A 72089-nucleotide genomic window follows, 5' to 3' on the forward strand; every position below is an offset into this window, starting at 1 on the left:
GTCATCTGGACAATGTAGGCCAGTAGCGTCAGTGAGGAGGGAGTGGTCAGCCATTGTTGTTAACAGAGGCGCAGGGGGCAAATTCGGCTCCTATTATAAGCCATTGTTGTTATTGTACTTAGACTAGAGGCATGGGAGCAATTCGGCTCCTGTTAATTTTACTTGGATGAAGTGTTATGGAAACCAAAGGTGTACCATCATCAACACGCTGTCAACAAATAGAAGTTAAGTGTTCTGCCGAAACCCATTTATCTATCATTTATGGCCATTAATGTCATTAGATAGGGGCGAGCCAGTTAGAATACGAACTGCCTCTTAATAAAAGGTAATTAAGCCTAGGTCTTTATGGTTCCTTGTACAGTGTTTTCTCTGATATAGCTGTCATATATTAGGATTCTGGCTTCATAGCTAGCGCCCTTTTGACAGGTCAAGACGAGGAAGCATGCTTTGTGTACCAGTTACTGGGTGATGGAAGCTACCTCAAAGAGGATAATTTGGTGTCTACATCCTGGTTATACCTGGTGGACTAAGGCCTGCTGTACAATAAGATAAGGAACCTCCTCAATGTTTAACAATATATGTAGTTTAATACTGTAGTTTGATTGGCTGCATATATATAAATTCAATATAAACCCCCCCTAATGTGTAGAGGATCGATTTGTGAGATTATTGCAGAAATACAGTCCACTTAACATCATAAAAATTGCTATCGAAGTATATAAATTAATGTAAATATAAATTCTATATAAATTCATATAAATTAAATAAATATAAATCTCACAAGTCGGTTCCCACATTATTTGGACCTTCGGAATCGGAATATTTGGTCCTATGAACCCACATTATTGGTCATCTTCGAGTTGAATGACAGATTATTTGGTCATCTTAGTACTGGATGAACCAGTTAACCAGTGGATTCATTAAATATACTAGTGCAGTGTGATTTATACAAAGCCAGGAGTCAAAGACGGCGGCGTTGCCTCGAGCGAGCTCAGGAGCCCCCCAGCTGAGTTTAGCCTTATCAGCGGTTTCATGCACACCCACAGATTTGGTGGCGTATTATTCTGTGAAATGACAGCGCTAATATTGAAGCCAGCCAAATTAGTGGCTGTGTCTTCGCTAGATTTTGTTCACGGATTTGAGTTCACGTTTGAATTCACGGATTTTGTGGTGTTAAATTTCGCGAGAGATTATCCACGAATTTTGTGGAGTTTATTTCGCGAGGTCACTAATAATATTTAATACTTCTTGATAATATTAGAAGTTTCATAGACGCAATTAAGAGGCTATTATCAATAATTGTGTATATTATTTCTCCAAAATAGAGAATTATTTAATATATTGCCTAGTGTTCACAATATAATATTTACTAATTGCCAACCCACAACAGGGTAGGATATTACCATTGACTAGTTGAACTATTTATTGTTCATCCTAGTCCCATTACCATAGTCTAGTTGTACTATATTAAACAACCTAGCACCATTAATGAATGGTGCAGACCCTAATTTGGGTGTAATTTTTATCAACATCAGTTGAGGTGTGTATATATAATAATTTACTTATGATCATTACACCTTTGAGTGATTAATTAGTGTCTATACCATCCTAGGGTGATATAGAAGAGCTAACCTAAAGGTACTTCCATGACACTGGTTTATCACTCAAATCATTAGTGTGTATGATTGTATATATATAATGTGTATTAATTTTAAGTGCTAACCTCTAGTAGAGGTTGGATTATCGCCTAGTGAGTGCAGAATTTTACCCTAGGCTACCATCAGTACTTGCTCACAATTTATGAGCCAGTGGTGTCCAATTAACAAGTCACCATGACTAATCCACAGAAAGCAAAGCATGCTTTAGTAGCAAGTAAACGTCAACTGACAAGAGATCTCGACCAATATGAACAGTTGTTATATGAGCCTGTAATTAATTATCGTCGGTTGAAAATACCACTGTTACAGATTCAAACCCAATTGCATATATTGAAAGCAAATAGGAAATCTTACCAAAATCAAGTCCACGACGACGACGACATAGTAGTTGAAGATGTGGAACCATTCCTGTCTAACCTAGCACAATATGAAGAAGAAACTCAAGGCAGGTTCGAACATTTACACAGGATAATTGAATCAGAACAATTAGCCAGTACATCAAATAAAGTAGATAATGTTATGGATGATCTGGATCTTTTTGAGAATAAATGTCAAGCCAGATTAGATCCTTTAATCAACAAGGATAAAGCTTCACCCAGTAAAGCTTCACCCACTACAGCTTCACCCAATATTATACCACCAGAAATTAAGCAGTTCTCAGACAATTTATCCACAGTCTCTGTGGATTCTGAAAACCCAATACCTGAGGCTACTAAGTTAACATGCCTCCAAGCTAGAGGTGAAGCTGAACCAGTAGTAGAAAATGTAAATGAAAATAGCGACAGCACTAATTTCCCAGTCCTGTCTCCTAGGAATAATGCTGGCATAGAGAAAACTGTCATACATCTAGTACTACAATTGCTGGATTTACCTCAACCTGATCAGACTGCTGACTCATTACAATCCTTCAGCATGGAGTTTGAGTCACTACTAAGAACATTCAGTCTTAAGGTTGATATAACTACTAGTGAATGGATGACCAAAGTAGTCCTTCAACGAAAATTGTCCAGCGATATACTAGATGAATTATATGCACATCAACATAACACCATCCTGACAGTACAGGACATCACTGAAGGTTTACATTCCATCATAAACAAACGACGAGCAAATGAGGAAGTTAAAGCCTCTTGCAAGCCTTCAGAAATAGAAAATAATAGTCAATTAAAGGGTAAAACAACTACCCCAAATAAACATCAACCAATTACTCAAACATCAAGTTGCAGAAAATCTGACAATGCAGCAGAATCCTCCAAGCCTACTGTTACTAGTTCACCCAAACCGGTAACTTCCAAACGTGCAGTAGGCTGGGGGACATGTATGTTCTGCAAAAAGAAACATTCAACATACTGTTGTGCTAATTATCCAACCAGAGACACTCGTATTGAGCGACTCCAGGAATTAGGGAGATGTTCAAGGTGTCTCAAGTCACACAACATAGACTATTGTGATACCCAATTCAACACCTGTAGCAGGTGTAGAAGAGGTAGGCACCATGCAGCACTGTGCAAATATAAGAAATTAACGTATTCAAGACCCAAGGTGGAAGATAGCATTCCCACCACAGTACAGTACTGCAAGGTGCAACAAACAAAGAGTGTCCAATCGGCAAAGTCTAAAGGTAATACGACTTTGCCTACTGCCCAAAATACCATCCTGAATAAGAGGGCCAAGGTCCATACCCGTGGGTTGTTTGACCAAGGGTCCCAGAGAACATGTCACTAAAACGTTGGCAGATGAACTACAATTAAGGCCTGTAGCCCAGATGTCATTCAATATCTCAGGGTTTGTAACAGATGCAGGACCTCAAGTCTACCAGGTGGTACAACCATCAGTACGTTTAAGCAGGTACGTCTGTAGAGTACAAGCCATTGTGGTGGACAAAATACCAGTAGACCTACAAGTTCAAGGTCTGAGAGCAACAGCCAAATTCCTGAGAAATAGAGGAATAAAATTGGCAGATAATATTAAGTCTGATCACCTCACCGACTTCGGTCTCCTTGTTGGGACAGACTATTGCCATCGATTCATCGGTAGCCCTACTAAATATCAGGGCATAACCATGTTAAACTCTGCAGGAGGTAAATTACTCTCAGGCCCAGTATCAAGCCTGGGGAGACCTATGACTGCAGATAAACAATACCAATAGAAATCTAAATTTGTCAGCTGATTATATTTCTCCAGTAGCATTATACTAAGGAGATTACAGCTGACTATACCAACAGAGGTTGATGTTAGTATCATCATTTAAAGCTGAAGATGAGCTCATGAGGCTTCAGTGGCAAATCAGTGAACAGTAGCCTAAACAGCTACAAGTCACTGCGACCAATGTCACTGAACCCACTGCAGTCTCAGAACCATACTTTACTTTAATGATGAGCTATTCAATCTTCTGAATCAATTAACTAAATTAAACCCCAATAAATCTGATAACTGATTTGATACATTTATTATTTAATCAAGATGTATTCCATGGGACTCAGTGTTTATATATCAGTGACCAGTCACCTGAACAAACTTCAAGTTATATCTAATGTCACTGATCTCACTGCAGTCCCTGAATTATACTTGAGTGTAGTACTTGATCGCATCCAGTCTTCTGGGTTAAATAGTATGTAATTAGGCTTGAATTTTAGCCTTTCAAGAGTTAATAGGGAAATGAAATGGCATTAGACTTCTAACCCCTGCAACTCTAGTACGGGTCATCCGTCCTGTACGAACAGACGCACAAATGTGTGATTACTAACTACTAACATCAAATTAATATAATAATTCGAAGGAGGAGTATCGGTGTTCGTCTGTTCTAAATAGGACTTCGACCCGTGAGCAGCCCCCGGGGAAAAATGTCGGAAAATCCGACACCAATTACTAATATCATACAGGCAGATAATATTGCTGTGTTGTATAAACAAGATAACCCATAGAAAATGTAACTTGTAGTGGAATTTCCATCTATAGAAAACGGGATATCGTTATCACATACTATTATAAATTCACCACCTATTATGGTGGTAATTATTCTTAAATACATTAGTCTTTGGACTTTACCATCATAAAAGCATCTCATATAAATTAACTTAATTATCAGAATTAAAATAGAGTAAATGTGACCCTTCTATCACTTACTGTCATCTGGACAATGTAGGCCAGTAGCGTCAGTGAGGAGGGAGTGGTCAGCCATTGTTGTTAACAGACGCGCAGGGGGCAAATTCGGCTCCTATTATAAGCCATTGTTGTTATTGTACTTAGACTAGAGGCATGGGAGCAATTCGGCTACTGTTAATTTTACTTGGATGAAGTGTTATGGAAACCAAAGGTGTACCATCATCAACACGCTGTCAACAAATAGAAGTTAAGTGTTCTGCCGAAACCCATTTATCTATCATTTATGGCCATTAATGTCATTAGATAGGGGCGATCCGGTTAGAATACGAACTGCCTCTTAATAAAAGGTAATTAAGCCTAGGTCTTTATGGTTCCTTGTACAGTGTTTTCTCTGATATAGCTGTCATATATTAGGATTCTGGCTTCATAGCTAGCGCCCTTTTGACAGGTCAAGACGAGGAAGCATGCTTTGTGTACCAGTTACTGGGTGATGGAAGCTACCTCAAAGAGGATAATTTGGTGTCTACATCCTGGTTATACCTGGTGGACTAAGGCCTGCTGTACAATAAGATAAGGAACCTCCTCAATGTTTAACAATATATGTAGTTTAATACTGTAGTTTGATTGGCTGCATATATATAAATTCAATATAAACCCCCCCTAATGTGTAGAGGATCGATTTGTGAGATTATTGCAGAAATACAGTCCACTTAACATCATAAAATTGCTATCGAAGTATATAAATTAATGTAAATATAAATTCTATATAAATTCATATAAATTAATAAATATAAATCTCACAAGTCGGTTCCCACAATCCTCTGCATCACTCACTTAGGACTCTGCATCATTCTCTGAGCCTCTGCATCCCTCTCTTGAGTGTCTGCATCACTCTCTTGAGCCTCTGAATCCCTCTCTTGAGCCTGTGCATTATTCTCTTGAGCCTCTGCATCACTCTCTTGATCCTCTGCATCACTCTCATAAGCCTATGCATCTCTCTCTTGAGAATCTGCATCACTCCATTGAGCCTCTGCATCACTCTCTTAAGCCTCTGCATCCCTCTCTTAAGCCTCTGCATCACTCTCTTGAGCCTCTGCATCCCTTTCTTGAACTCCTGCATCCCTCTCATTAGCCTCTGCATCCCTCTCTTGAGCCTTTGCATCACTCTCTTAAGTCTCTGCATCCCTCTCTTGAGCCTCTGCATCACTCTCAAAAGCCTGTGCATCCCTCTCTTGTGCCTCTGCATCCCTCACTTGAGCCTCTGCTTCCCACTCTTGAGCCTCTTCATCCCTCTCTTGAGCCTCTGCATCCCTCTCTTAAGCCTCTGCATCTCTCTCATGAGAGGGATGCACTCCTGCATCTCTCTCATGAGCCTCTGCATCCCTCTCTTGAGCCTTTACATCACTCGCATAAGCCTCTGCATCAATCTCTTGAACTCCTGCATCCCTCTCATGAGCCTCTGCATCCCTTTCTTGAGACTTTGCATTACTCTCTTAAGTCTCTGCATCCCTCTCTTAAGCCTCTGCATCACTCTCTTGAACCTCTGCATCACTCTCGTAAGCCTCTGAATCACTCTCTTGAGGATCTGCATCACTCTCTTGAGCCTCTGCATCACTCTCTTGAGCCTCTGCATCACCCTTTTAAGCATCTGCATCCCTCTTTTGAGCCCCTCCATCACTTTCTTAAGGTTCTGCATCCCTCTCTTGAGCCTCTGCATCCCTCTCTTAAGCCTCTGCATCTCTCTCATGAGAGGGATGCCCTCCTGCATCCCTCTCATGAGCCTCTGCATCCCTCTCTTCAGCCTTTGCATCACTCGCATAAGCCTCTGCATCCCTCTCTTGAACTCCTGCATCCCTCTCATTAGCCTCTGCATCCCTCTCTTGAGCCTTTGCATCGCTCTCTTAAGCCTTTGCATGCCTCTCTTGAGCCTCTGCATCACTCTCAAGAGCCTGTGCATCCCTCTCTTGTGCCTCTGCATCCCTCACTTGAGCCTCTGCTTCCCACTCTTGAGCCTCTGCATCCCTCTCTTGAGCCTCTGCATCCCTCTCTTAAGCCTCTGCATCTCTCTCATGAGAGGGATGCACTCCTGCATCCCTCTCATGAGCCTCTGCATCCCTCTCTTGAGCCTTTGCATCACTCGCATAAGCCTCTGCATCAATCTCTTGAACTCCTGCATCCCTCTCATGAGCCTCTGCATCCCTCTCTTGAGACTTTGCATCACTCTCCTAAGTCTCTGCATCCCTCTCTTAAGCCTCTACATCACTCTCTTGAACCTCTGCATCACTCTCGTAAGCCTCTGAATCACTCTCTTGAGAATCTGCATCACTCTCTTGAGCCTCTGCATCACTCTCTTGAGCTTCTGCATCACCCTTTTAAGCCTCTGCATCCCTCTTTTGAGCCTCTACATCACTTTCTTAAGGTTCTGCATACCTCTCTTGAGCCTCTGCATCCCTCTCTTGAACTCCGGCATCCCTCTCATGAGCCTCTGCATCCCTCTCGAGCCTTTGCATCACTTTCCTAAGCCTCTGCATCCCTCTCATGAGCCCCTGCATCCCTCTCTTGAGCCTCTGCATCCTTCTCTTGAGCTACTGCATCCCTCTCTTAAGCCTTTGCATCACTCTCTTAAGCCTCTGCATCACTCTCGTAAGCCTCTGAATCTCTCTCTTGAGCCTCTGCATCCCTCTCTTGAGGTTCTGCATCATTCTCTTTAGCCTCTGCATCACTCGATTGAGCCTCTGCATCCCTCTCTTGAACTCCTGCATCCCTCTCTTGAGCCTCTGCATCCTTCTCTTGAGCTTTTGCATCACTCTCTTGAGCCTTTGCATCACTCTCGTAAGCCTCTGCATCCCTCTCTTGATCCTCTGCATCACTCACGTAAGACTCTGCATCATTCTCTTGAGCCTCTGCATCCCTCTCTTGAAAGTCTGCATCACTCTCTTGAGCCTCTGAATCCCTCTCTTGAGCCTCTGCATCATTCTCTCGAGCCTCTGCATCAATCTCTTGATCCTCTGCATCACTCTCTTGAGCCTCTGCATCACTCTTTTGAGCCTCTGCATCACTCCCTTGAGCTTCTGCAGCACACTCTTAAGCCTCTGCATCCCTCTCTTCATACTCTGCATCACTCTCTTGAGCCTCTGCATCATTCTCTTAGGCCTCAGCATCCCTCTCTTCATCCTCTGCATCACTCTCTTGAGCCTCTGCATCACTCTCTTTATCCTCTACATCCCTCTCTTGAGCCTCTGCATCATTCTCCTAAGCCTCTGCATCACTTTCTTGAACCTCTGCATCACTCTCTTGAGCCTCTACATCCCTCTCTTGAGCCTCTGCATCACACTCTTGATCCTCTGCATCACTCTCGTATACCTCTGCATCACTCTCTTGAGCCTCTGCATAACTCTCTTGAGCCTCTGCATCACTCTCTATAGCCTCTGCATCCCTCTCCTTGAGCCTCTGCAACACTCTCTTCAGCCTCTGCATCACTCTCTTAAGCTTCTTCATCCATCTCTTGATCATTTGCATCACTCTCGTAAGCCTCTGCATCACTCCCTTGAGCCTCTGCATCACTCCTCTTCAGCCTCTGCATCCCTTTCTTGAGCCTCTGCAACACTCTCTTCAGCCTCTGCATCAATCTCTTAAGTCTCTGAATCTCTCTCTTGAGGCCTCTGTATCACTCTCTCGAGCCTCTGCATCACTCTCTTGATCCTGTTCATCACTCTCTTGAGCCACTGCATCACTCTCTTGAGCCTCTGCATCACTCTTTAGAGCCTCTGCATCACTCTCTTCAGCTTATGCATCACTCTCGTAAGCCTCTGATTCCCTCTCCTGAACCTCTGCATCACTCTCTTGAGCCTCTGCATCACTCTCTTCAGCCTCTGCATCACTCTCTACAGCCTCTGCATCACTCTGTTCAGCCTCTGCATTACTTTTTTAAGCCTCTGCATCCCTCTCTTGATCCTCTGCATCACTCTTTTGAGCCTCTACATCATTCTCTTGAGCTTCTCCATCCCTCTCTTAAGCCTCTACATCATTCTCTTGAGCCTCTGCATCACTCTCTTGGGTCTCTGCATCACTCTCTTAAGCCTCTGCATCTCTCTCTTCGGCCTCTGCATCACTCTCTGGAGCCTCTGCATCACTCTCTGGGGCCTCTGCATCACTCTCTTAAGCCTGTGCATCTCTCTCTTCAGCCTCTGCATCACTCTCTGGAGCCTCTGCATCCCTCTTTGCAGCCTGAGCGTCCCTCTTTGCAGCCTGAGCATCCCTCTTTTGAGCCTCTGCAGCACTCTCTTGATCCTCTGCATCACTCTCTTGTGCCTCTACATCCCTCTCTTGAGCCTCTGCATCACTCTCTTGATCCTCTGCTTCACTCTCGTAAGCCTCTGCATCACTCTCTTGAGCCTCTGCATAACTCTCTTGAGCCTCTGCATCACTCTCTTGAGCCTCTGCATCCCTCTCCTGAGCCTTTGCAACACTCTCTTCAGCCTCTGCATCACTCTCTTAAGCTTCTTCATCCATCTCTTGATCATCTGCATCACTCTCGTAAGCCTCTGCATCACTCCCTTGAGCCTCTACATCACTCCTCTTCAGCCTCTGCATCCCTTTCTTGAGCCTCTGCAACACTCTCTTCAGCCTCTGCATCAATCTCTTAAGTCTCTGAATCCCTCTCTTGAGGCCTCTGCATCACTCTCTCGAGCCTCTGCATCACTCTCTTGATCCTCTTCATCAATCTCTTGAGCTACTGCTTCCCTCTCCTGATCCTCTGCATCACTCTCTTGAGCCTCTGCATCACTCTCTTCAGCCTTTGCATCACTCTCTTCAGCCTCTGCATCACTCTCTTCGGCCTCTGCATCACTCTCTTAAACCTCTGCATCCCTTTCTTGATCCTCTGCATCACTCTTTTGAGCCTCTACATCATTCTCTTGAGCCTCTCCATCCCTCTCTTAAGCCTCTACATCATTCTCTTGAGCCTCTGCATCACTCTCTTGAGTCTCTGCATCACTCTCTTAAGCCTCTGCATCTCTCTCTTCGGCCTCTGCATCACTCTCTGGAGCCTCTGTATCACTCTCTGGGGCCCTCTGCATCACTCTCTTATACCTGTGCATCTCTCTCTTCAGCCTCTGCATCACTCTCTGGAGCCTCTGCATCCCTCTTTGCAGCCTGAGCATCCCTCTTTGCAGCCTGAGCATCCCTCTTTTGAGACTCTGCAGCACTCTCTTGAGCATCTGCATCACTCTCTTGAGCCTTTACATCCCTCTCTTGAGCCTCTGCAACACTCTCTTGTGCCTCGGCATCCCTCTCTTAAGCTTCTGCATCACTCTTTTGAGCCTCTACTTCCCTCTCCTGATCCTCTGCATCACTCTATTGTGCCTCTGCATCACTCTCGTAAGCCTCTGCAACACTCTCTTCAGCCTCTGCATCACTCTCTTCAGCCTCTGCACCCCTCTCTTAAGCCTCTGCATCACACTCTTAAGCCTCTGCATCACTCTCGTAAGTCTCTGCATCCCTCTCTTGAGCCTCTGCATCCCTCCCTTGAGCCTCTGCATCCCTCACTTGAGCCTCTGCATCCCTCTCTTAAGCCTCTGCAATCACTCTCTTGTGCCTCTGCATCACTCTCGTAAGCCTCTGAATCACTCACTTGAGGCTCTGCATCACTCTCTTGGGCCCTTGCATCCCTCTCTTGAGCCTCTGCATCACTCTCTTGAGCCTCTGCATCATCCTTTTTATCCTCTGCATCCCTCTTTTGAGCCTCTGCATCACTTTCTTAAGGTTCTGCATCCCTCTCTTGAGCCTCTGCATACCTCTCTTGAACTTCTGCATCCCTCTCTTGAGCTTCTGCATCCCTCTCTTGAACTCCTGCATCCCTCTCATGAGCCTCTGCATCCCTCTCGAGCCTTTACGTCACTCTCCTAAGCGTCTGCATCCCTTTCTTCAGCCACTGCGTCCCTCTCTTAAGCCTCTGCATCCCTCTCTTGAGCCTCTGCATCACTCTCTTAAGCCTCTGCAACACTCTCCTAAGCCTCTGAATCTCTCTCTTGAGCCTCTGCATCCTTCTCATGAGCCTCTGCATCACTCTCTTGAGCCTCTGCTTCATTCTCTTAAGCCTCTGCATCACTCTCGTAGGCCTCTGAATCACTCTCTTGAGCCTCTGCATCAGTCTCTTCATCCTCTGCATCCCTCTCTTGAGCCTCTGCATCATTCTCCTAAGCCTCTGCATCACTCTCTTCAGCCTCTGCATCATTCTCTTGAGCCTCTGCATCCCTCTCTTAAGCCTCTACATCATTCTCTTGAGCCTCTGCATTACGCTCTTGAGCCTCTGCATCACTCTCTTGAGCCTCTGCATCTCTCCTCTTCAGCATCTGCATCACTCTCTTTAGCCTCTGCATACCTCTCTGGAACCTCAGCATTCCTCTCTTGAGCATCTGCAGCACTCTCTTGAGCCTCTCTATCATTCTCTTCAGCCTCTGCATCCCTCTCTTAAGCCTCTGCATCACACTCTTGAACTTTTGCATCACTCTCATAAGCCTCTTCATCCCTCTCTTGAGCCTCTGCATTCACTCTCAAGAGCCTATTCATCCTTCTCTTGTGCCTCGCATCCCTCACATGAGGCCTCTGCATCCATCTCCTGAGCCTCTGCATCCCTCTCTTGAGCCTCTGCATCCCTCTACTGTGCCTCTGCATCCCTCTCATGAGCTTTGCATCACTCACTTAAGCCTCTGCATCCCTCTCTAACCCCTACGCATCACTCTCAAGAGCCTATGCCATCCCTCTCTTGTGCCTCTGCATCCCTCACTTGAGCCTCTGCCATCCCTCTCTTGAGCTCTGCATCCCTCTCTTGAGCCGCTGCATCCCCTCTCTTGAGCCTCTGCATCATTCTCCTTAGCCTCTGCATCACTCTCTTGAGCCTCTGCATCACTCTCTTGAGCCTCTACATCCCTCCTCTTGAGCCTCTGCAACACTCTCTTGAGCCTTGCATCCCTCTCTTAAGCCTCTGCATCCCTCTCTTGAGCCTCTGCATCCTCTCTTGAGCCTCTACAACCCTCACTTGAACCTCTGCATACTTCTCTTAAGTCTCACCATCACTCTCTTGAGCCTCTGCATCATTCTCGGAAACCTCTGAATCACTCGAAGGAGGCTCTGCATCACTGTCTTGAGCCCCTGTATCCCTCCCTTAAGCTTCTGCATCACTCTCTTGAGCCTCTGCATCACCCTTTAAGCTTCTGCATCCCTCTTTTGAGCCTCTGCATAACTTTCTTAAAGTTCTGCATCCTTCTCTTGAGCCTCTGTATCCGTCTCTTGAACTCTTTCATCCCTCTAATGAGCCTCTGCATCCCTCTCTTGAGCTTTTGCATCACTCGCATAAGCCTCTGCATCAATCTCTTGAACTCCTGCATCTCTCTCATGAGCCTCTGCATCCCTCTCTTGAGACTTTGCATCACTCTCTAAAGTCCTCTGCATCCCTCTCTTGAGCCTCTGCATCACTATCTGAGCCTCTGCATCACTCTCGTAAGCCTCTGAATCACTCTCTTGAGGATCTGCATCACTCTCTTGAGCCTCTGCATCACTCTCGTAAGCCTCTGAATCACTCTCTTGAGCCTCTGCATCACTTGCTTGAGCCTCTGCATCACCCTTTTAAGCCTCTGCATCCCTCTCTTGAGCCTCTGCATCACTATCTTGAGCCTCTGCATCACTCTCGTAAGCCTCTGAATCACTCTCTTGAGGATCTGCATCACTATCTTGAGCCTCTGCATCACTCTCGTAAGCCTCTGAATCACTCTCTTGAGGATCTGCATCCCTCTCTTGAACTCCTGCATCCCTCTCATGAGCCTCTGCATCCTCTTGAGCCTTTTGCATCACTTTCCTAAGCCTCTGCATCTCTCTCATGAGCCCCTGCATCCCTCTCTTGAGCCTCTGCATACTTCTCTTGAGCCACTGCATTCCTCTCTTAAGCCTTTGCATCACTCTCTTAAGCCTCTGCATCACTCTCGTAAGCCTCTGAATCTCTCTCTTGAGCCTCTGCATCCCTCTCTTGAGGTTCTGCATCATTCTCTTTAGCCTCTGGCATCACTCGATTGAGCTCTGCATCCCTCTCTTGAATTCCTGCATCCCTCTCTTGAGCCTCTGCATCCTTCTCTTGAGCTTTTGCATCACTCTCGTAAGCCTCTGCATCCCTCTCTTGATCCTCTGCATCACTCACGTAAGACTCTGCATCATTCTCTTGAGCCTTTGCATCCCTCTCTTGAAAGTCTGCATCACTCTCTTTAGCCTCTGAATCCCTCTCTTGAGCCTCTGCATCATTCTCTCGAGCCTCTGCATCAATCTCTTGATCCTCTGCATCACTCTCTTGAGCCTCTGCATCACTCTTTTGAGCCTCTGCATCACTCCCTTGAGCTTCTGCAGCACACTCTTAAGCCTCTGCATCCCTCTCTTCATACTCTGCATCACTCTCTTGAGCCTCCTGCATCATTCTCTTAGGCCTCAGCATCCCTCTCTTCATCCTCTGCATCACTCTCTTGAGCCTCTGCATCACTCTCTTTATCCTCTACATCCCTCTCTTGAGCCTCTGCATCATTCTCCTAAGCCTCTGCATCACTTTCTTGAGCCTCTGCATCACTCTCTTGAGCCTCTACATCCCTCTCTTGAGCCTCTGCATCACTCTCTTGATCCTCTGCATCACTCTCGTATACCTCTGCATCACTCTCTTGAGCCTCTGCATTACTCTCTTAAGCCCTCTGCATCTCTCTCTTCGGCCTCTGCATCACTCTCTGGAGCCTCTGCATCACTCTCTGGGGCCTCTGCATCACTCTCTTAAGCCTGTGCATCTCTCTCTTCAGCCTCTGCATCACTCTCTGGAGCCTCTGCATCCCTCTTTGCAGCCTGAGCATCCCTCTTTGCAGCCTGAGCATCCCTCTTTTGAGCCTCCTGCAGTACTCTCTTGATCCTCTGCATCACTCTCGTAAGCCTCTGCATCACTCTCTTGAGCCTCTGCATAACTCTCATGAGCCTCTGCATCACTCTCTTGAGCCTCTGCATCCCTCTCCTGAGCCTCTGCAACACTCTCTTCAGCCTCTGCATCACTCTCTTAAGTTTCTTCATCCATCTCTTGATCATCTGCATCACTCTCGTAAGCCTCTGCATCACTCCCTTGAGCCTCCTACATCACTCCTCTTCAGCCTCTGCATCCCTTCTTGAGCCTCTGCAACACTCTCTTCAGCCTCTGCATCAATCTCTTAAGTCTCTGAATCCTCTCTTGAGGCCTCTGCATCACTCTCTCGAGCCTCTGCATCACTCTCTTGATCCTCTTCATCACTCTCTTGAGCTACTGCATCACTCTCTTGAGCCTCTGCATCACTCTCTAGAGCCTCTGCATCACTCTCTTCAGCTTTTGCATCACTCTCGTAAGCCTCTGCTTCCCTCTCCTGATCCTCTGCATCGCTCTCTTGAGCCTCTGCATCACTCTCTTCAGCCTGTGCATCACTCTCTTCAGCCTCTGCATCACTCTCTTCGGCCTCTGCATCACTCTCTTAAGCCTCTGCATCCCTCTCTTGATCCTCTGCATCACTCTTTTGAGCCTCTACATCATTCTCTTGAGCCTCTCCATCCCTCTCTTAAGCCTCTACATCATTCTCTTGAGCCTCTGCATCACTCTCTTGAGTCTCTGCATCACTCTCTTAAGCCTCTGCATCTCTCTCTTCGGCCTCTGCATCACTCTCTTGAGCCTCTGTATCACTCTCTGGGGCCTCTGCATCACACTCTTAAGCCTGTGCATCTCTCTCTTAAGCCTCTGCATCACTCTCTGGAGCCTCTGCATCCCTCTTTGCAGCCTGAGCATCCCTCTTTGCAGCCTGAGCATCCCTCTTTTGAGACTCTGCAGCACTCTCTTGAGCATCTGCATCACTCTCTTGAGCCTTTACATCCCTCTCTTGAGCCTCTGCAACACTCTCTTGTGCCTCGGCATCCCTCTCCTAAGCTTCTGCATCACTCTTTTGAGCCTCTACTTCCCTCTCCTGATCCTCTGCATCACTCTCTTGTGCCTCTGCATCACTCTCGTAAGCCTCTGCAACACTCTCTTCAGCCTCTGCATCACTCTCTTCAGCCTCTGCACCCCTCTCTTAAGCCTCTGCATCACACTCTTAAGCCTCTGCATCACTCTCGTAAGTCTCTGCATCCCTCTCTTGAGCCTCTGCATCCCTCCCTTGAGCCTCTGCATCCCTCACTTGAGCCTCTGCATCCCTCTCTTAAGCCTCTGCATCACTCTCTTGTGCCTCTGCATCACTTTCGTAAGCCTCTGAATCACTCACTTGAGGCTCTGCATCACTCTCTTGGGCCCTTGCATCCCTCTCTTGAGCCTCTGCATCACTCTCTTGAGCCTCTGCATCACCCTTTTTATCCTCTGCATCCCTCTTTTGAGCCTCTGCATCACTTTCTTAAGGTTCTGCATCCCTCTCATGAGCTTTGCATCACTCTCTTAAGCCTCTGCATCCCTCTCTTAACCCTACGCATCACTCTCAAGAGCCTATGCATCCCTCTCTTGTGCCTCTGCATCCCTCACTTGAGCCTCTGCATCCCTCTCTTGAGCCTCTGCATCACTCTCTTGAGCCGCTGCATCCCTCTCTTGAGCCTCTGCATCATTCTCCTTAGCCTCTGCATCACTCTCTTGAGCCTCTGCATCACTCTCTTGAGCCTCTACATCCCTCTCTTGAGCCTCTGCAACACTCTCTTGAGCCTTGGCATCCCTCTCTTAAACCTCTGCATCCCTCTCTTGAGCCTCTGCATCCCTCTCTTGAGCCTCTACAACCCTCACTTGAACCTCTGCATACTTCTCTTAAGTCTCACCATCACTCTCTTGTGCCTCTGCATCATTCTCGGAAACCTCTGAATCACTCGAAGGAGGCTCTGCATCACTGTCTTGAGCCCCTGTATCCCTCCCTTAAGCTTCTGCATCACTCTCTTGAGCCTCTGCATCACCCTTTTAAGCTTCTGCATCCCTCTTTTGAGCCTCTGCATAACTTTCTTAAAGTTCTGCATCCTTCTCTTGAGCCTCTGTATCCGTCTCTTGAACTCTTTCATCCCTCTAATGAGCCTCTGCATCCCTCTCTTGAGCCTTTGCATCACTCGCATAAGCCTCTGCATCAATCTCTTGAACTCCTGCATCTCTCTCATGAGCCTCTGCATCCCTCTCGTGAGACTTTGCATCTCTCTCTTAAGTCTCTGCATCCCTCTCTTGAGCCTCTGCATCACTATCTTGAGCCTCTGCATCACTCTCGTAAGCCTCTGAATCACTCTCTTGAGGATCTGCATCACTCTCTTGAGCCTCTGCATCACTCTCGTAAGCCTCTGAATCACTCTCTTGAGCCTCTGCATCACTCGCTTGAGCCTCTGCATCACCCTTTTAAGCCTCTGCATCCCTCTCTTGAGCCTCTGCATCACTATCTGAGCCTCTGCATCACTCTCGTAAGCCTCTGAATCACTCTCTTGAGGATCTGCATCACTATCTTGAGCCTCTGCATCACTCTCGTAAGCCTCTGAATCACTCTCTTGAGGGTCTGCATCCCTCTCTTGAACTCCTGCATCCCTCTCATGAGCCTCTGCATCCCTCTCGAGCCTTTGCATCACTTTCCTAAGCCTCTGCATCTCTCTCATGAGCCCCTGCATCCCTCTCTTGAGCCTCTGCATACTTCTCTTGAGCCACTGCATCCCTCTCTTAAGCCTTTGCATCACTCTCTTAAGCCTCTGCATCACTCTCGTAAGCCTCTGAATCTCTCTCTTGAGCCTCTGCATCCCTCTCTTGAGGTTCTGCATCATTCTCTTTAGCCTCTGCATCACTCGATTGAGCCTCTGCATCCCTCTCTTGAACTCCTGCATCCCTCTCTTGAGCCTCTGCATCCTTCTCTTGAGCTTTTGCATCACTCTCTTGAGCCTTTGCATCACTCTCGTAAGCCTCTGCATCCCTCTCTTGATCCACTGCATCACTCACGTAAGACTCTGCATCATTCTCTTGAGCCTCTGCATCCCTCTCTTGAAAGTCTGCATCACTCTCTTTAGCCTCTGAATCCCTCTCTTGAGCCTCTGCATCATTCTCTCGAGCCTCTGCATCAATCTCTTGATCCTCTGCATCACTCTCTTGAGCCTCTGCATCACTCTTTTGAGCCTCTGCATCACTCCCTTGAGCTTCTGCAGCACACTCTTAAGCCTCTGCATCCCTCTCTTCATACTCTGCATCACTCTCTTGAGCCTCTGCATCATTCTCTTAGGCCTCAGCATCATTCTCTTCATCCTCTGCATCACTCTCTTGAGCCTCTGCATCACTCTCTTTATCCTCTACATCCCTCTCTTGAGCCTCTGCATCATTCTCCTAAGCCTCTGCATCACTTTCTTGAGCCTCTGCATCACTCTCTTGAGCCTCTACATCCCTCTCTTGAGCCTCTGCATCACTCTCTTGATCCTCTGCATCACTCTCGTATACCTCTGCATCACTCTCTTGAGCCTCTGCATTACTCTCTTAAGCCTCTGCATCTCTCTCTTCGGCCTCTGCATCACTCTCTGGAGCCTCTGCATCACTCTCTGGGGCCTCTGCATCACTCTCTTAAGCCTGTGCATCTCTCTCATCAGCCTCTGCATCACTCTCTGGAGCCTCTGCATCCTTCTTTGCAGCCTGAGCATCCCTCTTTGCAGCCTGAGCATCCCTCTTTTGAGCCTCTGCAGCACTCTCTTGATCCTCTGCATCACTCTCGTAAGCCTCTGCATCACTCTCTTGAGCCTCTGCATAACTCTCTTGAGCCTCTGCATCACTCTCTTGAGCCTCTGCATCCCTCTCCTGAGCCTCTGCAACACTCTCTTCAGCCTCTGCATCACTCTCTTAAGCTTCTTCATCCATCTCTTGATCATCTGCATCACTCTCGCAAGCCTCTGCATCACTCCCTTGAGCCTCTACATCACTTCTCTTCAGCCTCTGCATCCCTTTCTTGAGCCTCTGCAACACTCTCTTCAGCCTCTGCATCAATCTCTTAAGTCTCTGAATCCCTCTCTTGAGGCCTCTGCATCACTCTCTCGAGCCTCTGCATCACTCTCTTGATCCTCTTCATCACTCTCTTGAGCTACTGCATCACTCTCTTGAGCCTCTGCATCACTCTCTAGAGCCTCTGCATCACTCTCTTCAGCTTTTGCATCACTCTCGTAAGCCTCTGCTTCCCTCTCCTGATCCTCTGCATCACTCTCTTGAGCCTCTGCATCACTCTCTTCAGCCTGTGCATCACTCTCTTCAGGCTCTGCATCACTCTCTTCGGCCTCTGCATCACTCTCTTAAGCCTCTGCATCCCTCTCTTGATCCTCTGCATCACTCTTTTGAGCCTCTACATCATTCTCTTGAGCCTCTCCATCCCTCTCTTAAGCCTCTACATCATTCTCTTGAGCCTCTGCATCACTCTCTTGAGTCTCTGCATCACTCTCTTAAGCCTCTGCATCTCTCTCTTCGGCCTCTGCATCACTCTCTGGATCCTCTGTATCACTCTCTGGGGCCTCTGCATCACTCTCTTAAGCCTGTGCATCTCTCTCTTCAGCCTCTGCATCACTCTCTGGAGCCTCTGCATCCCTCTTTGCAGCCTGAGCATCCCTCTTTGCAGCATGAGCATCCCTCTTTTGAGACTCTGCAGCACTCTCTTGAGCATCTGCATCACTCTTTTGAGCCTTTACATCCCTCTCTTGAGCCTCTGCAACACTCTCTTGTGCCTCGGCATCCCTCTCCTAAGCTTCTGCATCACTCTCGTAAGCCTCTGCAACACTCTCTTCAGCCTCTGCATCACTCTCTACAGCCTCTGCACCCCTCTCTTAAGCCTCTGCATCACACTCTTAAGCCTCTGCATCACTCTCGTAAGTCTCTGCATCCCTCTCTTGAGCCTCTGCATCCCTCCCTTGAGCCTCTGCATCCCTCACTTGAGCCTCTGCATCCCTCTCTTAAGCCTCTGCATCACTCTCTTGTGCCTCTGCATCACTCTCGTAAGCCTCTGTATCACTCACTTGAGGCTCTGCATCACTCTCTTGGGCCCTTGCATCCCTCTCTTGAGCCTCTGCATCACTCTCTTGAGCCTCTGCATCACCCTTTTTATCCTCTGCATCCCTCTTTTGAGCCTCTGCATCACTTTCTTAAGGTTCTGCATCCCTCTCTTGAGCTTCTGCATCCCTCTCTTGAACTCCTGCATCCCTCTCATGAGCCTCTGCATCCCTCTCGAGCCTTTACGTCACTCTCCTAAGCGTCTGCATCCCTTTCTTGAGCCACTGCGTCCCTCTCTTAAGCCTCTGCATCCCTCTCTTGAGCCTCTGCATCACTCTCCTAAGCCTCTGCAACTCTCTCCTAAGCCTCTGAATCTCTCTCTTGAGCCTCTGCATCCTTCTCTTGAGCCTCTGCATCACTCTCTTGAGCCTCTGCTTCATTCTCTTAAGCCTCTGCATCACTCTCGTAAGCCTCTGAATCACTCTCTTGAGCCTCTGCATCAGTCTCTTCATCCTCTGCATCCCTCTCTTGAGCCTCTGCATCATTCTCCTAAGCCTCTGCATCACTCTCTTCAGCCTCGGCATCATTCTCTTGAGCCTCTGCATCCCTCTCTTAAGCCTCTACATCATTCTCTTGAGCCTCTGCATTACTCTCTTGAGCCTCTGCATCACTCTCTTGAGCCTCTGCATCTCTCTCTTCAGCATCTGCATCACTCTCTTTAGCCTCTGCATCCCTCTCTGGAGCCTCAGCATTCCTCTCTTGAGCCTCTGCACCACTCTCGTGAGCCTCTCTATCATTCTCTTGAGCCTCTGCATCCCTCTCTTAAGCCTCTGCATCACTCTCTTGAACTTTGCATCACTCTCATAAGCCTCTTCATCCCTCTCTTGAGCCTCTGCATCACTCTCAAGAGCCAATTCATCCTTCTCTTGTGCCTCTGCATCCCTCACATGAGCCTCTGCATCCCTCTCCTGAGCCTCTGCATCCCTCTCTTGAGCCTCTGCATCCCTCTCCTGAGCCTCTGCATCCCTCTCATGAGCTTTGCATCACTCTCTTAAGCCTCTGCATCCCTCTCTTAACCCTCCGCATCACTCTCAAGAGCCTATGCATCCCTCTCTTGTGCCTCTGCATCCCTCACATGAGCCTCTGCATCCCTCTCTTGAGCCTCTGCATCCCTCTCTTGAGCCTCTGCATCATTCTCCTTAGCCTCTGCATCACTCTCTTGAGCCTCTGCATCACTCTCTTGAGCCTCTGCATCACTCTCTTGAGCCTCTACATCCCTCTCTTGAGCCTCTGCAACACTCTCTTGAGCCTTGGCATCCCTCTCTTAAGCCTCTGCATCCCTCTCTTGAGCCTCTGCATCCCTCTCTTGAGCCTCTACATCCCTCACTTGAACCTCTGCATACCACTCTTAAGTCTCACCATCACTCTCTTGAGCCTCTGCATCATTCTCGGAAACCTCTGAATCACTCGAAGGAGGCTCTGCATCACTCTCTTGAGCCCCTGCATCCCTCCCTGAAGCTTCTGCATCACTCTCTTGAGCCTCTGCATCACCCTTTTAAGCTTCTGCATCCCTCTTTTGAGCCTCTGCATAACTTTCTTAAAGTTCTGCATCCTTCTCTTGAGCCTCTGTATCCGTCTCCTGAACTCTTTCATCCCTCTCATTAGACTCTGCATCCCTCTCTTGAGCCTTTGCATCACTCGCATAAGCCTCTGCATCAATCTCTTGAACTCCTGCATCTCTCTCATGAGCCTCTGCATCCCTCTCTTGAGCCTGTACATCCCTCTCTTGAGCCTCTGCAACACTCTCTTGTGCCTCGGCATCCCTCTCCTAAGCTTCTGCATCACTCATTTGAGCCTCTACTTCCCTCTCCTGATCCTCTGCATCACTCTCTTGTGCCTCTGCATCACTCTCGTAAGCCTCTGCAACACTCTCTTCAGCCTCTGCATCACTCTCTTCAGCCTCTGCACCCCTCTCTTAAGCCTCTGCATCACACTCTTAAGCCTCTGCATCACTCTCGTAAGTCTCTGCATCCCTCTCTTGAGCCTCTGCATCCCTCCCTTGAGCCTCTGCATCCCTCACTTGAGCCTCTGCATCCCTCTCTTAAGCCTCTGCATCACTCTCTTGTGCCTCTGCATCACTCTCGTAAGCCTCTGAATCACTCACTTGATTCTCTGCATCACTCTCTTGGGCCCTTGCATCCCTCTCTTGAGCCTCTGCATCACTCTCTTGAGCCTCTGCATCACCCTTTTTATCCTCTGCATCCCTCTTTTGAGCCTCTGCATCACTTTCTTAAGGTTCTGCATCCCTCTCTTGAGCCTCTGCATACCTCTCTTGAACTCCTGCATCCCTCTCTTGAGCTTCTGCATCCCTCTCTTGAACTCCTGCATCCCTCTCATGAGCCTCTGCATCCCTCTCGAGCCTTTACGTCACTCTTCTAAGCGTCTGCATCCCTTTCTTGAGCCACTGCGTCCCTCTCTTAAGCCTCTGCATCCCTCTCTTGAGCCTCTGCATCACTCTCTTAAGCCTCTGCAACACTCTCCTAAGCCTCTGAATCTCTCTCTTGAGCCTCTGCATCCTTCTCTTGAGCCTCTGCATCACTCTCTTGAGCCTCTGCTTCATTCTCTTAAGCCTCTGCATCACTCTCGTAAGCCTCTGAATCACTCTCTTGAGCCTCTGCATCAGTCTCTTCATCCTCTGCATCCCTCTCTTGAGCCTCTGCATCATTCTCCTAAGCCTCTGCATCACTCTCTTCAGCCTCTGCATCATTCTCTTGAGCCTCTGCATCCCTCTCTTAAGCCTCTACATCATTCTCTTGAGCCTCTGCATTACTCTCTTGAGCCTCTGCATCACTCTCTTGAGCCTCTGCATCTCTCTCTTCAGCATCTGCATCACTCTCTTTAGCCTCTGCATCCCTCTCTGGAGCCTCAGCATTCCTCTCTTGAGCCTCTGCAGCACTCTCTTGAGCCTCTCTATCATTCTCTTGAGCCTCTGCATCCCTCTCTTAAGCCTCTGCATCATTCTCTTGAACTTTGCATCACTCTCATAAGCCTCTTCATCCCTCTCTTGAGCCTCTGCATCACTCTCAAGAGCCTATTCGTCCTTCTCTTGTGCCTCTGCATCCCTCACATGAGCCTCTGCATCCCTCTCCTGAGCCTCTGCATCCCTCTCTTGAGCCTCTGCATCCCTCTCCTGAGCCTCTGCATCCCTCTCATGAGCTTTGCATCACTCTCTTAAGCCTCTGCATCCCTCTCTTAACCCTCCGCATCACTCAAAGAGCCTATGCATCCCTCTCATGTGCCTCTGCATCCCTCACTTGAGCCTCTGCATCCTCTCTTGAGCCTCTGCATCCCTCTCTTGAGGCTCTGCATCATTCTCCTTAGCCTCTGCATCACTCTCTTGAGCCTCTGCATCACTCTCTTGAGCCTCTACATCCCTCTCTTGAGCCTCTGCAACACTCTCTTGAGCCTTGGCATCCCTCTCTTAAGCCTCTGCATCCCTCTCTTGAGCCTCTGCATCCCTCTCTTGAGCCTCTACATCCCTCACTTGAACCTCTGCATACCTCTCTTAAGTCTCACCATCACTCTCTTGAGCCTCTGCATCATTCTCGGAAACCTCTGAATCACTCGAAGGAGGCTCTGCATCACTCTCTTGAGCCCCTGCATCCCTCCCTTAAGCTTCTGCATCACTTTCTTGAGCCTCTGCATCACCCTTTTAAGCCTCTGCATCAATCTTTTGAGCCTCTACATCACTTTCGTAAGGTTCTGCATACCTCTCTTGAGCCTCTGCATCCCTCTCTTGTACTCCTACATCCCTCTCATGAGCCTCTGCATCCCTCTCGAGCCTTTGCATCACTTTCCTAAGCCTCTGCATCCCTCTCATGAGCCCCTGCATCCTCTCTTGAGCCTCTGCATCCTTCTCTTGAGCCACTGCATCCCTCTCTTAAGCCTTTGCATCACTCTCTTAAGCCTCTGCATCACTCTCGTAAGCCTCTGAATCTCTCTCTTGAGCCTCTGCATCCCTCTCTTGAGGTTCTGCATCATTCTCTTTAGCCTCTGCATCACTCGATTGAGCGTCTGCATCCCTCTCTTGAACTCCTGCATCCCTCTCTTGAGCCTCTGCATCCTTCTCTTGAGCTTTTGCATCACTCTCTTGAGCCTTTGCATCACTCTCGTAAGCCTCTGCATCCCTCTCTTGATCCTCTGCATCACTCACGTAAGACTCTGCATCATTCTCTTGAGCCTCTGCATCCCTCTCTTGAAAGTCTGCATCACTCTCTTGAGCCTCTGAATCCCTCTCTTGAGCCTCTGCATCATCCTCTCGAGCCTCTGCATCAATCTCTTGATCCTCTGCATCACTCTCTTGAGCCTCTGCATCACTCTTTTGAGCCTCTGCATCACTCCCTTGAGCTTCTGCAGCACACTCTTAAGCCTCTGCATCCCTCTCTTCATACTCTGCATCACTCTCTTGAGCCTCTGCATCATTCTCTTAGGCCTCAGCATCCCTCTCTTCATCCTCTGCATCACTCTCTTGAGCCTCTGCATCACTCTCTTGAGCCTCTGCATCACTCTCTTCAGCCTCTGCACCCCTCTCTTAAGCCTCTGCATCACACTCTTAAGCCTCTGCATCACTCTCGTAAGTCTCTGCATCCCTCTCTTGAGCCTCTGCATCCCTCCCTTGAGCCTCTGCATCCCTCACTTGAGCCTCTGCATCCCTCTCTTAAGCCTCTGCATCACTCTCTTGTGCCTCTGCATCACTCTCGTAAGCCTCTGAATCACTCACTTGAGGCTCTGCATCACTCTCTTGGGCCCTTGCATCCCTCTCTTGAGCCTCTGCATCACTCTCTTGAGCCTCTGCATCACCCTTTTTATCCTCTGCATCCCTCTTTTGAGCCTCTGCATCACTTTCTTAAGGTTCTGCATCCTCTCTTGAGCCTCTGCATACCTCTCTTGAACTCCTGCATCCCTCTCTTGAGCTTCTGCATCCCTCTCTTGAACTCCTGCATCCCTCTCATGAGCCTCTGCATCCCTCTCGAGCCTTTACGTCACTCTTCTAAGCGTCTGCATCCCTTTCTTGAGCCACTGCGTCCCTCTCTTAAGCCTCTGCATCCCTCTCTTGAGCCTCTGCATCACTCTCTTAAGCCTCTGCAACACTCTCCTAAGCTTCTGAATCTCTCTCTTGAGCCTCTGCATCCTTCTCTTGAGCCTCTGCATCACTCTCTTGAGCCTCTGCTTCATTCTCTTAAGCCTCTGCATCACTCTCGTAAGCCTCTGAATCACTCTCTTGAGCTCTGCATCAGTCTCTCTGCATCACTCTCTCTCTGCATCCCTCTCTTGAGCCTCTGCATCATTCTCCTAAGCCTCTGCATCACTCTCTTCAGCCTCTGCATCATTCTCTTGAGCCTCTGCATCCCTCTCTTAAGCCTCTACATCATTCTCTTGAGCCTCTGCATCACTCTCTTGAGCCTCTGCATCTCTCTCTTCAGCATCTGCATCACTCTCTTTAGCCTCTGCATCCCTCTCTGGAGCCTCAGCATTCCTCTCTTGAGCCTCTGCAGCACTCTCTTGAGCCTCTCTATCATTCTCTTGAGCCTCTGCATCCCTCTCTTAAGCCTCTGCATCATTCTCTTGAACTTTGCATCACTCTCATAAGCCTCTTCATCCCTCTCTTGAGCCTCTGCATCACTCTCAAGAGCCTATTCGTCCTTCTCTTGTGCCTCTGCATCCCTCACATGAGCCTCTGCATCCCTCTCCTGAGCCTCTGCATCCCTCTCTTGAGCCTCTGCATCCCTCTCCTGAGCCTCTGCATCCCTCTCATGAGCTTTGCATCACTCTCTTAAGCCTCTGCATCCCTCTCTTAACCCTCCGCATCACTCTCAAGAGCCTATGCATCCCTCTCATGTGCCTCTGCATCCCTCACTTGAGCCTCTGCATCTTGAGCCTCTGCATCCCTCTCTTGAGGCTCTGCATCATTCTCCTTAGCCTCTGCACACTCTCTTGAGCCTCTGCATTACTCTCTTGAGCCTCTACATCCCTCTCTTGAGCCTCTGCAACACTCTCTTGAGCCTTGGCATCCTCTCTTAAGCCTCTGCATCCCTCTCTTGAGCCTCTGCATCCCTCTCTTGAGCCTCTACATCCCTCACTTGAACCTCTGCATACCTCTCTTAAGTCTCACCATCACTCTCTTGAGCCTCTGCATCATTCTCGGAAACCTCTGAATCACTCGAAGGAGGCTCTGCATCACTCTCTTGAGCCCCTGCATCCCTCCCTTAAGCTTCTGCATCACTCTCTTGAGCCTCTGCATCACCCTTTTAAGCTTCTGCATCCCTCTTTTGAGCCTCTGCATAACTTTCTTAAAGTTCTGCATCCTTCTCTTGAGCCTCTGTATCCGTCTCTTGAACTCTTTCATCCCTCTCATGAGCCTCTGCATCCCTCTCTTGAGCCTTTGCATCACTCGCATAAGCCTCTGCATCAATCTCTTGAACTCCTGCATCTCTCTCATGAGCCTCTGCATCCCTCTCTTGAGACTTTGCATCACTCTCTTAAGTCTCTGCATCCCTCTCTTGAGCCTCTGCATCACTATCTTGAGCCTCTGCATCACTCTCGTAAGCCTCTGAATCGCTCTCTTGAGGATCTGCATCACTCTCTTGAGCCTCTGCATCACTCTCGTAAGCCTCTGAATCACTCTCTTGAGCCTCTGCATCACTCGCTTGAGCCTCTGCATCACCCTTTTAAGCCTCTGCATCCCTCTTTTGAGCCTCTACATCACTTTCGTAAGGTTCTGCATACCTCTCTTGAGCCTCTGCATCCCTCTCTTGTACTCCTGCATCCCTCTCATGAGCCTCTGCATCCCTCTCGAGCCTTTGCATCACTTTCCTAAGCCTCTGCATCCCTCTCATGAGCCCCTGCATCCCTCTCTTGAGCCTCTGCATCCATCTCTTGAGCCACTGCATCCCTCTCTTAAGCCTTTGCATCACTCTCTTAAGCCTCTGCATCACTCGCGTAAGCCTCTGAATCTCTCTCTTGAGCCTCTGCATCCCTCTCTTGAGGTTCTGCATCATTCTCTTTAGCCTCTGTATCACTCGATTGAGCCTCTGCATCCCTCTCTTGAACTCCTGCATCCCTCTCTTGAGCCTCTGCATCCTTCCCTTGAGCTTTTGCATCACTCTCTTGAGCCTTTGCATCACTCTCGTAAGCCTCTGCATCCCTCTCTTGATCCTCTGCATCACTCACGTAAGACTCTGCATCATTCTCTTGAGCCTCTGCATCCCTCTCTTGAAAGTCTGCATCACTCTCTTGAGCCTCTGAATCCCTCTCTTGAGCCTCTGCATCATCCTCTCGAGCCTCTGCATCAATCTCTTGATCCTCTGCATCACTCTCTTGAGCCTCTGCATCACTCTTTTGAGCCTCTGCATCACTCCCTTGAGCTTCTGCAGCACACTCTTAAGCCTCTGCATCCCTCTCTTCATACTCTGCATCACTCTCTTGAGCCTCTGCATCATTCTCTTAGGCCTCAGCATCCCTCTCTTCATCCTATGCATCACTCTCTTGAGCCTCTGCATCACTCTCTTTATCCTCTACATCCCTCTCTTGAGCCTCTGCATCATTCTCCTAAGCCTCTGCATCACTTTCTTTAGCCTCTGCATCACTCTCTTGAGCCTCTACATCACTCACTTGAGCCTCTGCATCACGCTCTTGATCCTCTGCATCACTCTCGTATACCTCTGCATCACTCTCTTGAGCCTCTGCATAACTCTCTTGAGCCTCTGCATCACTCTCTTGATCCTCTGCATCACTCTCGTATACCTCTGCATCACTCTCTTGAGCCTCTGCATTACTCTCTTAAGCCTCTGCATCTCTCTCTTCGGCCTCTGCATCACTCTCTAGAGCCTCTGCATCACTCTCTGGGGCCTCTGCATCACTCTCTTAAGCCTGCGCATCTCTCTCATCAGCCTCTGCATCACTCTCTGGAGCCTCTGCATCCCTCTTTGCAGCCTGAGCATCCCTCTTTGCAGCCTGAGCATCCCTCTTTTGAGCCTCTGCAGCACTCTCTTGATCCTCTGCATCACTCTCGTAAGCCTCTGCATCACTCTCTTGAGCCTCTGCATAACTCTCTTGAGCCTCTGCATCACTCTCTTGAGCCTCTGCATCCCTCTCCTGAGCCTCTGCAACACTCTCTTCAGCCTCTGCATCACTCTCTTAAGCTTCTTCATCCATCTCTTGATCATCTGCATCACTCTCGTAAGCCTCTGCATCACTCCCTTGAGCCTCTACATCACTTCTCTTCAGCCTCTGCATCCCTTTCTTGAGCCTCTGCAACACTCTCTTCAGCCTCTGCATCAATCTCTTAAGTCTCTGAATCCTCTCTTGAGGCCTCTGCATCACTCTCTCGAGCCTCTGCATCACTCTCTTGATCCTCTTCATCACTCTCTTGAGCTACTGCATCACTCTCTTGAGCCTCTGCATCACTCTCTAGAGCCTCTGCATCACTCTCTTCAGCTTTTGCATCACTCTCGTAAGCCTCTGCTTCCCTCTCCTGATCCTCTGCATCACTCTCTTGAGCCTCTGCATCACTCTCTTCAGCCTGTGCATCACTCTCTTCAGCCTCTGCATCACTCTCTTCGGCCTCTGCATCACTCTCTTAAGCCTCTGCATCCCTCTCTTGATCCTCTGCATCACTCTTTTGAGCCTCTACATCATTCTCTTGAGCCTCTCCATCCCTCTCTTAAGCCTCTACATCATTCTCTTGAGCCTCTGCATCACTCTCTTGAGTCTCTGCATCACTCTCTTAAGCCTCTGCATCTCTCTCTTCGGCCTCTGCATCACTCTCTGGAGCCTCTGTATCACTCTCTGGGGCCTCTGCATCACTCTCTTAAGCCTGTGCATCTCTCTCTTCAGCCTCTGCATCACTCTCTGGAGCCTCTGCATCCCTCTTTGCAGCCTGAGCATCCCTCTTTGCAGCCTGAGCATCCCTCTTTTGAGACTCTGCAGCACTCTCTTGAGCATCTGCATCACTCTTTTGAGCCTCTACTTCCCTCTCCTGATCCTCTGCATCACTCTCTTGTGCCTCTGCATCACTCTCGTAAGCCTCTGCAACACTCTCTTCAGCCTCTGCATCACTCTCTTCAGCTTCTGCACCCCTCTCTTAAGCCTCTGCATCACACTCTTAAGCCTCTGCATCACTCTCGTAAGTCTCTGCATTACTCTCTTGAGCCTCTGCATCCCTCCCTTGAGCCTCTGCATCCCTCACTTGAGCCTCTGCATCCCTCTCTTAAGCCTCTGCATCACTCTCTTGTGCCTCTGCATCACTCTCGTAAGCCTCTGAATCACTCACTTGAGGCTCTGCATCACTCTCTTGGGCCCTTGCATCCCTCTCTTGAGCCTCTGCATCACTCTCTTGAGCCTCTGCATCACCCTTTTTATCCTCTGCATCCCTCTTTTGAGCCTCTGCATCACTTTCTTAAGGTTCTGCATCCCTCTCTTGAGCCTCTGCATACCTCTCTTGAACTCCTGCATCCCTCTCTTGAGCTTCTGCATCCCTCTCTTGAACTCCTGCATCCCTCTCATGAGCCTCTGCATCCCTCTCGAGCCTTTACGTCACTCTCCTAAGCGTCTGCATCCCTTTCTTGAGCCACTGCGTCCCTCTCTTAAGCCTCTGCATCCCTCTCTTGAGCCTCTGCATCACTCTCTTAAGCCTCTGCAACACTCTCCTAAGCCTCTGAATCTCTCTCTTGAGCCTCTGCATCCTTCTCTTGAGCCTCTGCATCACTCTCTTGAGCCTCTGCTTCATTCTCTTAAGCCTCTGCATCACTCTCGTAAGCCTCTGAATCACTCTCTTGAGCCTCTGCATCAGTCTCTTCATCCTCTGCATCCCTCTCTTGAGCCTCTGCATCATTCTCCTAAGCCTGTGCATCACTCTCTTCAGCCTCTGCATCATTCTCTTGAGCCTCTGCATCCCTCTCTTAAGCCTCTACATCATTCTCTTGAGCCTCTGCATTACTCTCTTGAGCCTCTGCATCACTCTCTTGAGCCTCTGCATCTCTCTCTTCAGCATCTGCATCACTCTCTTTAGCCTCTGCATCCCTCTCTGGAGCCTCAGCATTCCTCTCTTGAGCCTCTGCACCACTCTCTTGAGCCTCTCTATCATTCTCTTGAGCCTCTGCATCCCTCTCTTAAGCCTCTGCATCACTCTCTTGAACTTTGCATCACTCTCATAAGCCTCTTCATCCCTCTCTTGAGCCTCTGCATCACTCTCAAGAGCCTATTCATCCTTCTCTTGTGCCTCTGCATCCCTCACATGAGCCTCTGCATCCCTCTCCTGAGCCTCTGCATCCCTCTCTTGAGCCTCTGCATCCCTCTCCTGAGCCTCTGCATCCCTCTCATGAGCTTTGCATCACTCTCTTAAGCCTCTGCATCCCTCTCTTAACCCTCCGCATCACTCTCAAGAGCCTATGCATCCCTCTCTTGTGCCTCTGCATCCCTCACTTGAGCCTCTGCATCCCTCTCTTGAGCCTCTGCATCCCTCTCTTGAGCCTCTGCATCATTCTCCTTAGCCTCTGCATCACTCTCTTGAGCCTCTGCATCACTCTCTTGAGCCTCTACATCCCTCTCTTGAGCCTCTGCAACACTCTCTTGAGCCTTGGCATCCCTCTCTTAAGCCTCTGCATCCCTCTCTTGAGCCTCTGCATCCCTCTCTTGAGCCTCTACATCCCTCACTTGAACCTCTGCATACCTCTCTTAAGTCTCACCATCACTCTCTTGAGCCTCTGCATCATTCTCGGAAACCTCTGAATCACTCGAAGGAGGCTCTGCATCACTCTCTTGAGCCCCTGCATCCCTCCCTGAAGCTTCTGCATCACTCTCTTGAGCCTCTGCATCACCCTTTTAAGCTTCTGCATCCCTCTTTTGAGCCTCTGCATAACTTTCTTAAAGTTCTGCACCCTTCTCTTGAGCCTCTGTATCCGTCTCCTGAACTCTTTCATCCCTCTCATTAGCCTCTGCATCCCTCTCTTGAGCCTTTGCATCACTCGCATAAGCCTCTGCATCAATCTCTTGAACTCCTGCATCTCTCTCATGAGCCTCTGCATCCCTCTCTTGAGCCTTTACATCCCTCTCTTGAGCCTCTGCAACACTCTCTTGTGCCTCGGCATCCCTCTCCTAAGCTTCTGCATCACTCATTTGAGCCTCTACTTCCCTCTCCTGATCCTCTGCATCACTCTCTTGTGCCTCTGCATCACTCTCGTAAGCCTCTGCAACACTCTCTTCAGCCTCTGCATCACTCTCTTCAGCCTCTGCACCCTTCTCTTAAGCCTCTGCATCACACTCTTAAGCCTCTGCATCACTCTCGTAAGTCTCTGCATCCCTCTCTTGAGCCTCTGCATCCCTCCCTTGAGCCTCTGCATCCCTCACTTGAGCCTCTGCATCCCTCTCTTAAGCCTCTGCATCACTCTCTTGTGCCTCTGCATCACTCTCGTAAGCCTCTGAATCACTCACTTGAGGCTCTGCATCACTCTCTTGGGCCCTTGCATCCCTCTCTTGAGCCTCTGCATCACTCTCTTGAGCCTCTGCATCACCCATTTTATCCTCTGCATCCCTCTTTTGAGCCTCTGTATCACTTTCTTAAGGTTCTGCATCCCTCTCTTGAGCCTCTGCATACCTCTCTTGAACTCCTGCATCCCTCTCTTGAGCTTCTGCATCCCTCTCTTGAACTCCTGCATCCCTCTCATGAGCCTCTGCATCCCTCTCGAGCCTTTACGTCACTCTTCTAAGCGTCTGCATCCCTTTCTTGAGCCACTGCGTCCCTCTCTTAAGCCTCTGCATCCCTCTCTTGAGCCTCTGCATCACTCTCTTAAGCCTCTGCAACAATCTCCTAAGCCTCTGAATCTCTCTCTTGAGCCTCTGCATCCTTCTCTTGAGCCTCTGCATCACTCTCTTGAGCCTCTGCTTCATTCTCTTAAGCCTCTGCATCACTCTCGTAAGCCTCTGAATCACTCTCTTGAGCCTCTGCATCAGTCTCTTCATCCTCTGCATCCCTCTCTTGAGCCTATGCATCATTCTCCTAAGCCTCTGCATCACTCTCTTCAGCCTCTGCATCATTCTCTTGAGCCTCTGCATCCCTCTCTTAAGCCTCTACATCATTCTCTTGAGCCTCTGCATTACTCTCTTGAGCCTCTGCATCACTCTCTTGAGCCTCTGCATCTCTCTCTTCAGCATCTGCATCACTCTCTTTAGCCTCTGCATCCCTCTCTGGAGCCTCAGCATTCCTCTCTTGAGCCTCTGCAGCACTCTCTTGAGCCTCTCTATCATTCTCTTGAGCCTCTGCATCCCTCTCTTAAGCCTCTGCATCATTCTCTTGAACTTTGCATCACTCTCATAAGCCTCTTCATCCCTCTCTTGAGCCTCTGCATCACTCTCAAGAGCCTATTCGTCCTTCTCTTGTGCCTCTGCATCCCTCACATGAGCCTCTGCATCCCTCTCCTGAGCCTCTGCATCCCTCTCTTGAGCCTCTGCATCCCTCTCCTGAGCCTCTGCATCCCTCTCATTAGCTTTGCATCACTCTCTTAAGCCTCTGCATCCCTCTCTTAACCCTCCGCATCACTCTCAAGAGCCTATGCATCCCTCTCATGTGCCTCTGCATCCCTCACTTGAGCCTCTGCATCCCTCTCTTGAGCCTCTGCATCCCTCTCTTGAGGCTCTGCATCATTCTACTTAGCCTCTGCATCACTCTCTTGAGCCTCTGCATCACTCTCTTGAGCCTCTACATCCCTCTCTTGAGCCTCTGCAACACTCTCTTGAGCCTTGGCATCCCTCTCTTAAGCCTCTGCATCCCTCTCTTGAGCCTCTGCATCCCTCTCTTGAGCCTCTACATCCCTCACTTGAACCTCTGCATACCTCTCTTAAGTCTCACCATCACTCTCTTGAGCCTCTGCATCATTCTCGGAAACCTCTGAATCACTCGAAGGAGGCTCTGCATCACTCTCTTGAGCCCCTGCATCCCTCTCTTGAGACTTTGCATCACTCTCTTAAGTCTCTGCATCCCTCTCTTGAGCCTCTGCATCACTATCTTGAGCCTCTGCATCACTCTCGTAAGCCTCTGAATCGCTCTCTTGAGGATCTGCATCACTCTCTTGAGCCTCTGCATCACTCTCGTAAGCCTCTGAATCACTCTCTTGTGCCTCTGCATCACTCGCTTGAGCCTCTGCATCACCCTTTTAAGCCTCTGCATCCCTCATTTGAGCCTCTACATCACTTTCGTAAGGTTCTGCATACCTCTCTTGAGCCTCTGCATCCCTCTCTTGTACTCCTGCATCCCTCTCTTGAGCCTCTGCATCCTTCTCTTGAGCCACTGCATCCCTCTCTTAAGCCTTTGCATCACTCTCTTAAGCCTCTGCATCACTCTCGTAAGCCTCTGAATCTCTCTCTTGAGCCTCTGCATCCCTCTCTTGAGGTTCTGCATCATTCTCTTTAGCCTCTGCATCACTCGATTGAGCCTCTGCATCCCTCTCTTGAACTCCTGCATCCCTCTCTTGAGCCTCTGCATCCTTCTCTTGAGCTTTTGCATCACTCTCTTGAGCCTTTGCATCACTCTCGTAAGCCTCTGCATCCCTCTCTTGATCCTCTGCATCACTCACGTAAGACTCTGCATCATTCTCTTGAGCCTCTGCATCCCTCTCTTGAAAGTCTGCATCACTCTCTTGAGCCTCTGAATCCCTCTCTTGAGCCTCTGCATCATCCTCTCGAGCCTCTGCATCAATCTCTTGATCCTCTGCATCACTCTCTTGAGCCTCTGCATCACTCTTTTGAGCCTCTGCATCACTCCCTTGAGCTTCTGCAGCACACTCATAAGCCTCTGCATCCCTCTCTTCATACTCTGCATCACTCTCTTGAGCCTCTGCATCATTCTCTTAGGCCTCAGCATCCCTCTCTTCATCCTCTGCATCACTCTCTTGAGCCTCTGCATCACTCTCTTTATCCTCTACATCCCTCTCTTGAGCCTCTGCATCATTCTCCTAAGCCTCTGCATCACTTTCTTTAGCCTCTGCATCACTCTCTTGAGCCTCTACATCACTCTCTTGAGCCTCTGCATCACTCTCTTGATCCTCTGCATCACTCTCGTATACCTCTGCATCACTCTCTTGAGCCTCTGCATAACTCTCTTGAGCCTCTGCATCACTCTCTTGAGCCTCTGCATCACTCTCTTGAGCCTCTACATCCCTCTCTTGAGCTTCTGCAACACTCTCTTGAGCCTTGGCATCCCTCTCTTAAGCCTCTGCATCCCTCTCTTGAGCCTCTGCATCCCTCTCTTGAGCCTCTACATCCCTCACTTGAACCTCTGCATACCTCTCTTAAGTCTCACCATCACTCTCTTGAGCCTCTGCATCATTCTCGGAAACCTCTGAATCACTCGAAGGAGGCTCTGCATCACTCTCTTGAGCCCCTGCATCCCTCTCTTAAGCTTCTGCATCACTCTCTTGAGCCTCTGCATCACCCTTTTAAGCTTCTGCATTCCTCTTTTGAGCCTCTGCATAACTTTCTTAAAGTTCTGCATCCTTCTCTTGAGCCTCTGTATCCGTCTCTTGAACTCTTTCATCCCTCTCATGAGCCTCTGCATCCCTCTCTTGAGCCTTTGCATCACTCGCATAAGCCTCTGCATCAATCTCTTGAACTCCTGCATCTCTCTCATGAGCCTCTGCATCCCTCTCTTGAGACTTTGCATCACTCTCTTAAGTCTCTGCATCCCTCTCTTGAGCCTCTGCATCACTATCTTGAACCTCTGCATCACTCTCGTAAGCCTCTGAATCGCTCTCTTGAGGATCTGCATCACTCTCTTGAGCCTCTGCATCACTCTCGATAGCCTCTGAATCACTCTCTTGAGCCTCTGCATCACTCGCTTGAGCCTCTGCATCACCCTTTTAAGCCTCTGCATCCCTCTTTTGAGCCTCTACATCACTTTCGTAAGGTTCTGCATACCACTCTTGAGCCTCTGCATCCCTCTCTTGTACTCCTGCATCCCTCTCATGAGCCTCTGCATCCCTCTCGAGCCTTTGCATCACTTTCCTAAGCCTCTGCATCCCTCTCATGAGCCCCTGCATCCCTCTCTTGAGCCTCTGCATCCTTCTCTTGAGCCACTGCATCCCTCTCTTAAGCCTTTGCATCACTCTCTTAAGCCTCTGCATCACTCTCGTAAGCCTCTGAATCTCTCTCTTGAGCCTCTGCATCCCTCTCTTGAGGTTCTGCATCATTCTCTTTAGCCTCTGCATCACTCGATTGAGCCTCTGCATCCCTCTCTTGAACTCCTGCATCCCTCTCTTGAACCTCTGCATCCTTCTCTTGAGCTTTTGCATCACTCTCTTGAGCCTTTGCATCACTCTCGTAAGCCTCTGCATCCCTCTCTTGATCCTCTGCATCACTCACGTAAGACTCTGCATCATTCTCTTGAGCCTCTGCATCCCTCTCTTGAAAGTCTGCATCACTCTCTTGAGCCTCTGAATCCCTCTCTTGAGCCTCTGCATCATTCTCTCGAGCCTCTGCATCAATCTCTTGATCCTCTGCATCACTCTCTTGAGCCTCTGCATCACTCTTTTGAGCCTCTGCATCACTCCCTTGAGCTTCTGCAGCACACTCTTAAGCCTCTGCATCCCTCTCTTCATACTCTGCATCACTCTCTTGAGCCTCTGCATCATTCTCTTAGGCCTCAGCATCCCTCTCTTCATCCTCTGCATCACTCTCTTGAGCCTCTGCATCACTCTCTTTATCCTCTACATCCCTCTCTTGAGCCTCTGCATCATTCTCCTAAGCCTCTGCATCACTTTCTTGAGCCTCTGCATCACTCTCTTGAGCCTCTACATCACTCTCTTGAGCCTCTGCATCACTCTCTTGATCCTCTGCATCACTCTCGTATACCTCTGCATCACTCTCTTGAGCCTCTGCATAACTCGCTTGAGCCTCTGCATCACTCTCTTGAGCCTCTGCATCCCTCTCCTGAGCCTCTGCAACACTCTCTTCAGCCTCTGCATCACTCTCTTAAGCTTCTTCATCCATCTCTTGATCATCTGCATCACTCTCGTAAGCCTCTGCATCACTCCCTTGGGCCTCTGCATCACTCCTCTTCAGCCTCTGCATCCCTTTCTTGAGCCTCTGCAACACTCTCTTCAGCCTCTGCATCAATCTCTTAAGTCTCTGAATCTCTCTCTTGAGGCCTCTGTATCACTCTCTCGAGCCTCTGCATCACTCTCTTGATCCTCTTCATCACTCTCTTAAGCCACTGCATCACTCTCTTGAGCCTCTGCATCACTCTCTAGAGCCTCTGCATCACTCTCTTCAGCTTATGCATCACTCTCGTAAGCCTCTGATTCCCTCTCCTGATCCTCTGCATCACTCTCTTGAGCCTCTGCATCACTCTCTTCAGCCTCTGCATCACTCTCTACAGCCTCTGCATCCCTCTCTTGATCCTCTGCATCACTCTTTTGAGCCTCTACATCATTCTCTTGGGCTTCTCCATCCCTCTCTTAAGCCTCTACATCATTCTCTTGAGCCTCTGCATCACTCTCTTGAATCTCTGCATCACTCTCTTAAGCCTCTGCATCTCTCTCTTCGGCCTCTGCATCACTCTCTGGAGCCTCTGCATCACTCTCTGGGGCCTCTGCATCACTCTCTTAAGCCTGTGCATCACTCTCTTCAGCCTCTGCATCACTCTCTGGAGCCTCTGCATCCCTCTTTGCAGCCTGAGCATCCCTCTTTGCAGCCTGAGCATCCCTCTTTTGAGCCTCTGCAGCACTCTCTTGATCCTCTGCATCACTCTCTTGAGCCTCTACATCCCTCTCTTGAGCCTCTGCATCACTCTCTTGATCCTCTGCATCACTCTCTCAAGCCTCTGCATCACTCTCTTGAGCCTCTGCATAACTCTCTTGAGCCTCTGCATCACTCTCTTGAGCCTCTGCATCCCTCTCCTGAGCCTCTGCAACACTCTCTTCAGCCTCTGCATCACTCTCTTAAGCTTCTTCATCCATCTCTTGATCATCTGCATCACTCTCGTAAGCCTCTGCATCACTCCCTTGAGCCTCTACATCACTCCTCTTCAGCCTCTGCATCCCTTTCTTGAGCCTCTGCAACACTCTCTTCAGCCTCTGCATCAATCTCTTAAGTCTCTGAATCCCTCTCTTGAGGCCTCTGCATCACTCTCTCGAGCCTCTGATCACTCTCTTGATCCTCTTCATCACTCTCTTGAGCTACTGCATCACTCTCTTCAGCCTCTGCATCACTCTCTAGAGCCTCTGCATCACTCTCTTCAGCTTCTGCATCACTCTCGTAAGCCTCTGCTTCCCTCTCCTGATCCTATGCATCACTCTCTTGAGCCTCTGCATCACTCTCTTCAGCCTTTGCATCACTCTCTTCAGCCTCTGCATCACTCTCTTCGGCCTCTGCATCACTCTCTTAAGCCTCTGCATCCCTCTCTTGATCCTCTGCATCACTCTTTTGAGCCTCTACATCATTCTCTTGAGCCTCTCCATCCTCTCTTAAGCCTCTACATCATTCTCTTGAGCCTCTGCATCACTCTCTTGAGTCTCTGCATCACTCTCTTAAGCCTCTACATCTCTCTCTTCGGCCTCTGCATCACTCTCTGGAGCCTCTGTATCACTCTCTGGGGCCTCTCTTAAGCCTCTGCATCACACTCTTAAGCCTCTGCATCACTCTCGTAAGTCTCTGCATCCCTCTCTTGAGCCTCTGCATCCCTCCCTTGAGCCTCTGCATCCCTCACTTGAGCCTCTGCATCCCTCTCTTAAGCCTCTGCATCACACTCTTAAGCCTCTGCATCACTCTCGTAAGTCTCTGCATCCCTCTCTTGAGCCTCTGCATCCCTCCCTTGAGCCTCTGCATCCCTCACTTGAGCCTCTGCATCCCTCTCTTAAGCCTCTGCATCATTCTCTTGTGCCTCTGCATCACTCTCGTAAGCCTCTGAATCACTCACTTGAGGCTCTGCATCACTCTCTTGGGCCCTTGCATCCCTCTCTTGAGCCTCTGCATCACTATCTTGAGCCTCTGCATCACCCTTTTTATCCTCTGCATCCCTCTTTTGAGCCTCTGCATCACTTTCTTAAGGTTCTGCATCCCTCTCTTGAGCCTCTGCATACCTCTCTTGAACTCCTGCATCCCTCTCTTGAGCTTCTGCATCCCTCTCTTGAACTCCTGCATCCCTCTCATGAGCCTCTGCATCCCTCTCGAGCCTTTACGTCACTCTCCTAAGCGTCTGCATCCCTTTCTTGAGCCACTGCGTCCCTCTCTTAAGCCTCTGCATCCCTCTCTTGAGCCTCTGCATCACTCTCTTAAGCCTCTGCAACACTCTCCTAAGCCTCTGAATCTCTCTCTTGAGCCTCTGCATCCTTCTCTTGAGCCTCTGCATCACTCTCTTGAGCCTCTGCTTCATTCTCTTAAGCCTCTGCATCACTCTCGTAAGCCTCTGAATCACTCTCTTGAGCCTCTGCATCAGTCTCTTCATCCTCTGCATCCCTCTCTTGAGCCTCTGCATCATTCTCCTAAGCCTTTGCATCACTCTCTTCAGCCTCTGCATCATTCTCTTGAGCCTCTGCATCCCTCTCTTAAGCCTCTACATCATTCTCTTGAGCCTCTGCATTACTCTCTTGAGCCTCTGCTTCACTCTCTTGAGCCTCGGCATCTCTATCTTCAGCATCTGCATCACTCTCTTTAGCCTCTGCATCCCTCTCTGGAGCCTCAGCATTCCTCTCTTGAGCCTCTGCAGCACTCTCTTGAGCCTCTCTATCATTCTCTTGAGCCTCTGCATCCCTCTCTTAAGCCTCTGCATCACTCTCTTGAACTTTGCATCACTCTCATAAGCCTCTGCATCCCTCTCTTGAGCCTCTGCGCATCACTCTCAAGAGCCTATTCATCCTTCTCTTGTGCCTCTGCATCCCTCACATGAGCCTCTGCATTCCTCTCCTGAGCCTCTGCATCCCTCTCTTGAGCCTCTGCATCCCTCTCCTGAGCCTCTGCATCCCTCTCATGAGCTTTGCATCACTCTCTTAAGCCACTGCATCCCTCTCTTAACCCTCCGCATCACTCTCAAGAGCCTATGCATCCCTCTCTTGTGCCTCTGCATCCCTCACTTGAGCCTCTGCATCCCTCTCTTGAGCCTCTGCATCCCTCTCTTGAGCCTCTGCATCACTCTCTTGAGCCTCTACATCCCTCTCTTGAGCCTCTGCAACACTCTCTTGAGCCTTGGCATCCCTCTCTTAAGCCTCTGCATCCCTCTCTTGAGCCTCTGCATCCCTCTCTTGAGCCTCTACATCCCACTTGAACCTCTGCATACCTCTCTTAAGTCTCACCATCACTCTCTTGAGCCTCTGCATCATTCTCGGAAACCTCTGAATCACTCGAAGGAGGCTCTGCATCACTCTCTTGAGCCCCTGCATCCCTCCCTTAAGCTTCTGCATCACTCTCTTGAGCCTCTGCATCACCCTTTTAAGCTTCTGCATCCCTCTTTTGAGCCTCTGCATAACTTTCTTAAAGTTCTGCATCCTTCTCTTGAGCCTCTGTATCCGTCTCTTGAACTCTTTCATCCCTCTCATGAGCCTCTGCATCCCTCTCAAGCCTTTGCGTCACTCTCCTAAGTTTCTGAATCCCTCTCATGATCCCCTTCATCCCTCTCCTAAGCCTCTGAATCCCTCTCATGATCCCCTTCATCCCTCTCTTGAGCCTCTGCATCCCTCTCTTGAGCCACTGCATCCCTCTCTTAAGCCTCTGCATCACTCTCTTAAGCCTCTGCATCACTCTCTTGAGCCTCTGAATCTCTCTCTTGAGCATCTGCATCCCTCTCTTGAGCCTCTGCATCACTCTCTTCAGCCTCTGCATCCCTTTCTTGAGCCTTTGCATCATCCTCCTTAGCTTCTGCATCACTCTCTTTAGCCTCTGCATCCCTCTCTTGAGTGTCTGCATAACTCTCTTGAGCCTCTGAATCCCTCTCTTGAGCCTCTGCATCACTCTCTCCAGCCTCTGCATCACTCTTTTGATCCTCTGCATCACTCTCTTGAGCCTCTGCATCACTCTCTTGAGCCTCTGCATCACTCCCTTGAGCCTCTGCATCACTCTCTTAAGCCTCTGCATCCCTCTCTTGAGCCACTGCATCCCTCTCTTAAGCCTCTGCATCACTCTCTTAAGCCTCTACATCACTCTCTTGAGCCTCTGAATCTCTCTCTTGAGCATCTGCATCCCTCTCTTGAGCCTCTACATCACTCTCTTCTGCCTCTGCATCCCTCTCTCGAGCCTCTGCATCACTCTCTTGATCCTCTGCATCACTCTCTTGAGCCTCTGCATCACTCTCTTGAGCCTCTGCATCACTCCCTTGAGCCCCTGCATCCCTCTCTTGAGCCTCTGCATCCCTCTCTTGAGAGTGATGCAGAGGCATCCCTCTCCCTGCAGAGGCATCCCCTCCCTGCAGTTTGCAAATTATCCCAAACATCCAAAATTCGACCCTTGAGCCATATTTTGGAGCAAAATTCTGGCTCTCTGCACATATTCGCAGATTGAAATTACGATATTTTATATCGAAATATGCCAATTACTGAAAGCAGCGATGAGTCACATTTTGCAACCCCCCTCCCCCCCCGTTCAGTTTTCAAAATATCCCAAACATCCCAAATTCGACACTTGACCCATATTTTGTAGCCAAATTTTGGCTTTCTGTATGTATTCGCAGTTTGAAATTACGAATTTCTATACCGAAAATATGCCAATTACTAAGCGCGGCTATGGATCACATTTTGCCCAATCCTTCCCTGCAGTTTTCAAAATATTCCAAACATCCCAAATTCGAGCATTGAGCTATATTTTGGAGCCAAATTCTGGCTCTCTGCACGAATTCGCAGTTATATATTACGACTTTTTATACTGAAAATATGCCAATTACTTTGAGCGGCGAAGGATCACATTTTGCCCAAACCCTCCCTGCAGTTTTCGAAACATTGCAACCATCCCAAACTCGACCCTTGAGCCATATTTTGGAGCCAAATTCTGGCTCTCTGAACATATTCGCAGGTTGAAAATACAATATTTTATACCAAAAATATGCCACTTACTAAAAGCAGCGACGGGTCACATTCCCCCCTTCCCCCCTGCAGTTTTCAAAATATCCCAAACATCCCAAATTCGACGCTTGAATCATATTTTAAAGTCAAATTCGGGCTCTCTGCACGCATTCGCAGTTGGAAATTACGTCATTTTATACCGAAAATATGCCAATTACTGAGAGCAGCGATGGGTGACATTTTGCCCAAACGCCCCCTGCAGTTTTCAAAATGTCCCAAACATCCCAAATTCAACCCTTGAACCATATTTTGGAGCGAAATTGTGGCTCTTTGCACATATTCTCAGTTTGAAATTACGACTTTTCATACCGAAAATATGTTAATTACTGAAAGCAGCGATGGGTCACATTCTGCCCAAACCCTCGGTGCAGTTTTCAAAATATCGAAAACATCCCGAATTAGAACCTTGAGCCATATTTTCTAACCAAATTCTGGCTTTCTGCACGTATTCGCAGTTTGAAATAACGATTTTTTAAACCGAAAATATGTCAAATACTGAGAGCAGCGATAGGTCACATTTTGCCCAAACCCCCTCCTGCAGTTTTCAAAACATCCTAAACATTCCAAATTCGAAGCTTGAGCCATATTTTGGAGCCAAATTCTGGCTTTCTGCACGTATTCGCAGTTTGAAATTACGTCTTTTTATACGGAAAATTAGCCAATTACTGAAAGTGGCGATGGATCACATTTTGCCCAAACCCTCCGTGCACTTTTCAAAATATCGAAAACATCCCAAATTAGAACCTTGAGCCATATTTTCTACCCAAATTCATGCTTTATGCACGTATTCGCAGTTTGAAATAACGACTTTTTATACCGAAAATATGCCGATTACTGAAAGCGGTGATAGATCACATTTTGCTCAAACCCACCATTCAGCTTTCATAATATCCCAAGCATCCTAAATTCGACCCCGGAGCCATATTTTGGAGCCAAATTCTGGCTCTTTGCACCTATTCGCAGTTTGAAATTTCGAGTTTTTTACCGAAAATACGCCAATTACTGAGAACGGCGAGAGGCTCAAGAGAGTGCTGCAGAGGCTCAAGAGAGGGATGCTCAGGCTGCAGAGAGGGAAGCAGAGGCTCCAGAGAGTGATGTAGAGGCTCAAGAGAGTGATGCAGAGGCTCAAGAGAGTGATGCAGAGGATCAAGAGAGGGAAGCAAAGGCTTACGAGAGTGATGCAGAAGCTGAAGAGAGTGATGCAGAGGCTCTAGAGAGTGATGCAGAAAGTCTAGAGAGTGATGCAGAGGCTCAGGAGAGTGATGCAGAGGATCAAGAGAGTGATGCAGAGGCTCAAGAGAGTGATGCAGAGGCCTCAAGAGAGGGATTCAGAGGCTTAAGAGAGTGATGCAGAGGCTGAAGAGTGTGTTGCAGAGGCTCAAGAGAGGGATGCAGAGGCTCAAGAGAGTGATGCAGAGGCTCAAGAGAGTGATGCAGAGGCTTACGAGAGTGATGCAGATGATCAAGAGAGGGTTGCAGAGGCTTAAGAGAGAGATACAGAGGCTGAAGAGAGTGTTGCAGAGGCTTAAGAGAGGGTTGCAGAGGCTCAAGAGAGTGATGCAGAGGCTCAAGATAGTGATGCAGAGGCTCAAGAGAGTGTTGCAGAGCCTTAAGAGAGGGATGCAGAGGCTCAGGGGTGGGATGTAAAGGCTCAAGAGATTGATGCAGAGGCTGAAGAGAGTGATGCAGAGGCTCAAGAGAGTGATTCAGAGGCTTACGAGAGTGATGCAGAGGCTTAAAAGAGTGATGCAGAGGCTTAAGAGAGGGATGCAGAGGCTCAAGAGAGGGATGCAGAGTCTCAAGAGAGGGATGCAGGGGCTCAAGAGAGGGATGTAGAGGCTCAAGTGAGGGAAGCAGAGGCACAAGAGAGGGATGCAGAGGCTCTTGAGAGTGACGCAGAGGCGTATGAGAGGGATGCAGAGCCTTAAGAAAGTGATTCAAAGGCTCAAGAGGGGGATGCTCAGGCTGTAGAGAGGGATGCAGAGGCTCCAGAGAGTGATGCAGAGGCTGAAGAGAGAGATGCAGAGGCTTAGGAGAGCGATGCAGAGGCTCCAGAGAGTGATGCTGAGGCTGAAAAGAGTGATGCAGAGACTCAAGAGAATGATGCAGAGGCTCAAGAGAATGATGTAGAGGCTTAAGAGAGGGATGCAGAGGCTCAAGAGAGTGATGCAGAGGATCAAGAGAGAGATGCAGAGTCTTACGAGAGTGATGCAGAGGCTGAAGAGAGTGATGCAGAGGCTCAAGAAAGTGATGTAGAGGCTCAAGAGAGTGATGCAGAGGCTGAAGAGAGTGATGCAGAGGATCAAGAGAGGGAAGCAGAGGCTTACGCGAGTGATGCAGAAGCTGAAGAGAGTGATGCAGAGGCTCTAGAGAGTGATGCAGAGGCTCAAGAGAGTGATGCAGAGGCTCGAGAGAGTGATGCAGAGGCTCAAGAGAGGGATGCAGAGGCTTACGAGAGTGTTGCAGAGGCTCAAGAGAGTGATGCAGAAGCTTAAGAAAGGGATGCCGAGGCTCAAGAGAGTGATGCTGAGGCTGAAAAGAGTGATGCAGAGACTCAAGAGAATGATGCAGACGCTCAAGAGAATGATGTAGAGGCTTAAGAGAGGGATGCAGAGGCTCAAGAGAGTGATGCAGAGGATCAAGAGAGAGATGCAGAGGCTTACTAGAGTGATGCAGAGGCTGAAGAGAGTGATGCAGAGGCTCAAGAGAGTGATGCAGAGGCTGAAGAGAGTGATGCAGAGGATCAAGAGAGGGAAGCAGAGGCTTACGCGAGTGATGCAGAAGCTGAAGAGAGTGATGCAGAGGCTCTAGAGAGTGATGCAGAGGCTCAAGAGAGTGATGCAGAGGCTCGAGAGAGTGATGCAGAGGCTCAAGAGAGGGATGCAGAGGCTTACGAGAGTGTTGCAGAGGCTCAAGAGAGTGATGCAGAAGCTTAAGAAAGGGATGCCGAGGCTCAAGAGAGTGTTGCAGAGGCTCACGAGAGGGATGTAGAGGCTCAAGAGAGTGATGCAGATGCTCACAAGAGTGCTGCGGAGGCTCAAGAGAGGGAAGATCAGGCTGCAGAGAGGGATGCAGAGGCTCCAGAGAGTGATGCAGAGGCTGAAGAGAGAGATGCAGAGGCTTAAGAGAGTGATGTAGAGGATCAAGAGAGGGAAGCAGAGGCTTACGAGAGTGATGCAGAAGCTGAAGAGAGTGATGCAGAGGCTCTAGAGAGAGATTCAGAGGTTCAAGAGAGTGATGGAGTCAAATTCTGGCTCTCTGCACGTATTCGCAGTTTGAAATTAAGACATTTTATACCGAAAATATGCCAATTACTGAGTGCGACGATGGATCACATTTTGCCCAGGCCCTCCCTGCAGTTTTTAAAATATCCCAAACATCTCCAATTCGACCCTTGAGCCATATTTTGGAGCCAAATTTTGGCTTTCTGCATGTATTCGCAGTTTTAAATTACGACTTTTCTTACCGAAAACATCTCAATTACTGAAAGCGGCGATGGATCACATTTTGCCCAAACCCTTTCTGCAGTTTTCAAATTATCCCAAGCATCCCAAATTCGACCCTTGAGCCATATTTTGGAGCCAAATTCTGGCTCTCTGCTCGTATTCGCTGTTTGAAATTATGATTTTTTATATCGAAAATATGTCAATTACTGAGAGCGGCGATGGGTCACATTTTGCCCAAACCCCCTGCAGTTTTCAAAATATACCAAACATCCCAAATTCGACCCTTGAACGAAATTTTGGAGCCAAATTGTGGCTCTCTGCACATATTTGCAGTTTGAAATTACGACTTTTATACCGATAATATGTCAATTACTGAGAGCTGCGATAAGTCACATTTAGCCGAAACCCCCTCCTTGCAGTTTTCAAAATATCCCAAACATCCCACATTCGACCCTTGAGATTTTTTTTTGGGCCAAATTCTGGCTCTCTGCACTTATTCGCAGTTTGAAGTTACGACTTTTTATCGCAAACATCCCAAATTTGACGCTTGAAAATATGCCAATTACTGAAAGAAGCGAGGTTATCTTGAGATGATTTCGGGGCTTTTTAGTGTCCCCGCGGCCCGGTCCTCGACCAGACCTCCACCCCCAGGAAGCAGCCCGTGACAGTTGACTAACACCCAGGTACCTATTTACTGCTAGGTAACAGGGGCATAGGGTGAAAGAAACTCAGCCCATTGTTTCTCGCCGGCGCCTGGGATTGAACCCAAGACCACAGGATCACAAGTCCAGCGTGCTGTCCGCTCGGCCGACCAGCTCCTGGTCGATGTCACATTTCGATGGGTCACATTTTGACCAAACCCCCCAGCAGTTTGCAAAATATCCCAAACATCCCAAATTCGACGCTTCAGTCATATTTTGGAGGCAAATTCTGGCTCTCTGTACATATACGCAGGTTGAAATTACAACATTTTATACCGAAAATATGCTAATTACCTAGAGCGGCAATGGATCACATTTTGCCCAAACCTTCCCTGCAGTTTTCGAAATATCCCAAACATCCCAAATTCGACCCTTGAGAATTATTTTGGAGCTAAATTCTGGCTATCTACACGTATTCGCAGTTTGAAATTACGACATTTTATACCGAAAACAAGACAATTACTGAAACCGGCGATGGATCTCATTTTGCCGAAACCCTCCCTGCAATTTTCAAAATATCCCAAACATCCCAAATTCGAGGCATGAGCCATATTTTGGAGCCAAATTCGGGCTCTTTGCACGTGATAGCAGTTTGATATTATTTAATTTTACACCGAAAATATGCCAATTACTGAGAGCGACGATGGGTCACATTTTGCCCAAACCCCCCTGCAGTTTTCAAAATATCCCAAACATCCCAAATTCGACCCCATGAGCTATATTTTGCAGTCAAATTCTGGCTCTCTGCACGTATTCGCAGTTTGAAATTAAGACATTTTATACCGAAAATATGCCAATTACTGAGTGCGGCGATGGATCAAGTTTTGCCCAGGCCCTCCCTGCAGTTTTTAAAATATCCCAAACATCTCCAATTCAACCCTTGAGCCATATTTTGGAGACAAATTTTGGCTTTCTGCATGTATTCGCAATTTGAAATTACGATTTTTAATACGGAAAACATGTCAATTACTGAAAGCGGCAATGGATCACATTTTGCCCAAACCCTCTTTGCAGTTTTCAAATTATCCCAAGCATCCCAAATTCGAACCTTGAGCCATATTTTGGAGCCAAATTCTGGCTCTCTGCTCGTATTCGCTGTTTGAAATTATGACTTTTTATACCGAAAATATGTCAATTACTGAGAGCAGCGATGGGTCACATTTTGCCCAAACCCCCTATGAACTTTTCAAATTATCCCAAACATCCCATGTTCGACGCTTGAACCATATTTTGGAGCCAAATTCTGGCTCTCTGCACGTATTCGCAGTTTGAAATTACGTCATTTTATAACGAAAACATGCATATTACTTAGCGCAGCGATAGGTCACATTTTGCCCAAACCCCTCTGCAGTTTACAAAACATCTCAAACATCGCAAATTCGACGCTTGAGCCAAATTTTGGAGCCAAAATGTGGCTCTCTGCCCATAATCGCAGCTTGAAATTTCGAATTTTTATACCGAAAATATGCCAATTACGGAGAGCGGCGATGGATCACATTTTGCCCAAACCCTCCCTCCAGTTTTCAAAATATCCCAAACATCCCAAATTCGACCCTGGAGCTTTATTTTGGAGCCAAATTCTGGCTCTCTGCACATATTCGCAGTTTGAAATTACGAATTTTTATACCGAAAATATGTCAATTACTGAGAGCTGCGATAGGTCCCATTTTGCCCAAACCCCCCACCCCCTTGCAGTTTTCAAAATATCCCAAACATCCCAAATTCGAAGCTTGAGCCATATTTTGGAGCCAAATTCTGGATTTCTGCACGAATTCGCAGTTTGAAATTATGTCTTTTTCTACCGAAAATATGCCAATTACTGAGAGCAGCGATGGGTCACATTTTGCCCAAACCCTCCCCTGCAGTTTTCAAAATGTCGCAAACAACCCAAATTCCACCCTTGCGGCATATTTTGGAGCGAAATTCAGGCTCTCTGCACGTATTCGCAGTTTGAAATTACGAATTTTTATACCGAAAATATACCAATTACTTAGAGCGGCGATGGATCACATTCTGCCCAAACCCTCCGTGCAGTTTTCAAAATATCGAAAACATCCCAAATTAGACCCTTGAACCATATTTTCTACCCAAATTCTGGCTTTCTGCACGTGTTCGCAGTTTTAAATAACGACTTTTTATACTGAAAATATGTCTATTACTGAAAGCGGCGATAGATCACATTTTGCCCAAACCCACCAGTCAGTTTTCATAATATCCCAAGCATGCCAAATTCGACCCTTGAGCCATATTTTGGAGCCAAATTCTGGCTCTCTGCACGTATTCGCAGTTTGAAATTACAACTTTTTAAACCGAAAATATGCCAGTTACTGAAAGCGGCGATGGGTCACATTTTGCCAAAACCCTCTCTGCAGTTTTCAAAATATCTCAAATATCCCCAATTCGACGCTTGAGCCATATTTTGGAGCCAAATTCTATCTCTCTGCACCTATTCGCAGTTTGAAATTACGAGTTTTATACCGAAAATATGCCAATTACTTAGAGCAGCGATGAATCACATTCTGCACAAACCCTCCCTGCAGTTTTCAAAATATCCCAAACATCCCAAATAAAAACGGTTGAGCCATATTTTGGAGCCAAATTCTGGCTATCTGCACGTATTCGCAGTTTGAAATTACGACTTTTTAAACCGAAAATATGCCAATTACTGAAAGCTGCGTTGGATCACATTCTGCATTAACCCTCCCTGCACTTTTCAAAATATCCTAAACATCCCAAATTCAACGCTTGAGCCATATTTTGGAGCTAAATTCTGGCTCTCTGCACGTATTTGCAGTTTGAAGCTACGAATTTTTATACCGAAAATATGCCAATTTCTGAGAGCAGCAATGGATCACATTTTGCCCAAACCCCTTTTTGCAGTTTTCAAAATATCGCAAACATCCCAAATTCCACCCTTGCGGCATATTTAGGAGCGAAGTTCTGTCTCTCTGCACGTATTCGCAGTTTTAAATTACGAATTTTTATACCGAAAATATACCAATTACTTAGAGCAGCGATGGATTACATTTTGCCCAAACCCTCCGTACAGTTTTCAAAATATTCAAAACATCCCAAATTCGATACTTGAGCCATATTTTCTAGCCAAATTCGGGCTTTCTGCACGTATTCACAGTTTGAAATAACGACTTTTCATACCGTAAATATGTCTATTACTGAAAACGGCGATAGATCACATTTTGCCCAAACCCACCATTCAGTTTTCAAAATATCCCAAACATCCCAAATACGACCCTTGAGCCATATTTTGGCACCAAATTCTGGCTCTCTGCACCTATTCGCAGTTTGAAATTACGACATTTTATACCGAAAATATGTCAATAACTGAGAGCGGCGATAGGTCATATTTTGCCTAAACCCTCCCTGCAGTTTTCAAAATATCCCAAACATCCCAAATTCGACACTTGAGCAATATTTTGAAACCAAAATATGGCTCTCTAAACGTATTCGCATTTTGAAATTTCGACTTTTAAACCGAAAATATATCAAGTACTTAAAGCGGCGATGGATTACATTTTGCCCAAACCTTCCCTGCAATTTTCAAAATATCCCAAACATCCCAAAATCAACGCTTGAGCCATATTTTGGAGGCAAATTCGCGCTCTCAGCACGTATTCGTAATTTGAAGTTACGAACTTTTATACCAAAAATATGCCAATTACGGAGAGCTGCAATGGCTCACATTTTGCCCAAACCTTACCTGCAGTTTTCAAAATATCCCAAACATCCCACATTCGACCCATGAGCCATATTTTGGAGCCAAATTCAGGCTCTCAGCACATATTCGCAGATTGAAATTACGATTTTTTATACCGAAAATATGTCAATTACTGAAAGCAGCGATGGGTCACATTTTGCCCAAACCGCCCCTCCCCATGCACTTTTCAAAATATCCTAAACATCCCAAATTCGACGCTTGAACTATATTTTGGAGCCAAATTCTGGCTCTCTGTACGTATTCGCAGTTTGAAATTACGTCATTTTATACCGAAAACATGCCAATTACTTAGAGCGGCGATGGGTCACATTTTGCCCAAACTCCCCTGCAATTTTCAAAATATCCGAAACATCCCAAGTTCGACCCTTGAGCCAAATTTTGGAGCCAAATTGTGGCTCTCTGCACATACTCGCAGCTTGAAATTACGAATTTTTATACCGAAAATATGTCAATGACGGAGAGAGGCGATGGATCACATTTTGCCCAAACCCTCCCTCCTGTTTTCGAAATATCCCAAACATCCCAAATTCGAACCTGGAGCCTTATTTTAAAGCAAAGTTCTGGCTTTCTTCACGTATTCGCAGGTTGAAGTTACGAATTTTTATAACGAAAATATGCCATTTACTGAAAGCAACGATGGATCACATTTTGCTTAGAACCCTCCCTGCAGTTTTCAAAATATCCCAAACATCCCAAATTCGACCCTGGAGCCTAATTTTGGAGCCAAGATCTGGCTTTCTTCACGTATTCGCAGTTAGAAATAACGACTTTTTATACCGAAAATATGCCAATTACTGAAAGTGGCGATAGGTCACATTTTGCCCAAACAACCCCCCCCCAGCAGTTTTAAAAATATCCCAAACATCCCAAATTCGACAATTCAGCCATATTTTGGAGCCTAATTCTGACTCTCTGCACATATTCGCAGATTGAAATTACGACATTTTATACCGAAAATATGTCATTTACTGAAAGCTGCAATTGTTAACATTCTGCCCAAACCCCCTTGCAGTTTTCAAAATATCCCAAACATTCCAAATTCGACCCTTGAGCCAATTTTTGGAGCCAAATTGTCGCTCTATGCACATATTCGTGGTTTGAAATTACGACTTTTTATACCGAAAATATGTCAATTACTGAGCGCGGCGATAGGTCACATTTTGCCCCAAACCCCCCTTCCCCCTGCAATAATTTGGAGCTAAATTCTGGCTCTCTGCACGTATGCGTAGTTTGAAATTACTACTTTTTACACCGAAAATATTCTAAATACTGAGAGCAGCGGTGGTTCACATTTTGCCCAAACCTTCCCTGCAGTTTTCGAAATATCGCAAACATCCCAAATTCGACCCTTGAGAATTATTTTGGAGCTAAATTCTCTCCCTCTGCACGTATTCGCAGTTTGAAATTACGACTTTTTATACCGAAAACATGACAATTACTGAAAGCAGCGATGGATCACATTTTGCCCAAACCTTCCCTGCAGTTTTCAAAACATCCCAAACATCCCAAATTCGACGCTTGAGCCATATTTTGGAGCCATATTCGGGCTATCTGCACGTGTTCGCAGTTTGAAATTATTTAATTTTATATGCCAATTACTGAGAGCGACGATGGGTCACATTTTGCCCAAACCCCCCTGCAGTTTTCAAAATATCCCAAACATCCAAAATTCGACCCCATGAGCTATATTTTGGAGCCAAATTCTGGCTCTTTGCACGTATTCGCATTTTGAAATTTCGACTTTTTATACCGAAAATATGCCAATTACTGAGAGCGGTGATAGATCACATTTAGCCAAAACCCCCTTCTTGCAGTTTTCAAAATATCCCAAACATCCCAAATTCGACCCTTGAGAATGTTTTTGGAGCCAAATTCTGGTCTCTGCACGTATTCACTGTTTGAAATTACGACTTTTTATCCCAAACATTCCAAACTTGACGCTTGAAAATATGCCAATTACTGAAAGAAGCGATGGGTCACGTTTTGCCCAAACCCCCCTGCAGTTTGCAAAATATCCCAAACATCCAAATTCGACCATTGAGCCATATTTTGGAGCCAAATTCTAGCTTTCTGAACGTTTTCGCACTCTGAAATTACGACATTTTATAACGAAAACATGACAATTACTGAAAAAGGCAATAGATCACATTTTGCCCAAACCCTCTCTGCAGTTTTCAAAATATACTTAACATCCCAAATTCGACGCTTGAACCATATTTTGGAGCCAAATTCGGGCTCTGCACGTATTCGCAGTTTGAAATTACGACTTTTTATACCGAAAACATTCCAATTACTGAATGCGGCGATGGATAACATTTTGCCCAAACCCTCCCAGCCAATTTCAAAATATCCCAAACATCCCAAATTTAACGCTTGAGCCATATTTTGGAGCCAAATTCTGGCCCTCTGCACGTATTCGCAGTTTGAAAATATTAATTTTATACTGAAAATATGCCAATTACGGAAAGCGGCGATGGATCACATTAGGCCCAAACCCTCCCTGCAGTTTTAAAAATATCCCAAACATCCCAAATTAAACCCTAGAGCCTTATTTTGGAGCCAAATTCTGGCTCTCTGCATTTATTCGCAGTTTGAAATTACGACATTTTATACCGAAAATATATCAATTACTGAAAGCAGCGATGGGTTACATTTTACCCAAACCCCTTGCAGTTTTCAAAATATCCCAAAAATCCCAAATTCGACGCTTGATCCGTACTTTGGAGCCAAATTCGGGCTCTCTGCACGTATTTGCAGTTAGAAATTACGTCATTTTATACAGAAAATATGCCAATTACTGAGAACGGCGATGGGTCACATTTTGCCCAAACCCCCCTGCAGTTTTCAAAATATCCCAAACATCCCAAATTCGACCCTTGAGCGAAATTTTGGAGCCAAATTGTGGCTCTCTGCACATATTTGCAGTTTGAAATTACGTCATTTTATACCGAAAATATGCCAATTACTGAAAGCGGCGATAGGTCACATTTAGTCGAAACCCCCTCCTTGCAGTTTTCAAAATATCCCAAACATCCCAAATTCGACCTTTAAGAATGTTTTTGGAGCCAAATTCAGGCTCTCTACACGTATTCGCTGTTTGAAATTACGACTTTTTAACCCAAACATCCCAAAGGTGACGCTTGAAAATATGCCAATTACTAAAAGAAGCTATTTGGCGTTTTGCCAAAACCCTCCTGCAGTTTGCAAAATATCCCAAACATCCCAAATTCGACGATTGAGCCATAATTTGGAGCCAAATTCTGGCTCTCTGCACGTATTCGCAGTTTGAAATTACGACTTTTTATGCCGAGAATATGCCAATTACTGAGAGCGGAGATGGATCACATTTTGCCCAAACCCTCCCTGCAGTTTTCAAAATTTCCCAAACATCCCAAATTCGAAAATTGAGCCATATTTTGGAGCCTAATTCTGGCTCTCTGCACATATTCGCAGATTGAAATTACGACATTTTATACCGAAAATATGCCAATTACGGAGAGCTGCAATGGCTCACATTTTGCCCAAACCTTACCTGCAGTTTTCAAAATATCCCAAACATCCCAAATTCGACCCTTGAGCCATATTTTGGAGCCAAATTCTGTCTCTCTGCCCGTATTCGCAGTTTGAAATTACGACATTTATACTTAAAATATGCCAGTTACTGAAAGCGGCGATTGATCACATTATGCCCTAACCCTCCTAGCAGTTTTTATAATATCCCAAACATCCCAAATTCGACCCTTGAGCCATATTTTCTATCAAAATTCTGACTTTCTACACGTATTCGCAGTTTGAAATAACGACATTTTATACCAAAAATATGCCAATTACGGAGAGCGGCAATGGATCACATTTTGCCCAAACCCTACCTGCTTTTTTTAATATATCCCAAACATCCCAAATTCGACCCTTGAGCCTATTTTTGGAGCAAAATTCTGACTCTCTGCACGTATTCGCAGATTGAAATTACGACATTTTATACCGAAAATATGTCAATTACTGAAAGCTGCAATGGGTCACATTCTACCCAAACCCCCTTGCAGTTTTCAAAATATCCCAAACATCCCAAATTCGATCCTTGAGCCATATTTTGGAGCCAAATTCTGGCTCTCTGTACATATTCGCAGGTTGAAATTACGACATTTTATACCGAAAATATGCCAATTACTGAAAGCTGCAATGGGTCACATTCTGCCCAAACTCTCCTCTGCAGTTTTCAAAATATCGTAAGCATCCCAAATTCCACCCTTGCGCTATATTTTGGAGCCAAATTTTGGCTCTCTGCACGTATTCGCAGTTTTAAATTAGGTATTTTTATACCGAAAATATGCTAATTACTTTGAGAGGCGATGGATCACATTTTGCAAAAACCCTCCGTGCAGTTTTCAAAATATCCCAAACATCCCAAATTCGACCATGGAGCCTTATTTTGGAGCCAAGTTCTGGCTTTCTTCACGTATTCGCAGTTTGAAATAACGACTTTTTATACCGAAAATATGCCAATTACTGAGAGTGGCGATAGGTCACATTTTGCCCAAACCCCCCCCCTGCAGTTTTCAAAATATTACAAACATCCCAAATTCGACCCAATGAGCTATATTTTGCAGTCAAATTCTGACTCTCTGCACATATTCGCAGGTTGAAATTACGACATTTTATACCGAAAATATGTCAATTACTGAGAGCAGCGATTGGTCACATTCTGCCCAAACCCCCTTGCAGTTTTCAAAATATCCCAAACATCCCAAATTCGACGCTTGAGCCATAATTTGGAGCCAAATTCTGGCTCTCTGTACGTATTCTCAGTTTGAAATTACGTCATTTTATACCGAAAACATGCCAATTACTTAGAGCGGCGATGGGTCACATTTTGCCCAAACCCCCCTGCAATTTTGAAAATATCCCAAACATCCCAAGTTTGACCCTTGAGCCAAATTTTGGAGCCATATTGTGGCTCTCTGCACATATCCGCAGCTTGAAATTACGAATTTTTATACCGAAAATATGCCAATTACAGAGAGCGGCGATGGATCACATTTTGCCCAAACCCTCCCTCCTGTTTTCGAAATATCCCAAACATCCCAAATTCGAACCTGGAGCCTTATTTTAAAGCAAAGTTCTGGCTTTCTTCACGTATTCGCAGGTTGAAATTACGACTTTTTATAACGAAAATATGCCATTTACTGAAAGCAACGATGGATCACATTTTGCTTAGAAAACCCCCCTGCAGTTTTCAAAATATCTCAAACATCCCAATTTCGACCCTTGAGCCATATTTTGGTGCCAAATTCTGGCTCTTTGCACATATTCGCAGTTTGAAATTAAGATTTTTTTTACTGCAAGTATGTTAATTACTGAGAGCGGAGATAGGTCACATTTTGCCCAAACTCCACCCTGCAATTTTCAAAATATCCCAAACATCCCAAATTCGAAGCTTGAGCTATATTTTGTAGCCAAATTCGGGCTCTCTGCACGTATTCGCAGTTTGAAATTACGTCTTTTTATACCGAAAATATGCCAATTACTGAAGCGGCGATGGGTCACACTTGGCCCAAACCCTCCTCTGCAGTTTTCAAAATATCGTAAGCATCACAAATTCCACCCTTGCTCCATATTTTGGAGCCAAATTTTGGCTCTCTGCACGTATTCGCAGTTTTAAATTAGGTATTTTTATACCGAAAATATGCTAATTACTTTGAGGGGCGATGGATCACATTTTGCCCAAACCCTCCGTGCAGTTTTCAAAATATCCCAAACATCCCAAATTCGACCCTGGAGCCTTATTTTGGAGCCAAAGTCTGGCATTCTTCACGTATTCGAAGTTTGAAATAACGACTTTTTATACCGAAAATATGCCAATTACTGAAAGTGGCGATAGGTCACATTTTGCCCCAAACCCCCCCTCCCCCCTGCACTATTTTGGAGCTAAATTCTGGTTCTCTGCACGTATTCGTAGTTTGAAATTACGATTTTTTACACCGAAAATATTCCAAATACTGAGAGCAGCGATGGATCACACTTTGCCCAAACCTTCCCTGCAGTTTTCGAAATATCGCAAACATCCCAAATTCGCCCCTGAGAATTACTTTGGAGCTAAATTCGGGTTCTCTGCACGTATTCGTAGTTTGAAATTACGAATTTTTACACCGAAAATATTCCAATTACTGAAAGTGGCGATGGATTACATTTTGCCCAAACCCTCCCTGCAGTTTTCAAAATATCCCAAACATCCCAAATTCGACGCTTGAGCCATATTTTGGAGCCATATTCGGGCTCTCTGCACGATTTCGCAGTTTGAAATTATGTAATTTTATATGCCAATTACTGAGAGCGACGATGGGTCACATTTTGCCCAAACCCCCCTGCAGTTTTCAAAATATCCCAAACATCCAAAATTCGACCCCATGAGCTATATTTTGGAGCCAAATTCAGGCTCTTTGCACGTATTCGTATTTTGAAATTACGACTTTTTATACCGAAAATATGCCAATTACTGAGAGCGGTGATAGGTCACATTTAGCCGAAACCCCCTCCTTGCAGTTTTCAAAATATCCCAACCATCCCAAATTGGACCCTTGAGAATGTTTTTGGACCCAAATTCTGGCTCTCTGCACGTATTCGCTGTTTGAAATTACGACTTTTTATCCCAAACATCCCAAACTTGAAGCTTGAAAATATGCCAATTACTGAAAATAGCGATGGGTCACGTTTTGCCCAAACCCCCCTGCAGTTTGCAAAATATCCCAAACATCCAAATTCGACCTTTGAGCCATATTTTGGAGCCAAATTCTAGCTTTCTGCACGTTTTCGGACTTTGAAATTACGACATTTTACAACGAAAACATGACAATTACTGAAAGAGGCAATAGATCACATTTTGCCGAAACCCTCTCTGCAGTTTTCAAAATATCCTTAACATCCCAAATTCGACGCTTGAACCATATTTTGGAGCCAAATTCGGGCTCTCTGCACGTATTAGCAGTTTGAAATTATGACATTTTATACCGAAAATATGTCAATTACTGAGAGCAGCAATAGGTCACATTTTGCCCAAACCCCACCCCCCCCCCCCCCCCACCCTGCAGTTTTCCAAATATCCCAAACATCCAAAATTCGACGCTTGAGCCATATTTTGAAGCCAAATTCTAGCTCTCTGCACGTATTCGCTGTTTGAAATTACGAATTTTTATCCCAAACATCCCAAACGTGACGCATGAAAATATGCCAATTACTGAAAGATGCGATGGGTCACGTTTTCCCCAAACTCCCCTGCAGTTTGCAAAATATAGCAAACATCCCAAATTCGACCTTTGAGCCATATTTTGGAGCCAAATTCTGGCTCCCTGACATATTCACAGTTGGAAATTACGAATTTATACACCGAAGATATATCAATTAATGAGAGCGGCGATAGGTCAAACTTTGCCCAACAGCCCCCACCCCCCTTCAGTTTTCAAAATATCCCAAACATCCCAAACTCGACGCTTGAACCATATTTTGGAGCCAAATTCGGGCTCTCTGCACGTATTCGCAGTTTATAATTACGTCATTTTATACCGAAAATATGCCAATTACTAAGAGCGGCGATGGATCACATTAGGCCCAAACCCTTCCTGAAGTTTTAAAAATATCCCAATCATCCCAAATTCGACCCTGGAGCCTTATTTTGGAGCCAAATTGTGGCTCTCTGCACATATTCGCAGTTTGAAATTACGTCATTTTATACCGAAAATATGCCAATTACTGAGAGCGGCGATAGGTCACATTTAGCCGAAACCCCCTCCTTGCAGTTTTCAAAATATCCCAAACATCCCAAATTCGACCCTTGAGAATGTTTTTGGAGCCAAATTCTGGCTCTCTGCACGTATTCGCGGTTTGAAATTACGACTTTTTATCCCAGACATCCCAAACTTGACGCTTGAAAATAAGCCAATTACTGAAAGAATCAATGGGTCACGTTTTGCCCAAACCCCCCTGCAGTGTGCAAAATATCCCAAACATCCCAAATTCGACCTTTGAGTCATATTTTGGAGCCAAATTCGGGCTTTATGCGCGTATTCGCAGTTTGAAATTACGACTTTTTATACCGAAAACATTACAATTACTGAATGCGGCGATGGATAACATTTTGCCAAAACCCTCCCTGCAGTTTTCAAAATATCCCAAACATCTCAAATTCGTTCGCTTGAGCCATATTTTGGAGCCAAATTCTGGCCCTCTGCACGTACTCGCAGTTTGAAATTATTAATTTTATACTGAAAATATGCCAATTACGGAAAGCGACGATGGATCACATTAGGCCCAATCCCTCCCTGCAGTTTTAAAAATATCCCAAACATCCCAAATTCGACCCTGGAGCCTTATTTTTGAGCCAAATTCTGGCTCTCTGCATTTATTCGCAGTTTGAAATTACGACATTTTATACCGAAAATATATCAATTACTGAAAGCAGCGATAGGTTACATTTTACCCAAACCCTTGCAGTTTTCAAAATATCCCAAACATCCCAAATTCGACGCTTGATCCGTACTTTGGAGCCAAATTTGGGCTCTCTGCACGTATTCGCAGTTAGAAATTACGTCATTTTATACCGAAAATATGCCAATTACTGAGAGCGGCGTTGGGTCACATTTTGCAGAAACCCCCCTGCAGTTTTCAAAATATCCCAAACATCCCAATTTCGACCCTTGAGCGAAATTTTGGAGCCAAATTGTGACTCTCTGCACATATTTGCAGTTTGAAATTACGTCATTTTATACCCAAAATATGCCAATTACTGAGAGCGGCGATAGGTCACATTTAGTCAAAACCCCCTCCTTGCAGTTTTCAAAATATCCCAAACATCCCAAATTCGACCTTTGAGAATGTTTTTGGAGCCAAATTCTGGCTCTCTGCACGTATTCGCTGTTTGAAATTACGACTTTTTATCCCAAACATCCCAAACGTGACGCTTGAAAATATGCCAACTACTGAAAGAAGCGATGGGTCACGTTTTCCCCAAATTCCCCTGCAGTTTGCAAAATATAGCAAACATCCCAAATTCGACCTTTGAGCCATATTTTGGAGCCAAATTCGGGCTTTCTGAGCGTATTCGCAATTTGAAATTACGACTTTTTATACCGAAAACATTACAATTACTGAATGCGGCGATGAATAACATTTTGCCCAAACCCTCCCTGCAGTTTTCAAAATATCCCAAACATCCCAAATTCGACGCTTGAGCCATATTTTGGAGCCAAATTCTGGCTCTCTGACTTATTCACAGTTGGAAATTACGAATTTATACACCAAAGATATATCAATTACTGAGAGCTTGTAGGTCAAACTTTGCCCAAACCCCCAACCCCCCTTCAGTTATAAAAATATCCCAAACATCCCAAATTCGACGCTTGAGCCATATTTTAGAGCCAAATTCTTGCTCTCTGCACGTATTCGTATTTTGAACTTACGACATTTTATACCGAAAATATGCCAATTACTGAAATCGGCGATGGATCACATTTTGCCCAAACCCTCCCTGCAGTTTCCAATATATCCCAAACATCCCAAATTCAACGCTTGAGCCATATTTTGGAGCCAAATTCTGGCTCTCTGCACGTATTCGCAGTTTGAAATTACTACTTTTTATACCGAAAATGTGCCAATTACTGAGAGCGGCGATAGATCACATTTTGCCAAAACCCTCCCTGTAGTTTTCAAAGTAACCCAAACATCCCAAGTTCGACCCTTGAGAATTTTTTTGGAGCCAAATTCTGGCTCTCTGCACGTATTCGCAGTTTGAAATTACGACTTTTTATTCCAAACATCCCAAATTTGACGCTTGAAAATATGCCAATTACTGAAAGAAGCGATGGGGCACATTTTGCCCAAACCCCTCTGCAATTTGCAAAATATCCCAAACATCCCAAATTCGACCTTTGAGCCATATTTTGGAGCCAAATTCCAGCTTTCTGCGCGTATTCGCAGTTTGAAATTACGACTTTTTATACCAAAAATATGCCAATTACTGAAAGCGGTGATGGATCACATTTTGCCGAAATTCTCTCTGCAGTTTCCAAATTATCTCAAACATCCGAAATTCGACCCTTGTGCCATATTTTGAAGCCAAATTCGGGCACTCTGAACGTACTCGCAGTTTGAAAATACGTCTTTTTTATATCGAAAATATGCCATTTACTGAGAGCTACGATGGATCACACTTTGCCCAAACCCTCTCTGCAGTTTTCAAATATCCCAAACATCCCAAATTCGACGCTTGAGCCATATTTTGGAGCCAAATTTTGGCCCTCTGCACGTATTCGCAGTTTGAAATTACGAATTTTTATACCGAAAATATGCCAATTACGGAGAGCGGCAATAGACCACATTTTGCCCAAACCCTACCTGCAGTTTTCAGGTAGGGTTTAGTTTAATACATTAAATATACGATAAAATGATGCAAACACATAATAGATTAGAAATTAACCTTAAGTACCTCATTTTCAATCAAATATTTGTTTCTCGATAAAATACTGAGTAAGATATTAAAAAGGGGAGTTTTGTTTTTATTGCATATATCGACGTTTCAGCCGGGTTAGAGCGGTTTTGCGTGTACATCTTCCATCGGTAATATAAACGGAAAATCAGGAACATTTTAGTTAATTCTAATGAAAACACATTGATTTTTATCATTTGTATTGGAAACAACATTGTCATATGTCTTTTCTTGGATCTAAATAATACGAAACCTTGCTCTACGATTTGAAGTTAAAACCATCAAATATTGTAAAATAGTGACTTTTTTACGTTTTTTATGAAGTGTGATTTTACGTAAATATATTCGTTTATACCAATATTTCGGTACTACTTCATATTTTCTCACGATATGTGATTTGGCCTTCATATGTCAGAATTTCGCAAATTTTGCATTTTTAAGCAAGTTTTTCGCATTTTGTTTTGTACTAAAAATCATCGAATTTAGCAATATTTTGACGTTCATCATCCCCTTTTCCTTCATGTGATTTAAACAAAATATCATCGAATTAGGCAATATTTTGCTGTTTTTCCTCGTTTTTGTGAATTTTCAGATTATTGTTATTAATTCAATAAATATACGATAAAAATTAAGCAAACACATAATTGATTAGAAATTAACCTTAAATACTTCATTTTCAATCCTCTATTTGTTTCTCGTTAAAATACTGAGTAAGATATTGAAAAGGGGAGAAGTTCGGTTTTTATTGCATATATCGACTTTTCAGCCGGAATAGAGCGATTTTACGCATACATCTTCCATCGGTAATATAAACGGAAATTCAGGAACATTTTAGTTTATTCTAATGAAAACACATTCATTTTTATCATTTGTATTGGAAACAATATTGTCATATGTCTTTTCTTGGATCTAAATAATAAGAAACCTTGCTCTATGATTCGAAGTTAAAATCCTTAAATTTGGTATAATAGTGACTTTTTTCACGTTTTTCATGTAGGTTGATATTACGTAAATTAATTCATTTTTTACCAATATTTCGATACTATTTCATGTAGTATCACGATATGTGATTTGGCCTTCAAATCTCAAAATTTCGCATAATATTGCACTTTAGGCAAGTTTTCTTGCATTTTGTTTCGTACTAAAAATCATCGAATTTAGCAATATCTCTCGTCAGCCTCTGCATCACTCTCTTAAGCCTCTGCATCCCTCTCTGGAGCCTCAGCATCCCTCTCTTGAGCCTGTGCATCATTCTCTTGAGCCTCTGCATCCCTCTCTGGAGCCTCTGCATCACTCTCTTGAGCCTCTGCAACCCTCTCTTAAGTCTCTGCATCATTCTATTGATCCTCTGCATCCCTCTCTTAAGCCTCTGCATCATTCTCTTGAGCCTCTGCATCCCTCTCTTAAGCCTCTGCATCCATCTTTTGAACCTCTGCATCACTCTCTTGAGCCTCTGCATCATTCTCTTGAGCCTCTGTATCCCTCACATAAGCCTCTACATCACTCTCTGGAGCCTCTGAATCTCTCTCTGGAGCCTCAGAATCCCTCTCTTGAGCCTCTGCTGCACTCTCTTAAGCCTCTTCATCATTCTCCTGAGCCTCTGAATCCCTCTCTTAAGCCTCTGCATCCCTCTCTTAAGCCTCTGCATCCCTCTCTTGAACTCCTGCATCCCTCTCATGAGCCGCTGCATCCTTCTCTTGAGCCTTTGCATCACTCTCTTATGCCTCTGCATCCCTCTCTTGAGCCTCTGCATCACTCTCAAGAGCCTCTGCATCCCTCTTGTGTGCCTCTACATCCCTCACTTGAGCCTCTGCATCCGTCTCTTCAGCCTCTGCATCCCTCTCTTGAGCCTCTGCATCCCTCTCTTGAGCCTCTGCATCCCTCTCCTAAGCCTCTACATCACTCTCTTAAGCCTCTGCATCATTCTCGTAAGCCTTTGAATCACTCTCTTGAGCCTCTGCATCACTTTCTTAAACCTCTGCATCCCTCTCTTGAACTCCTGCATCCCTCTCATGAGCCTCTGCATCCCTCTCTTGAGCCTTTGCATCACTCTCTTTAGCCTCTGCATCCCTCTCTTGAGCCCCTACATCCCTCTCTTGAGCCTCTTCATCGCTCTCTTGAGCCTCTGCATCCCTCTCTTAAGCCTCTGCATCACTCTCTTAAGCCTCTGCATCACTCTCGTAAGCCTCTGCACCATTCTTTTGAGCCACTGCATCCCTCTCTTGAGCTTCTCCATCACTCTCTTCAGCCTCTGCATCCCTCTCTTGAGCCTATACATTATTCTCTTAGGCCTCTTCATCGCTCTTTTGAGCCTCTGCATCCCTCTCTTAAGCCTCTGCATCACTCTCTTAAGCCTCTGCATCACTCTCGTAAGCCTCTGCACCATTCTCTTGAGCCACTGCATCCCTCTCTTCAGCTTCTCCATCACTCTCTTCAACCTCTGCATCCCTCTCTTGAGCCTATACATCATTCTCTTAGGCCTCTGCATCACTCTCTTGAGCCTTTGCATCACTCTTTTGAGCCTCTGCATCACTCTCTTAAGCCTCTACATCCCTCTCTTTAGCCTCTGCATCACTTTCTTGAGCCTCTGCAACACTCTCTTGAGCCTCTGCATCATTCTCTTCAGCCTCTGCATCACTCTCTTGAGCCTATACATCATTCTCTTAGGCCTCTGTATAACTCTTTTTAGCCTCTGCATCACTCTCTTGAGGCTCTGCATCACTCTCTTCAGCCTCTGTTTCACTCTCTTGAGCCTCTGCAACACTCTCTTCAGCCTCTGCATCACTCTCTTAAGCCTCTGCATCACTCTCTTAAGCCTCTACATCCCTCTCTTTAGCCTCTGCATCACTTTCTTGAGACTCTGCAACACTCTCTTGAGCCTCTGCATCATTCTCGTAAGCCTCTGCATCACTCTCTTGAGCCTCTGCATAACTCTTTTTAGCCTCTGCATCACTCTCTTTGGCCTCTGCATCACTCTCTTAAGCCTCTGCTTCCTTCTCTTGAACCTCTGCATCACTATCATGAGCCTCTGGATCCATCTCATAAGCCTCTGCATCACTCTCTTGAGCCTCTGCATCCCTCTCTTAAGCCTCTGCATCACACTCTTGAGCCTCTGCATCCCTCTCTTGAACTCCTGCATCCCTCTCATGAGCCTCTGCATCCCTCTCTTGAGCCTATTCATCACTCTCTTAAGCCTCTGCATCCCTCTCTTGAGCCTCTGCATCACTCTCAAGAGCCTCTGCATCCCTCTCTTGAGCCTCTGCATCCCTCTCTTGATCCTCTGAATCCCTCTCTTGAGCCTCTGCATCACTCTCTTGAGCCTCTGCATCACTCTCTTCGGCCTCTTCATCACTCTCTTGAGCCTCTGCAATACTCTCTTCAGCCTCTGCATCACTCTCTTAAGCCTCTGCATCACTCTCTTCGGCCTCTGCATCACTCTCTTAAGCCTCTGCTTCCCTCTCATAAGCCTCTGCATTACTCTCATAAGCCTCTGCATCACTCTCGTAAGCCTCTGCTCCATTCTCTTGAGCCTCTGCATCCCTCACTTTAGCCTCTGCATCACTCTCTTCAGCCTCTGCATCACTCTCTTAAGCCTCTGCATCTCTCTCTTCAGCCTCTGCATCACTCTTTTAAGCCTTTGCATCCCTCTCTGGAGCCTCAGCATCCCTCTCTTGAGCCTCTGCATCATTCTAGTGAGCCTCTGCATCCCTCTATTAGGCCTCTGCATCATTCGCGTGAGCCTCTGCATCCCTCTCTTGAGCCCCTGCATCCCTCTTTTGAGCCTCTGAATCCCTCTCTTGAGCCTCTGCATCACTCTCTCGAGCTTCTGCATCCCTCACTTGAGCCTCTGCATCACTCTCTTCAGCCTCTGCATCACTCTTTTGAGCCTCTGCAACACTCTCTTCAGTCTCTGCATCACTCTCTTAAGCGTCTGCATCACTCTCTTTGGCCTGTGCATCACTCTCTGAAGCCTCTGCTTCCTTTTCTTGATCCTCTGCATCACTCTCTTTGGCCTCTGCATCCTTCTCATAAGCCTCTGCATCACTCTCTTGAGCCTCTACATCCTTCTCTTAAGCCTCTGCATCACACGCTTGAGCCTCTGCATCCCTCTCTTGAACTCCTGCATCCCTCTCATGATCCTCTTCATTCCTCTCTTGAGCCTATGCATTACTCTCTTAAGCCTCTGCATCCCTCTCTTGAGCCCTTGCATCCCTCTCTTGAGCCTCTGAATCCCTCTCTTGAGTCTCTGCATCACTCTCTTGAGCCTCTGCATCACTCTCTTCGGCCTCTGCATCACTCTCATGAGCCTCTGCAACACTCTCTTCAGCCTCTGCATCAGTCTCTTAAGCCTCTGCATCACTCTCTTCGGCCTCTGCATCACTCTCTTAAGCCTCTGCTTCCCTCTCTTAAGCCTCTGCATCACTCTCGTAAGCCTCTGCTCCATTCTCTTGAGCCTGTGCATCCCAATCTTCAGCCTCTGCATCACTCTCTTAAGCCTCTGCATCTCTCTCTTCAGCCTCTGCATCACTCTCTTAAGCCTCTGCATCCCTCTCTGGAGCCTCAGCATCCCTCTCTTGAGCCTCTGCATCATTCTCTTGAGCCTCTGCATCCCTCTATTAAGCATCTGCATCATTCTCTTGAGCCTCTGCATCCCTCTCTTGAACTCCTGCATCCCTCTCATGAGACTCTGCATCTCTCTCTTGAGCCTATGCATCACTCTCTTAAGCCTCTGCATCCCTCTCTTGAGCCTCTGCATCACTCTCAAGAGCCTCTGCATCCCTCTCTTGAACCTCTGCATCCCTCTCTTGAGCCCCTGCATCCCTCTCTTGAGCCTCTGAATTTCTCTCTTGAGACTCTACATCACTCTCTCGAGCTTCTGCATCCCTAACTTGAGCCTCTGCATCACTCTCTTCAGCCTCTGCATCACTCTCTTCAGCCTCTGCATCACTCTCTTAATCCTCTACATCACTCTCTGGAGCCTCTGAATCTCTCTCTGGAGCCTCAGCATTCCTCTCTTGAGCCTCTGCAGCACTCTCTTGAGCCTCTTCATCATTCTCCTGAGCCTCTGAATCCCTCTCTTCAGCCTCTGCATCCCTCTCTTGAACTCCTGCATCCCTCTCATGAGCCTCTGCATCCCTCTCTTCAGCCTTTGCATCACTCTCTTAAGCCTCTTCATCCCTCTCTTGAGCCTCTGCATCACTCTCAAGAGCCTCTGCATCCCTTTCTTCAGCATATGCATCCCTCTCTTGAGCCTCTGCATCACTCTCAAGAGCCCCTGCATCCGTCTCTTAAGCCTCTGCATCACTCTCTTAAGCCTCTACATCACTCTCGTAAGCCTCCGAATCTCTCTCTTAAGCCTCTGCATCACTCTCGTAAGCCTTTGAATCACTCTCTTGAGCCTCTGCATCACTTTCTTAAACCTCTGCATCCCTCTCTTGAACTCCAGCATCCCTCTCATGAGCCTCTGCATCCCTCTCTTGAGCCTTTGCATCACTCTCTTTAGCCTCTGCATCCCTCTCTTGAGCCCCTGCATCCCTCTCTTGAGCCTCTTCATTGCTCTCTTGAGCCTCTGCATCCCTCTCTTAAGCCTCTGCATCACTCTCTTAAGCCTCTGCATCACTCTCGTAAGCCTCTGCACCATTCTCTTGAGCCACTGCATCCCTCTCTTGAGCTTCTCCATCACTCTCTTCAGCCTCTGCATCCCTCTCTTGAGCCTATACATTATTCTCTTAAGGCTCTTCATCGCTCTCTTGAGCCTCTGCATCCCTCTCTTAAGCCTCTGCATCACTCTCTTAAGCCTCTGCATCACTCTCGTAAGCCTCTGCACCATTCTCTTGAGCCACTGCATCCCTCTCTTGAGCTTCTCCATCACTCTCTTCAGCCTCTGCATCCCTCTCTTGAGCCTATACATCATTCTCTTAGGCCTCTGCATCACTCTCTTGAGCCTTTGCATCACTCTCTTGAGCCTCTGCATCACTCTCTTAAGCTTCTACATCCCTCTCTTTAGCCTCTGCATCACTTTCTTGAGCCTCTGCAACACTCTCTTGAGCCTCTGCATCATTCTCGTAAGCCTCTGCATCACTCTCTTGAGCCTCTGCATAACTCTTTTTAGCCTCTGCATCACTCTCTTGAGGCTCTGCATCACTCTCTTGAGCCTCTGCATCACTCTCTTGGGCCTCTGCATCACTCTCTTGAGCCTCTGCATCACTCTCTTGAGCCTCTGCATCACTGTCTTGAGCCTCTGCATCGCTCTCTTGAGCCTCTGCATCCCTCTTTTAAGCCTCTGCATCACTCTCTTGAGCCTCTGCATCACTCTCTAGAGCCTCTGCATCACTCTCTTGAGTCTCTGCATAACTCTTTTTAGCCTCTGCATCACTCTCTTGAGCCTCTGCAACATTCTCTTCTGCCCCTGCATCACTCTCTTAAGCCTCTGCATCACTCTCTTCGGCCTCTGCATCACTCTCTTAAGCCTCTGCTCTCCTCTCTTGATCCTCTGCATCACTCTCATGAGCCTCTGCATCCCTCTCTTAAGCCTCCGCATCACTCTCTTGAGCCTCTGCATCCCTCTCTTTAGCCTCTGCATCACTCTCTTGAGCTTCTGCATTCCTCTCTTGAACTCCTGCATCCCTCTCATGGGCCTCTGAATCCTTCTCTTGAGCCTTTGCATCCGTCTCCTAAGCGTCTGCATCCCTCTCTTGAGCCTCTGCATCACTCTCGTAAGCCTCTGCTCTCCTCTCTTGATCTTCTGCATCACTCTCATAAGCCTCTGCATCCCTCTCTTAAGCCTCTGCTTCACTCTCTTGAGCCTCTGCATCCCTCTCTTAAGCCTCTGCATCACTCTTTCATTACTGAAAGCGGCGATAGATCACATTTTGCCCAAACCCACAATTCAGTGTTCATAATATCCCAAGCATCCCAAATTCGACCCTTGAGCCATATTTTGGAACCAAATTCTGGCTCTCTGCACGTATTCGCAGTTTGAAATTACAACTTTTTAAACTGAAAATATGCCAGTTACTGAAAGCGGCGATGGGTCACATTTTGCCCAAACCCTCTCTGCAGTTTTCAAAATGTCTCAAACATCCCCAGTTCGACGCTTGAGCCATATTTTTGAGCCAAATTCTGGCTCTCTGCACCTAGTCGCAGTTTGAAATTACGACTTTTTAAACCGAAAATATGCCAATTACTGAAAGCTGCGATAGATCACATTCTGCGCAAACCCCCCCTGCAGTTTTCAAAATATCCTAAACATCCCAAATTCAACGCTTGAGCCATATTTTGGAGCTAAATTCTGGCTCTCTGCACGTATTTGCAGTTTGAAGCTACGAATTTTTATACCGAAAATATGCCAATTACGGAGAGCAGCAATGGATCACATTTTGCCCAAACCCCTTTTTGCAGTTTTCAAAATATCGCAAACATCCCAAATTCCACCCTTGCGGCATGTTTTGGAGCGAGGTTCTGGCTCTCTGCACGTATTCGCAGTTTTAAATGATGAATTTTTATACCGAAAATATTCCAATTACTTAGAGCGGCGATGGATCACATTTTGCCCAAACCCTCCGTGAAGTTTTCAAAATATCCAAAACATCCCAAATTCGACACTTGAGCTATATTTTCTAGCCAAATTCGGGTTTTCTGCACGTATTCACAGTTTGAAATAACGACTTTTTATCCCGAAAATATGCCAGTTACTGGGAGCGGCGGTGGATTACATTTTGCCCAAACCTTCCCTGCTGTTTTCAAAATATCCCAAACATCCCAAATTCGACCCTTTAGCCATATTTTGGACCCAAATTCTGGCTCTCTGCCCGTATTCGCAGGTTGAAATTACAACACTTTATACCGAAAATATGCCAATTAATGAGAGCGGCAATGGATCACATTTTGCATAAACCCTACCTGCAGTTTTCAATATATCCCAATCATCCCAAATTCTACGCTTGAGTCATATTTTGGAGCCAAATTCTGGCTCTCTGCACGTATTTGCAATTTGAAATTACGAACTTTTATACCGAAAATATGCCAATTACGGAGAGCGGCAATAGATCACATTTTGCCCAAACCCTACCTGCAGTTTTCAATATATCCCAAACATCCCAAATTCGACCCTTGAGCTTTTTTTTGGAGCCAAATTCTGACTCTCTTCACGTATTCGCAGTTTGAAATTACGATTTTTTATACGGAAAATATTTCAATTACTGAAAGCAGCGATGGGTTACATTTTTTCCAAACCCCCCCCCCCACCCCTGCAGTTTTCAAAATTTCCCAATCATCCCAAATTCGACCCTTGAGCCATATTTTGGAGCCAAATTCTGGCTCTCTGCACATATTAACAGGTTGAAATTACGACATTTTATACCGAAAATATGTCAATTACTGAGAGCAGCGATAGGTCACATTTTGCCTAAACCCCCCCCCCCCCTGCACTTTTCAAAATATCCCAAACATCCCATATTCGAACCTGGAGCCTTATTTTAAAGCAAAGTTCTGGCTTTCTTTACGTATTCGCAGGTTGAAATTACGACTTTTTATAACGAAAATATGCCATTTACTGAAAGCAACGATGGATCACATTTTGCTTAGAACCCTCCCTGCAGTTTTCAAAATATCCCAAACATCCCAAATTCGACCCTTGAGCCATATTTTGGACCCAAATTCTGGCTCTTTGCACATATTCGCAGTTTGAAATTAAGATTTTTTTTTACCGAAAATATGTTAATTACTGAGAGCGGAGATAGGTCACATTTTGCCCAAACTCCACCCTGCAGTTTTCAAGATATCCCAAACATCCCAAATTCGAAGCTTGAGCTATATTTTGTAGCCAAATTCGGGCTCTCTGCACGTATTCACAGTTTGAAATTACGTCTTTTTATACCAAAAATATGCCAATTACTGAAGCGGCGATGGGTCACAATTTGCCCAAATCCTCCTTTGCAGTTTTCAAAATATCGTAAGCATCCCAAATTGCACCCTTGAGCCATATTTTGGAGCCAAATTTTGGCTCTCTGCACGTATTCGCTGTTTTAAAATAGGTATTTTTATACCGGAAATATGCTAATTACTTTGAAAGGCGATGGATCACATTTTGCCCAAACCCTCCGTGCAGTTTTCAAAATATCCCAAACAACCCAAATTCTAACCTGGAGCCTTATTTTGGAGCCAAGTTCTGGCTATCTTCACGTATTCGCAGTTTAAAATAACGACTTTTTATACCGGATATATACCAATTACTGAAAATGGCGATAGGTCACATTTTGCCCAAACACCCCCACCCCCTGCAGTTTTAAAAATATCCCAAACATCCCAAATTCGACCCTTGAGCCATATTTTGGAGCCTAATTCTGACTCTCTGCACATATTCGCATAATGAAATTACGACATTTTATACCGAAAATATGTCAATTACTGAAAGCTGCGATGAGTCACATTCTTCCCAAACCCCCTGCAGTTTTCAAAATATCCCAAACATTGCAAATTCGACCCTTGAGCCAATTTTTGGAGCCAAATTGTGGCTCTCTACACATATTCGCGGTTTGAAATTACGACTTTTTATACCGAAAATATGTCAATTACTGAGAGCGGCGATAGGTCACATTTTGCCCAAACCCCCCTTCCCCCTGCAATAATTTGGAGCCAAATTCTGGCTCTCTGCACATATTCGTAGTTGGAAATTACGAATTTGTACAACGAAGATACATCAATTACTGTGAGCGGCGATTGGTCAAATTTTGCCCCCCCCCCCCTGCAGCTTTCAAAATATCCCAAACATCTCAAATTCGACGCTTGAGCCATAATTTGGAGCCAAACTCTGGCTCTCTGCACGTATTCGCAGTTTGAAATTACGACTTTTTATACCGAAAATATGCCAATTACTGAGAGCGGCGATGGATAACATTTTGCCCAAACCCTCCCTGCAGTTTTCAAAATATCCCAAACATCCCAAATTCGACCCTTGAGAATTATTTTGGAGCCAAATTCTGGCTCTCTGCACGTATTCGCAGTTTCAAATTACGACTTTTATACCAAAAATATGCCAATTACTGAAAGTGGCGATGAATCACATTCTGCCCAAACCCTCCCTGCAGTTTTCAAAATATCCCAAACATCCCAAATTTGACGCTCGAGCCATATTTTAGAGCCAAAATCTGGCTCTCTGCTCGTACTCGTATTTTGAACTTACGACTTTTTATACCGAAAATTTGCCAATTACTGAAATCGGCGATGGATCACATTTTGCCCAAACCCTCCCTGCAGTTTCCAAAATATCAAAAACATCCCAAATTAAACGCTTGAGCCATATTTTGGAGCCAAATTCTGGCTCTCTGCACGTATTTGCAGTTTGAAATTACGACTTTTTATACCGAAAATATGCCAATTACTGAGATCGGCGATAGATCACATTTTGCCAAAACCCTCACTGCAGTTTTAAAAATAACCCAAACATCCCAAATTCGACCCTTGAGAATTATTTTGGAGCCAAATTCTGGCTCTCTGCACGTATTCGCAGTTTGAAATTACGACTTTTTATCCCAAACATCCCAAATTTGACGCTTGAAAATATGCCAATTACTGAAAGAAGTGATGGGTCACATTTTGCTCAAACCCCTCTGCAATTTGCAAAATATCGCAAACATCCCAAATTCGACCTTTGAGCCATATTTTGGAGCCAAATTCTAGTTTTCTGCGCGTATTCGCAGTTTGAAATTACTATTTTTTATACCGAAAATATGCCAATTACTGAAAGCGGCGATGGATAACATTTTGCCGAAACCCTCTCTGGAGTTTTCAAAATATAGCAAACATCCCAAATTCGACGCTAGAGTTATATTTTGGAGCCAAATTCTGGCTCTCTGCATGTATTCGCTGTTTGAAATTACGAATTTTATACCGAAAAAATGCCAATTACGGAGAGCAGCAATAGACCACATTTTGCCCAAACCCTACCTGCAGTTTTCAGATAGGGTTTAGTTTAATTCATTAAATATACGATAAAAATGATGCAAACACATAATAGATTAGAAATTAACCTTAAATACCTCGTTTTCCATCAACTCTTTGTTTCTCGTTAAAATACTGAGTAAGATATTGAAAAGGGGAATTCTGTTTTTATTGCATATATCGACGTTTCAGCCGGGTTAGATAGGTTTTACGTGTACATCTTCCATCGGTAATATAAACGGAAAATCAGGAACATTTTAGTTAATTCTAATTAAAACACATTAATTTTTATCATTTGTATTGCAAACAACATTGTCATATGTCTTTTCTTGGATTTAAATAATACGAAACCTCGCTCTATGATTTTGAGTTAAAATCCTCAAATATTGTAAAATAGTGATTTCTTTCACGTTTTTTATGTAGTGTGATTTTACGTAAATATATTCGTTTTACCAATATTTCGATACTACTTCTTGTTTTCTCACGATATGTGAGTTGGCTTTCATATCTCAGAATTTCGCAAATATTGCATTTTAAGCAAGTTTCTAGAATTTTATTTTTACAAAAAATTATCGAATTTAGCAATATTTTGACGTATATCATCCCCTTTTCCTTTATGCGATTTAAACAAAATATCATCGAATTAGGCAATATTTTGCCATTTTTACACGTTTTTGTGAATATTCAGTTTATTGGTATTAATTCATTAAATATACGATAAAAATTATGCAAACACATAATTGATTAGATAATAACCTTAAATACTTCATTTTCAATCATCTATTTGTTTTTCGTTAAAATACTGAGTAAGATATTGAAAAGGGGAGAAGTTCGGTTTTTATTGCATATATCGACGTTTCAGCCGGAATAGAGCGGTTTTACGTGTACATCTTCCATCGGTAATATAAACGGAAAAACAAGAACATTTTAGCTAATTCTAATGAAAACACATTGATTTTTATCATTTGTATTGGAAACAACATTGTCATATGTCTTTTCTTGGATCTAAATAATACGAAACCTCGCTTTATGATTCGAAGTTAAAATCCTTAAATTTGGTATAATAGTGACTTTTTTCACGTTTATCATTTAGTGAGATATTACGTAAATATATTCATTTCTTTACGAATATTTCGATACTATTTCATGTAGTATCACGATATGTGATTTAGCCTTCAAATCTCAGAATTTCGCATAATATTCCATTTTAAGTAAGTTTTCTTGCGTTTTGTTTCGTACGAAAAATCATCGAATTTAGCAATATTTTCACGTTTATCATCCCCTTTTCCTTTATGTGATTTAAACAAAATATCATCGAATTAGGCAAGATTTTACCGTTTTTCCACGTTTTTGTGAATTTTCCGTTTATTGTTATTAATTCATTAAATATACGATAAAAATGATGCAAACACATAATTGATTGGAAATTACTCTTAAATACTTAATTTCAATCAACTATTTGTTTCTCGTTAAAATACTGAGTAAGATATTGAAAAGGGGAGAAGATTTGTTTTTAATGCATATATCGACGTTTCAGCCGGATTAGAGCGGTTTTACGTGTACATCTTCCATCGGTAATATAAACGGAAAATCAGGAACATTTTAGCTAATTCTAATGAAAGCACATTGATTTTTATCATTTGTATTGGAAACAACATTGTCATATGTCTTTTCTTGGATCTAAATAATACGAAACCTCGCTTTATGATTCGAAGTTAAAATCCTCAAATTTGGTATAATAGAGATTTTTTCACGTTTTTCTTGTAGTTTGATATTACGTAAATATATTCATTTTTACCAATATTTCGATACTTGGTAATGTAGCATCACGATATGTGGTTTGGCCTTCATATCTCAGAATTTCGCATAATATTTTTTTTTAAGAAAGTTTTCTTGCATTTTGTTTCGTACTAAAAATCATCGAATTTAGCAATATTTTGATGTTTATCATCCCCTTTTTCTTTATGGGATTTATTCAAAATATCATCGAATTAGGCAATATTTTGCCGTTTTTCAACGTTTTTGTTAATTTTTAGTTTATTAGTATTAATTCATTAAATATACAACAAAAATGATGCAAACACATAATTGATTAGATATATACGATAAAAATGATGCAAACACATAATTGATTAGAAATTAACCTTAAATTCTTCATTTTCAATCAACTATTTGTTTCTCGTTAAAATACTGAGTAAGATATTAAAATGGGGAGAGAGTTCTGTTTTTATTGCATATATCGACGTTTCAGCTGGATTGGAGCGGTTTTACATCTTCCATCGGTAATATAAACGGAAAATCAGGAACATTTTAGTTAATTCTAATGAAAACACATTGATTTTTATCATTTGTATTGGAAACAACATTGTCATATGTCTTTTCTTGGATCTAAATAATACAAAACCTCGCTTCATGATTCGAAGTTAAAATCCTCAAATTTGTTATAATAGTGACTTTTTTAACGTTTTTCATGTAGTTTGATGTTACGTAAATATATTCATTTTTACCAATATTTCGATACTATTTCATGTAGTATCACGATATGTGATATTATATGATGCTGCCTTCAAATCTCAGAATTTCGCATAATATTGCATTTTAAGCAAGTTTTCTTGCGTTTTGTTTCCGTACAAAAAATCATCGAATTTAGCAATATTTTCACGTTTAACATCCCCCTCTTTTCCTTCGTGTGATATAAACAAAATATCATTTATTAGGCGATATTTTGCCGTTTTTCCACGTTTTTGTGAATTTTCAGTTTATTGTTATTAATTCATTAAATATACAATAAAAATGATTCAAACACATAATTGATTAGATAATAACCTTAAATACTTCATTTTCAATCATCTATTTGTTTCTCGTTAAAATACTGAGTAAGATATTGAAATGGGGAGAAGTTCCGTTTTTATTGCATATATCGACTTTTCAGCCGGAATAGAGCGGTTT

Source organism: Procambarus clarkii, chromosome 47 (assembly GCF_040958095.1).
Source record: "Procambarus clarkii isolate CNS0578487 chromosome 47, FALCON_Pclarkii_2.0, whole genome shotgun sequence".
NCBI lineage: Eukaryota > Metazoa > Arthropoda > Malacostraca > Decapoda > Cambaridae > Procambarus > Procambarus clarkii.